Source organism: Equus quagga, chromosome 20 (assembly GCF_021613505.1).
Source record: "Equus quagga isolate Etosha38 chromosome 20, UCLA_HA_Equagga_1.0, whole genome shotgun sequence".
Lineage (NCBI taxonomy): Eukaryota > Metazoa > Chordata > Mammalia > Perissodactyla > Equidae > Equus > Equus quagga.
Genome location: NC_060286.1, coordinates 5,366,483 through 5,438,571, shown reverse-complemented (window position 1 = coordinate 5,438,571; position 72,089 = coordinate 5,366,483).

Sequence of the window (72,089 nt, the reverse complement as noted above, 5' to 3'; positions counted from 1 at the left end):
TGAGAAGCCTTGTCAGGAAAGTGAGCTTTCCGGAAGTCTATGATTAATAAGAAATGGGCGCAGATCCAGGTTGCCCAGTCCTAGGAACTCCCTTCTCTGCCTTCGTTTCATCTGCAAAACAAGGACATTCCTATGTGCCACCTGCTCGCCAAGATACTATGCGCATACTGAGTGCTGAGGCTACGAAGTCCTGGGAAGAAAGCCCCTAGGATGCAGTGACAATTGCCTCCTAGAATTCCATTTGCAAACTCAGGTGATACATTTGTAACCTCAGTATGAACCGCATAAGTCTGTCATTTACTATGCATAGAACACATTTCAGGCCATTTCTCTGAGGAAGCCAAATGCAGCAAATCAGACTATACTCTTAGCTATGAGACATAAAATTTCTTCCCAATCTTCCTAAGATCTCTTCTAAGGGATCAATTCATAGGCACAAGGGCCTCTATTTTGGACTGATATCTTGTCATAAATACTCAGATAAGTCTGGGCATTTCCCACTACCCCTCTTCTAGGGGAGGAGGTGTACAAATGATCCCTCGGGATCGTATGACATAACTGCAAAGAAAAGAGAGACAGACACAGAGAGATTTCCCACAAGAGCCCTCAGGACGAATCCCACACAAGGGACTTCACCAGAATGGAAGCAGCCTCAGACACGGGCTAGATTCAACACTTTCAGGTGAGCTGTCTCAACTTTACCTGGGCCTTCCATAAACGCAATGATGAGACCACACCAAAGCAGCATGCCCTGGGCACGGAGGGTGAGGAATGGCACGATTGTGCCAGGGTGAGAGGTTTTGATACAGGCTTGGGTGGGTGCCTTTGGACAAGGCAGGCCGTGGTGTGTCACCATCCTGGGGCCTCTTCACCCTCCCTGGGGATGGGATGAGGAGGGCAGGCCTGCCCGTCAGCTCTGCCCTCTCCTTCTTAGCATTCCTTCCCCCAATCCAGGGTTCCCTACAGTCTCTCCTTATCCCACAAGATGCCCTTCCTCCCCAAAGGACACCCAGCTTCCCCACGAGTCAGGAACCTCGTCTTTGCTTAGCTGGAACCACCACCCCTGCTCAAAGGAGAAAAGGGCAGGAGGCGTTTTGGTTATCTCAGCAGAGGCACATTAGATTTTGCACTGGGGCCATTTTTATTTGTTCTGTCACTACACAAACCATTATTTTTTGCCATGAAAAGAATCACTCTAGCTCCCCTTTGGACATGAGAGATAGCTAAGCTACAGACCCGTAAATGGAGTCCTGTGTCTCGACGCCGTGTCCCAAAGCAGCACCTGGGAAACAAGCTCCACTCAGGTGTCCCTGTCACACTTCCCACCCCCACCTCCTTGAGGGCGCCAAAATCAGCTCCAAGTGGCCAGGAAGAGCTGTTGGAATTATCTCCCCTAGAATCTGGTGGTTGAAGAGAAGATAATCTAAGAGTGTCTTCTGCCTTCTGAGACTAAGAGATGGAGGGCTCCGAGTTCTGATCGTTCCGCACCCACCAAGCAGGCTTTTCAAAAGCTCCCTAAGCAAGCACCAGTGGAATGTGGCTGGAAAAGAAGAAATTAATCAAGGCCAGCAGGAACCTGCTTGAGTGTCAGATCAAGTTTTCTAGAAATACATCAGACTGTACAATCAATACAACAGCCAAAAAGGAAAACCATTGCAGGACCGATTATACTTTCTGATACAAGATGTCTGAGAGCTCACTTCTGTTTTGATCCTTGCTCAATTGCCTCATGATTACCACAGTTTGTACGGCTCCATTTAAACTTAAATCAGTCACACTAGATGCTAGTCACAACCCGGCCTGTGTTTTCAAGCGCACTGAGTGTCTGATGCTGTTGTGCAAATAAAACAAAGCCCTGCGATCCGCTCCCCTCGCCTGCTCCGGGTGTGCAGACGATCAGGATCTCATCGTTTTGCTTCATGTCTCCCGTAAGCAATTCCATATATTCCCTTAAATCCTACAAGTCGTGTAGAGCATTAAATAGAATTGCTTCTGAAATTCAAACGTCTATTTCTCAGCTCTCTGTTAGAATTAAGCTTTTGATGATAGCTAAGACAACCCCAGGTTGGGTCTGTTGGCCTTCAGCTCAGCAGATGAGAGGCTGTCTTGATACATTACCCCCGAGTGTTAGCGAGGCATTTACACAGCCTTGGAGGGTTGAAGGGCAATTCGCCCTAAATTTTGAAGGCAATGGTATAAAATTTGAAAAAGAATGAACAGCATTTCCCTGTGCACGTCAAGACATTAAGAAATATACAGTGAAATGGATTATTTTATAAATATACAGTCTCCCTGTCTGGCACGACACAGACAAGGGGAAATGTGGCTTATTTATTTCTGCCCCCTGTAAATCCTTTATTTCCTTTCCTGAAAATACCCAGTGGCATACCAGCTGTGACCCAGCGTCTGATGTGTGTGTATGTTTCAACTGCGTGTTGATGGTATTAAGAATCGAAGCATCCCTAAATCCACCTCACAGGAAGCCAGTCCATAGCTGCTAATATTAGATTACATTCTAATTATTTATTCTGTATCCCTCTTCACACCTTTATTCCAAGACCAACAGATCAGGGTTCTTCACTGAATATTAATGCTACCGTTCGTCAGTATTCTCGAGCTACATTTGTGTGTCTCCCTGGACAGAGAGACCAATCACAGGACAAAACGGAAATCCACACTCTGCTCAATATCACATTAGCATGTCTCTTCCTATTTCGGTCACAAAAGTCATCTCCCAGTTGTCCCACATGAATAGCCCCTTTAGCACGTATCAATATGGATGAAGCCCAAACGACTCACTTCATGCAAAACACTAAAAGTGGATTGTCCTTTCTTAAAAAAATAAAAGCAGGCCAGTAGACCACCTCTGCCCTTTTTCTTTGTAACAGCAGCTGCTTCTGTAGCTTTACCCTGTCTCCTAGAATTTACTGCCTGCCTACCCACATCAGGACCAAACAGGAAACTTCCTGTGGAAATGAGAAACTGGAGTTTAAGATCCCAGGGAAATGTCTCTACAGAAAGGCAACAAAGCAACGAATGACGGAGGAAAACAGAAGCCCTTGCCCTCCTTCTCATGGGAAAGCGCTGCAGCTCAAGTCCAATAGTTGAAGCCCCCGGTGGGAGAGCAGCTGCCTGGGCTGGCGTGGGAGCAGCGGGCAGAGGAGGCAGGGCAGCCCAGACGAACTGCGAGAAAATGGGCGGCTCAGGCCCACGGCAAATGTTTGTTTGAGTCTTTAAAAAATTACCTGCAGTCAGAGGTTCAACCTCAGCTTTTGGATGGGCCGGATGATAGACTATTAAATTATTGGTTTTGCTACCTGTAGTGTAAACACTCTGGCAGATAAGTGAAAACACCTGGCAAATAGTTTATGTGTACCTGTGAGCCTGAGCTCCCAGTCAACCATCCAGTTAGGTCCTCAGTGAGCACTGATTGATAGAGGTAGGTAACATTTATTGAGCTCCTATTAATTCCAGATCCTCTCCTAACCGCTTTTAAACATTCCTTCCAATAATTCTCAAACAACCCCATAAGGTAGGTAGAACCTGTTTGGGATGGTTAATTTTACGTGTCAACTTGCTTGGCCACGGGGTGCCCAGAAGAAATGCTATTTCTGGGTGTGTCTGTGAGGCTGTTTCCAGATGAGACTAGCATTTGGATCAGTGAGCTCACTGAGTAAAGTAGATTGCCCTCCCCGGTGCGAGCGGGCACCATCCAATCCGTTGAGGGACAGAATAGAACAAAGGTGGGGAAGGAGGAACTTGCCCCTTTTTTCCTGCCTCGCTGACTGAGATGGGACATCTCTCATCTTCTCCAGCTCTCAGCCTAGGCCTGACGCCACCGGCTCCCCTGGTTCTCAGATCTCTGTAGGCAAACTGAATTACACCACTGGCTTTTCTAGCTCTCCAGCGTGCACACAGCAGGCCGTAGGACTTCTCAGCCTCCGTGACTGCATGAGCCAATTCCGCATAATAAATCTCCATATATATGTACATCCCAGAGGTTCTGCTTCCCTGGAGAACCCTGACTAACACACTTTTATAAACAAAACTGTGGCTCAGAGCAATCATCGAACTTGCCCAGTCTTACGGCAAATAAGTGGCAGAGCCGAGCCCACGTGACTCTCAAGTCCATCCGTGCTCTTTCCAACACACCAACAAACACCCACCACTGTCAAGTGTGCCGAGTTCACTGGAATTTCCAGGCTAATAAAAACTGAGGCAAGCTGAAAGTTAAAATTGGGTAAAATGTAAAGTTTATCCCTTTTAGTAAAATGGAAAGTCAGACTCAGAATTACCAGCTGTTAAAACACTTACCATTAAGTATCCTTGCCATAGCTCTGAAGGTCAAAAAGCCAACGATCCAGAAATTAAAGTGCCAGTAACTTCATCTCCAGAGTTTAACATAGAAGACAGTAGAATAAGCTTCCAAATATCTCAAGCCCTAGGTTGGACTCAGGAGATCTGGGTTCTACTGCTAGATCAGTTGTGAAGCAACAGTATGTCCCTAAGCAAGTTTGCTTGACTACCCTGGCCTCAGTTCTTGCCTGCAAGAGGAATGGATTTGATTCTACAAGATTTCTAAGTTCCATCCTGATCTAACGCTAAGATTTGTGAGAACTAATGCTAATTCCCCTCAGGACATCCTGAAGAAACAAGACCTACTTTGCAGACAAAAAGTAGAGACTCAGAAAAGTTAGGTCCCTTACTCAGTACTTCATCACAGAGCCAAGGAGTAGCGTCTCTCTCTTTCTCCTATATTGCCATAGCCTACTTCTTCCCCATCCTGCATTGGGATGCTTCACTGACATTGGCTGAAGTGGGACAGAAGAGAACCAGAATGCCCCTCTCCACCCTTCCTTAAGGCTAATCACCATCCCTCACTTTCTACTGTCATGAGGCTTCTTGGAGAAGCCACCATGTCCCTAACTCACCCCACGGTGGCAGCCATCCCGTGATGCAGGGGAAAGGGGGCCTGTGATTTAGTTCCCATCTATTAGACTCACTCAGTCATCTGGCCCCCAAAAAGGGTCTGTTGTTGAGGGCCAGCACTTCCCCTGCCTGTTTACTGACACCTCAACACAACCCCATAGTCTCCCTTTTGGCCACCTGCCTCCCACTCATTCCAGTCACCCGGGCACAAAACCAAACCATGCTGCTCTTCTGTACAAAGATGTCCTTGACTGAAAATTCAAAACACAAGCTTACCATGTTACACGAGGGCTAAGCCAGCCTCCTGCTGATTCACTTGGGTTTGGCTGTCTCTCTCCATACATCACACACTCACACCTCCCTGCAATATGGAGAAATCTGGACTTCCCCTCCTCCAGATCTTCAGCAGCGTGTGTGCATTTAAGAGCCCTTTACTCCTTGTTTATTTCTCCTTTCACCACCTCAAAGTATTTCATTCGTAAGCACCTTGTTTTCCATTTCATATTTTCTTGCTCTTACTTGCCAGTTATGTTCATTCCTTCCTCTACCCTTATTATTTTCCTTTCCTCCAGCAAAAAACAGACCAAAAAAAAAGAAAAATATACCCTTCTTTTCTAGTACTCTAAAGATTGCGACATTGTTTGTCCCTTCTCTTTATCTGCATTACACGTCATTGGCCCTGGACACAGAGGACCCCTTCTGCCCTCTTGGGATTTACCAAGAATATGAAGCACCTACTAGCACACCTGCATGTAATGGGTGCTCCGTGCATGCTTTCTCATTAAATCCTCACAACCACCCCCATGAAATAGCTCTTGCCCTAAAACACTGCCTCTCAGACTCTAATGTGTATAAATCACTCAGTGATCTTAACACAGAGATTCTCATTCAAAGGCTTTGGGTGAGGCCTGAGAATCTGCCTTTCTCAGAAGCTCCCAGGTGATGCTGAAGATGCATGTCTGTGGACCATACTACAGGTTTGGCCTCTGCTGGAACAGTGGCAGTACTTTTATGTGATTGAGAGAATGATGTGAAAAGTCTGCCTACTATTAGCATTTTGATCCCTAGTGTCAAGCATTGCCCTCCTCTCACATCCTCTCCTCAAATTAAAACATTCCTAGAAAAGTCATCCTGGACAGTGAATCGGTAAGAATTTCAGAATGTGCAGCCTGAGAGCAAGGAACCCCAAGAGAGAGAATGACACTGAAAAGAGAAGGGAAATGGGAGGGAACAGTTGCTGAAGATGAAAGTGATCCGGAGGGAGACCAACGCGATGGGGTAAGTCTTCAAGGAAGATGCCCACTCCCTCACCACAGGGGATGAGCACAGGAGGGGAGACACTGCCATCTCGGAACTCGCTGACTCTCCTCTCCAAGAGCATTTATAGAGTGCCTCTGACATGTGTGCACGTGCCAGGAACTCCTTTTATATATACATCTTCTCACTAAATACTCACGACCACTGTCTGAAGTAGTTAGCCTTAATCTTACAGATGAACAGAACTGAGGCTCAGGAAATGGGTTAACTTTTCCCAAGATAACTACCAATTCACATAATTGGATTCCATCCACCACTTCCCACTGCAAGCTCAGGTCTCTATTATCACACAAGGTACCAAAACACTGGGAAAAAATAAAAGAGCCCACTAGAGTTCCAGAAATAGAGAGGAGCTTCTGCCTTGATGAAGCTTAACAACAACAACAAAAGCGTATGTGACTCAGAAGAGAATAAATCTGTTTATGCTACTCATAGCTTTGGATGCAAAGGGAGAAAAAGAATCGTCAGGAATAGAGGGCAGAGGCCAATCTGTGTGCTGCGCAGTGAAGCCCTTCTGTGGCATCATGACTTGATGCCCCTCCAATTTCTCTTACTCGGTTGGAATCCTCGAGAACAGGGAGGCGTTCTCTGAGACCAGCCTGTCTCTGAACGAGAACCAGTGCTCAGCCCATGTTTGATTACATCCCTTCCCACCTCCTCCCAGACTCCCAAGACCTGTGGACCATAAATTACCCCAAGCATGATTATACCAGTTTCTTCCCACTGTTGGGTCCATCTTCTCTGTCTTCTAATAAATCTAGTTATTCCATTTAAAAATCTGCATTCATTCCAGGCACTGGTCCAGTGCCAGTGTTTCAGTTTGCACACTCCGCTTTGGCAGCCCGGGGTTGCCAGGTTCAGATCCCGGGCACAGACCCACACACCGCTCATCAAGCCATCCTGTGGCAGCGTCCCACATACAAAATAGAGGAAGATTGGCACAGATGTCAGCTCAGGGACAATCTTTCTCAAACAAAAAGAGGAAGATAGGCAACAGATGTTAGCTTAAGGCCAGTCTTCCTCACAAAGGGAAAAAAGTCTGTATTAAATCTATAGTCCTATTTCCTTCTCCTTTCCTCTGTTTCCCCTTTCCTTCACCACCAATTCCTTGCAAGAAGCATCTTTGTTCCCTGACTTCATAACTCAAGTGCTCTCTCATTGTTTCACTCCTTGTGATCTGGCTTCAGTCCTCACTGCTCTCCTAAAACTGCTTCCTCCACGGCCACCCAGAGCCACTTACTTGCATTTTCTCTCTGACTGCCCTGTCTCATGCCTGATCCTTCTCAGTTTTGCTGTGCTATTTAATACTGTTGCCCATCTGCTTCATCTTGAAAGCTCCCTCTGACTTTCAGATTGCAGCAATGCCTGATCCTCTTCCAACCTTTCTGGTCTTTCTCTGACTTCCTTGAAGATTCTTTCTCCTCCTCTCACCCCTAAATGTGGGAGGTCTTTGGCTGTCATCATTGTTCCATTTCTGTTTCTCCTGACACTCCCTCCTTTGATGAGTTCCTCCCCTGCTGTGGCTTCAGTTATCATAGTTTGGGTAGATAATGTCTTGGCTCTAGACTCATACTTCCATCTGGCAATCGAACATTTCCACCTATCATTTTCTAAGTAACAACACTACCTCAAACTAACAAAGTCTTTCCTCTGATTTTACAATTTCTATTAACGGTGTCACTATTTTTTCATTCATCCAGAGTTAATTTGTGTCATCTCATAATCCCTAGCCCTTCAGATCCAAGAGATTATCAAATCCTCTAAATTCAATCTCCCCAACATTTTGCCCCTTGTCTTCTTCTTTTTATTCCTACTTCCACATCATAGTTCACATCCTTGGTGGGCCTCTAATCTGTTCCCTTTTTCATTCTTACTGTACAGCTTCAATAATCTCCCAGAGTCTTCCTTCCTCCAGTCCCTCCCACTCCCATACCTCCAAAGTCCTTTTGCCAGATCTATCTTCCAAAGACAGAGTTGGGTCATGTCTCTCCCTAAAACTTCCACTTCTGAATTGCCCAAATAATGAAGTCCAAACTCTTCATCCTATTGTTCAACACTCTCCAAACAATGACCTTAACTTACTTTCCAAGCCTAAACCCTACATCTATTTTATATCTTATTATGCAACCACCAAACTGGACTACTCTTTATTCCATGATCATCCACTATGTTTCTCCTCTTCTGAGCTTCTACTCATGGTTCTGTTGTCTGAAATATCCTCCTCAACATCTAACTTAGTTCCCTGTTTTCCCACTTTAATCAGGAGTGATCTCTCCTCTCCCTGCTTTGAATCCCCCAAATTTGTACTTAAGTATCTTTAATAATTTGCTCCTTGGGGCCGGCCCCATGGTGGAACGGTTAAGTTTGCACGTTCCTCTTTGGCAGCCCAGGGTGTGGACCTAGCACTGCTCATCAAGCCATGCTGAGGTGGCGTCCCACATAGCAGAGCCAGAAGGACCTACAACTAGAATATACAACTACGTACTGGGGAGCTTTGGGGAGAAGGAGGAGAAAAAAGAAATAATTTATCCCTCAAGTTACTTGTAATAGCTTGTATAATAAGTTGTAATAAAATGTGCATACTTAGCTTAGAATCTAGAAGCAAAGATAAGATGTGCATCCAAATAGCTATTATCGAAGAGGTTCCATGGTGACCAAAACACCCCATTTTATTTTCCATCAGTGACCACAGCATTGGGAGGGATGGGTAGAGGGACAGAGGGGAGTCACATGAGTTTTTATTGATAACACTAGTAAAATATTACTTGTTAGCCACTCAAAAGTACATAATCTTGGCAGTAATATAAAAGCATCTCCTAAAGCAGTTCCATTTAGTCATCATCCTAGGTGTCTGATGGAGGAAAATATATATATGCCAACACTTCTCAAACTGTAATGTGCATGAGATTACTTAGGAACCTTGCTAAAGTGCAGATTCTGAACCATTAGATCTGGGGAAGGGAAGACACGCTGAGACTCCACATTTCTGACAAGTTCCTAGGTTATGCCTATGATGCTGGTTCATGGACCACACTTTGAATAGCAAGGAGTCTTAAATGATGCTTGAAAATCACTCAATATCCTCAGTGTGATCATTCAGATACACCCTGAGGTTTACACTCCAATAGACAGCTGCAGAGATTTAAAGTAGGATTCAAATGGATCAAAATTTGTGAAATTGTTCTGCAGATGGGGCTTTATCTCTATTAAATAGCCAGGTAGTTCTCCAAATGTGGTTCTGGAGAGCTCAGAGCAGTTCAGCGATGGAAAATGAGTGTAGTATACAGCTACCTGTGGTACGTGAGTGTGAATACTTACACTTCCTTAACCATATCAGCAAGTCTGAGTTTTTTCCCTCTGCAGTTTCAAGTTGAATGTGTTCAGATATCTTCTCTCATCAGTAAGGAAGTGCAATCTTATAAGTCTCTGGGACCCAATAAATTGGGTCTCTCAGAGCCACTTAATCCCAAAAGCCCTTGATCTAAGAGCACAGCTCAAAAAATCCCATCTTTCCAACAAGTTTCCATGAGCTAGCCATCTGCCTACAGAGAAATAAGCTAAGTTTCCGTACCCTGCATCAACCAATTTCTTCCCAAGCTCTGGCAAGCGTTAAGGGCACAAATGAGAAGAACACTCACAACTCTGATCATTTCCTCCATCACATCATACAAAGAACCTACAGAGTTCTCAGCACAGACTTTCCCAACAAATGATGCAATGGAAGGGGCCCCCACTCACCTTCTCATATGATTTGAGCAAAATGTCAATGTCTTCTTTTCCCTCACGTTGCAGGTGACCCATATGTGACCTCTGGACTCAGCTTTTCCACAATAAAACTATTTAAATATCTTACTAGTGAGAGGTTAGGCTCTTCTGATTCATATTGGCTAATTTTTATAAAGGCATTTTTACTAATTATTTCCAAAACACCTTATCCTGTTATTAAGAAGACCATATTTTAGAAGACCCAAATCATGATTTTTATTACACTATTATCTACATCTTCCTAACTCACATATTGCAAATGTCTCCCAGGGAAGAAATGGTATTCTTCTCTTGTGGGGCATCTTTTCCTAAAAGCTCCACCATGGATCAAAACCATTATCCATCCTAAAGAACTAGTGGATTCTAACTCGTTTCCTTAATTATTTGACAACAACAACCATTCTCTCTTATTCTGGTAACAGCACTGCATTTTCCTTCAGAGGAATATCTGTCCTGAATTCTTCATTCTTGCAGTCCTGGTGGGCTCACGACATAAATCAAGCCAGAACAAGAAAGTAATAACCAAAAATTGAGGAAAGTAGGAAGGTAAGACTCTCTTTCTACTGGGTTGCTAAGCTGGTGAGATGTAAGCTGGGAGCAGCTGGTGGCCATCTTGGCACCCACGGGGAGAGCCCATCTGAGAGCAGGACCAACACGGATGAAAGAAGTGGAGCATCAGCTTTAGATAACATCACACAAGCACCTGGTGAAAGACCCCAACATAAGACTTTTTTGTTTCAGTTAATTTGAACTGGCTTTCTGTTGGTTATAACTGAAAGCGTCCTGGCTGATAGAGGACTTAAGAGCTGACCCGTACACAGGCACTATACGCCAGGCCCTGTTGTAAGTGCTTTCCAGATGTTAGCTCATTTCATCTTCACCACAATCTTATGCAGCAGCTGTTGTTATTATCATCATTATTTCCATTTGACAAGTGAGGAAACTGAGACAAAAAGCTTCCGTAAGGCCGCTCGGCTAAGTGATGGAGTCAGGATTCAAACTTAAGCAGTGGCTCCAGAGTCAGCGCTGTGGATCAGGGCTGCTCACAGAGTGGCCCGCAGACTGGTTCTAGTCTATAAACTATTAACTGTCGGTGAGAAGAAACTGAAAGTATGTGTAAAGAAACCTTTATAGCAAGTTGATGTTGCTGCAACATTTTTTCTTTATGAAAGTATTGCCTCGTGATGGATTAGAAATTTTTTTTTTTGAGGAAGATTAGCCCCGAGCTAACTGCTGCCAAGCCTCCTATCTTCGCTGAGGAAGACTGGCCCTGAGCCAACATCCATGCCCATCCTCCTCTACCCGATATGTGGGACGCCCACCACAGCACCCCCCGCCAAGCGGTGACCCATCTGCACCCGGGATCCAAACCAGCGAACCCTGGGCCAGCAAAGCAGAACGTGCACACTTAACCACTGTGCCACCAGGCCAGCCCCCTAGAAATTTTTTTTAAAAAATCTTATCCTTCACCACAAAATTTGTGGAATATCGTTTTGTAGCATAAGCACAGTGTTTTAGATAGAAATCACAACTTCTCTCCAAATGTTCTTAAGTGTCTATGAATAATGTTGGTATCACTTGGCAATCCCAAGACATACTGCTTCTTCACTCAGTTTTAATGTTTAAAAATAGAGCTATTTGAGGTATTTTTAGTTCTCATGGCTCTAGATTAGAAGGGGATCCTGAGTTCTCAGTGGACCTTTTGAGATGCTAATGTATTATGAGTTAAAGCTACATAGCACCAAGGAGCTTGGCATGTTTTCTTCCCAGTGAACCTTGCCCTAAGCAGTCACAGCAAAGGCACAGGGACTCACAATCCCAGCCAGGGGAGAAGTCACAGAAGGTAAGCATGAGGAAATGAGTGATTCCAGAGAGTTGAAAGAGGGGCTCCAAATGGAGGAGACGTCTATAACAAAGCACAGAAGCAAGCTAAGAGCCTGCAGAGCTTTCCAGTGCACCCTACTTCGAAAAACATACATCTCGCCTATGCCCTGGCACAGTCAAAGAAACAGAGCTAGGACATAAGCTTAATCCAGCAGGTCCAAAAAAATGTCCTTCCTGAACTCACCCCTCACAAACGAACAATAAGCCCATGAAGAAAAGTTTGACATTTTTAGTCACCAGGGAAATGCAAAACAAGACCACAATGAGATACCACCACCCACCCAACAGAATGGCTAAAATTTTAAAAACTGATAGTAGTAAATGTTGCAAAGGATGTGGAACAACCAGAACTCTCATACATGGCTGGCAAGAATGGAAAAGGGGTTGGCAGTTTCTTATAGAGTCAAAATACACCTACCCTTTGACCAGCAATTCCACTCCTACATATTTACCCAAGAGAAATGAAAACATATGTTCACACTAAGACTTATACAAGAATGCTCATAGCCCTGAACTGAGAATAATCCAAATATCGGTTAGTAGGAGAATGAATAAACAAATTGTGATCTATTTCTACAATAGAACACCACTCATTAATAACAATGAACTAACTACTGATACGTGCAACCACAGGGATGAATCTCAAAGACATGAAAGGAACTGGACATAAAAGAGTACACACTAGATGATCCCATTTACATGAAATTCTAAAATAGGCAAAGGAAATCTAAGGTGAAAATTATCAGAATGGTAGCTGTCTCTTGGGAGAGGGGGATGGGCAAGAGGATTGCCTGGGAAGGGACACGAGGGAATTTTCTAGGGAGATAGAAATGTTCTATATCAAGACAGGGATGTGGGTATCAGGAGTGTTTCAAATGGAAGGTGTGGGGAGTGGATAAAAGCATAGATGAAGCAAGAATGGCAGAATATTGATCATTGTTGAAGCTGGATGATGGGTGGATAAGTAATAATATACTATTCTGTTTACTGTGTGTCTACCTGAAATTTTCCATAATAAAAAGCTAGAAAATAAATAAAGTCTCTTGCCATTTAGTCAATGTCATCAGCACTTTTTATAAAGAAATTTTTCCAGAAAAAGTGCATTTAGGAAACAAATGCCGCTATAAGAGTAAGTACCACCAACCAGATATCTGTGAGTATGAGGCAGAACATGTCATGCGTTGGAGTCACAAGTTATTACTTCTCTCTTGACATAACTGTCCACCATTGTTGTATCTCATAGCTCAAAAAGCCCATGACCAGAAAAAAAAGTTCTCATTGATCTGCACACAATTGGTAGTTGTTTATTCAAGACACAGCACAACTCTACTCCAGTCAAAGTTCCTGGACACAAGGCAAGGGCTATGAAATAAAAACTTTCTTTATTTCATCTTTTCCTTGCAGCTTACTGTTTTACTAAAAATGCCAAATAGTGATTTTTAAGCCAAGCTATTTAAGATTTCAATCGAGTAAATTAAAATTCTTCTGCAAGTCACTTAGGAAACATTAGAAAAACCTTCAAAGTCCAACAACGAGACAAAGAATGAACACACTGTGGTACAGTACATACTTAGTTTATAAAGAAGGACAAAAAATGGGAAAGTGTTTATGTTGTTTCAAGTGAAAACGAACACAAATTTATTTATAATGCCAACTCAAATATATTTAATTTGTAGGAAAAAAAACCCTCGAGAACATAATGACTGTTGACATCATAGTGGTCCATCACTGGATGGTGAGAAAATGGCATTTTGTATTGTTTTCTTTATACTTTTCTGAATTTTCCATTATTCTATAAAATTACTTTTATAATAGGAAAACAAAACCATAAAGTCACCTAGAAGTGGGATACACTTCTTGTTACAAATCAAATTCTCACTCCGCAGCGGTACAAAAGCCAAATTTGCCATTTTGCATTATCTGGGTTTCCTGAGGAATTCTGGCGGTGCTTGATGAAGCAGCACTGGAATGGCTTGCCCGCTAAGGCTCTTCTTTCCCTTCCCCAACTGCTTTTAAAATTAGTTTAAAATACCCATGTTGCTTATTTTAGTATGGAAAAAAACCAGGATAGCAAGCCAACAATCATTTTTCATTCTACTGCAAACACCCTTTATTCCAAATTTCCTCACCATTTCCACCCCTTAAGTGATTCCAACAATGTGCAGCCCCTCAGCCAAGGCACTGGGGCAAACAGATCCTAGTCGACAGACTAAGCCATCTGGGTTGAATCTGAGTGCAGGGCAGGAAAGAAAATAAATTTGACTTAGTCTTCCCCCGCTGAGTGTGAGGGACCTATGTGGCTGCCTGACGATAGAGAACACTAGCTGGCCTTCCCGCCCTCACTTACCAGAACCTCCAATCAGAGATAAATTAATACATCGCTGCTGTTACCCCGAAGCACGCCACACAGAGCAGAGTTGGTGGGAACAGTTTAATCACAAAACCTTTCGTAAAACTTCTATGGAGAAGAGTTGGCTCTCTCTCCAAGGGCCACCTCTGGACCCCATTGCAACGAATTCAAATTTGGTGAGACTCCAATCAGCTGTTCTTGACAATTATTTGGTTGGTTGGTTTTATCCGATGGGGGTGGTGGTGTAATTTTTACAGTTGTCGCTTTTCAGTAACGCAGTTTTAAAAAGTTTTACCCTTTTGTTCTTACAGAAGACCAGCTGCCCTTCTAGGCCACGCCCTAGAGCAGCGCTGTCCAATATGGAAGCCGTTCACCCCAAGTGGCTATGGAGCATTTGAAACGTAGCTAGACCAAACTGAGATATGCAGCAAATCTCGTCGAATTTTGAAGACCTAGTACGAAGAAAAAATAACGTGAAATATCTAATTAATTTTTATATTGATTGCATGCTGAAATGATAATATTTTGGATAGATTGGGTTAAATAAAATGCATTATTAAAATTAATTTCATGCGTTTATTTTTACTTTTTTAGTGTGGCTGCTAGAAAATTTTAAATTACATATGCCAAGAACATTTTATTTCTATTGGAGAGTGCTGCTTTAAAAAATGACTAATGTTCATCAAATAAATAAGTATCTGTGCCTACTCACTCTGGAGCATCCTACATAGAAATGACCATGTGAGAAACAGCATTATCCTACACGAGCTACCATATCTCTGCGTGTCTGCCCTTATTTCTTGCAATTTGGGGCTCCTGGGTGACCCCACTCTTCATGTTCTCTGTCCTTGGAGATTTAATACGTTTGGCTTATCTCTCCTTCCAGCTGTCCCAGAGGCTGCCCACTGTTATCCCTGTTCTGCTGTTCTTGCAGGAATGGCTGTGTAGCCATGTGGGGCTCCCTGTCATCTCTGTTGGAGCAGTCAAACCAGGAAACCAAGTACTGCAAGAGGAAATGGAGGACAACATGACTGAGAACTCTAATGAAGGACACAAACATTCTTGTTCCTCCAAAGTCAGGTTTGCTTCTCCTGTTTGGTACCCTGGTGACTTTTCAAAGATTTTTGATAGAAGGAAAAATTCGTGGACAAAAGATACAAATAGCAAACTTGCTGGTTCTGAGATAAAGAGGCTGATAGGTCCCCTAGAGAATAGAGCCCCTGATCCCACCTGGATGGCAAAGCCCATAGTTAGGCCACTAAGCCTTCCCCTCTGGCTTAATGGCTAATTATTTCTGATAGCGGTGGTCTCCACTAACCCCTCACCTGCCCTGCAGCAGAGCGCATCTATCAAGCGAGGAGGGTAGTAATTACTGGTGATAGTTGCAAACACTCATTATCTAAGCTCCTGGGTCCTGGGAGACAGATATGAGATATAAGGGGATCAACTCATGACAATGCTGAAAGGAAGCTGCAGCCATTTGAAAGGCAAAATGTGGTGACTGTTAATTTCTAAAAGTAAATTCAAAGAGTGTTGCATTAAAAATTAGACTCTCTAATATTTTACAATTACATGTCTTCTGACATCTGAGAATTGTTGCTTACCTTCCGTTCTCTCCCCATTAGCTGTTGTGACTGCAGCTAACACCTCTGCCTCCAGAACATGCTAATACCTTTTTGCCTCTGAATCTCCTTCCAGATTTAACTTCTCATGGATAGGGGCTGTGTCATCTGCCACATTCCCCATAGCTCCTTGCACACTGACAGGTACAGAGAAGGTACCTGACTCAGATAGACAGATCTGTCACTTTTGTCTTTAGCTGGATTGGTTGCCTTCTCTTCACAGATGAATATCCTCAAACATTTCACTAGACCAAAGCTTGATGAGCCAAACAGATCATCAGTGGTTAATATGATGAAACGTAAAGGCCACTAATAAACACTCTATGAGTGCTATATTGTGTTACAATGAACTGTTAGTGAGCCTTCTTGTTCGCAAGGAAGATTTCTGATGCTATTACGGTTTCAATATAGAATCTATTTTAGGCTAAGAAATATGACAGGGGAGAATGCAGAGAACGCAAACTCCGCCGTGGACTCACCTTGTTGACTATCCAAGATCCTCAGAAACACTCTCCTCCTTCATGAAAGAAAGTTGTTAGAGAGTCATCATGGACAGAACGGTGCACACTTTCCTTTTAAAGATACAACTAGGGTTTACTTTCGGAGAGAGGAAACCAGATTTCAAAAGACAGACCCTGTTGGAAAGTCACCAATTGGCCACAGTCAAAAATGTCTGTGAGAGAGACTTCAATTTTTCTCACTCCAGCTGGGAATTTTGTTGTTTTTCTTTTTACATTTTCTGAGTGCCCTTCTCCTAAGATAAAAATCCCAAATTCTATTCCCAGATAATCTGAAAAAGAGATTCCTTTGATTTTCAGAGTTTTTAAGAAGAAAAAAGACAAGTAAATTTCAAAATATTTAAATCCCATACTTATATTGTAAACCTCTTTTTAAACATTATTCCAAGCAACAGCAGCTAATAAAAAAGAATCTTTCAGGAGAAAATTTATTAGGAGTAAAATGAAAAATATAGACATAGAAAACTCTGAATATTTCACATGGGAAAACTTTTTTCATAGTGGCATCTTGAGAGGGCTTTATTCTCAACATAACTGTGGAGTCCACCGACTCACTGGGCACGTGCCTGATTTCCTGCCATCGGGGTTTTTTGCCTTACCTCCCAGTTAAAAAAACCACTTCATTTGTCAAATCTTTAAAAATAAATTTATCCTTTGAAATGCAGGCCCACAGAGACGTGGCAACGTACAAACACAAAGTTCTGTACATTATCAAAAGAACAGCGGCATCTTTATTGCCATTGTCCTGATGTTTAATACCTTCCACCCCATCTGCAGCCTCAAATCCACGTGCATTCAAAGACTCCGAGAAGCCGCATCCTAAAGACCCTATTACTGCATTGTTCCCACTATAAAACAGAGCGGCACTACATAGTCTTATAGCACTTTTCACGCATGAATAGAAAAACTCTTAGCTGTCCTTTGTTTTCTTCCAGATACCCCTGGAGGAAGGCCAATGGTATATCCGTTTTATTGAAACTCTTGTCTAGGAAAACATTCAACCGATAGAATAGAGTGATACTGTGAGCTCCCTGAGGTCAAGCACTACTTTCTTAAGTTATTAAAACTTTTTAAAAATGTTGATTGATTGAAAATATAAAGTTCTAACTCCATCTTAACATTATTATCAGTGAAATATTTCTTATCCCCTCCACAACCATCCTGTCACTAGCCCTCACCTCACCTGTTATACTCAACCCTGCATAGTCATTGGAAATAAAAAATATAGGGGGCTGGCCCCGTGGCCGAGTGATTAAGTTCATGCGCTCCGCTTCAGTGGCCCAGGGTTTTGCCCGTTCAGATCCTGGGCGCGGACACAGCACAGGTCATCAGGACAAGCTGAGGTGGCGTCCCACGTGCCACAACTGGAAGGACCCACAACTAAAAACACACAACTATGTACCCGGGAGCTTTGGGGAGAAAAAGGAAAAGTAAAATCTTTAAAAAAAAAAAATAGAAATGTGGATGCATCTCCTGTAGGACTGGGGTAACTTCAGCTTACCCAAAGCATAACTGCCATAGTGCACATGAAAGGCGTCAGGCACCCTAACTGCAAGGGCCGTAAATGGATCCCCAAGTGAGAGTAAGGACAAGATGTTATGCCAATCAAATACCATGGTAAGTGCTCGTCCTTAAAATATGGCGTGTTCTTGAGACGAAAACAAGAGGAGAGGAGAGGAGAGGGGGAAAAAGGTATAAAGGGAACCCCTCTCACAATACTAACACATTTTTAGCGACCATTCAGCAGATGGGACACATTTTGGTTATTGCAAATCCTTAAAAATATCAGGCGCAGCTCCACTGTGACCTAGAGCAAAGCTTGTATGTCTAGGAACTGATCCTTTTCCCCTTTAACTTCTCCTTTTGAGAGCTTACTAAGCAATTTTTCCATAATTTGCCAAGCAAAATAATTCTATCACCCACGAAGAACAGACTAAAAAGGAGACAAACAATATGTGTGTTTAAAGAAGAAATATAAAGTATACATCTTATCCTTCTTTTAATTTTCTGGGTGAAATTTATGAACAGCTGATATGTCTGAGGATAAACCATTTTACGTTTGCAATATAAACATTCATTGATCCAGATGGGTACTTGCGGTGATCATAGTAATATAATACAAAAAAAACCTTGAGTTACATTTGTTTTTCAGAAAACAAACCCATCGATCTCCACATCCTTCTCGCTGCCCTTTCTTCCATCTGCTACAAAGTGGGTCAGAGAGGGCACTCAGCTCAACCTCAAACAGGATGTTTGAAACAGGGATGTGCGGAGACCAGGGAGGCGAGTAATGAAAAACAGAGTAAGGTCTGAAGGTCCATGGATTCACTGGGCATTAGTGCAAGATACTGCATTTCCATGGCCTCAATGTCTTCCTCTCAAAATAATGACTAAAAACTCTACATGATTTCCTTGATTTGAAGCAAAAATAAATTAAACTTAATAAATTTCAGGAAAATATTTGGGGGGATAGACAGAATGAGAGAGAAAGACAGCAAAGTGGACACAAACATGCTTCCAGGAGGAAACTGGTGGTCTGCAGGTGACATTTTGAGAAACCCTGTCAACAGTGACTATTTTTTCAATTTATTCAACCTCTTTATATTTATTTTGATCATTGCTTCCTTAACAACAAAGTTTTGTCAATAAAGATGCTCCACACATGAGAAAAGCAAGAAAATGTCCCCAAATCCCTTCTGAAAATTTCAAATAAGCATTCCTGATGTCCTCTACCACGTGGTTAACTCACGCTTGCATTCAGCAGCTATGAGCACCAATGACATGCCAGGCATTGTGCAGGGCAGTGGGGGCTTAAAGGCGAAAAGGCAGACTTCCAGAGGCCTACGGTCTACCAAAAAGAGAGAAATAAGTAATTAAACACAATAATGTAAATATAATGCGGGTAAGCAGAGTCACATTCAACTTCCGTATGTTAACTGCTTTGTAAAGTCAAAGACTGAGTTAATTCAAGGGCTCCATCGGTTTTGAGACAGTAGAAAATCAAGAAGATACTGCTATCCCTGCCAAGATGGTGACTCCTTTTCCTGGTGGAAGCCCAGAAAATATAAGCCACCCAGGTCCTGATTTCTCAGTTTAGGAATTTTAATCCAAAAGCCATAAAACAAGGCAATTGCCATGTGGCCAAGTAAAAGTCTAAAAGAATATCTAAGTGTCTCCTGCCCTAGATCTCAGGAGGATGGTGATCCTCTCCTCTGTGCAGTTACTTTTCTCATGTAACAGGTCTTTCCCATACCTGCTCTTGGATCCTGGTACCTACCAAGGAAAAGTTGTTTCTGGAAGGTAACCCAACACTGAGTAGGAGAAAAGCTCTTAATATAATAACAAGGGGAAGTGCAGGCAGAAAACTAATATTTGCAATCCAATTACTTAAGTCCTCTACCTTAAGGTCATATTTGGAGAGAATTTTCCTATCCCTCCTCTGCATTTAGGACCAAGAACCCCCACCCTACTCCTACTCCCAGGCCCAGGAAAGCAACGAATGGCAGACAACACTCCCCTAAGGCTAGGCACACAATTAGACAGGAAGCAGGTGGGAGGAAAGGAAGAATAAAGGAGCAGAGCACTGAGGCAGGGAAAGAGGCAGAGAGAGTCTAAGGAGGCAAGAAAAGAGAGAGTCTTAGTTACCCATGTGGTTGACTACATGATGTCTCCTAAGATTTCAGACTAAAGCCCCAGAGTCAGAGTTCAGGGACAAGTTGAATTTTCAAATTTCCAGCACCCTGAATACATGGAAGGAAATAGAATACAGCCCTTGGATCTGAAATAGTCAATTAAAAGTGTTCCTAGATTCCATGTGTGTGCTTGACTAGCTAACCATGGACTCTGTTATTTACCTCTTTCTTCCAAAATAAGGAACATTAATGGATATTTTAGCAGTGACATCCAACAGTCTTTGACCTCTTCTTTGATCCAAGGGAATTCTGAACTAACTTACTTCCTCTGCATGTGCTATTCTAGCATCCACCATATGATCTGTTGAGGATAAATCCAAATTCACAATTCCCAAATAAGAAAATGTTGGGCTTAGTCCGAGAAGTTTAAGACTATCAAACAGAGCCCCTGGGGGGCATCTGGAACCAATCCAGTGTTAGGAGAGGGCCATCAGGGCCTGTTGGACATCACCATGATCACTAAGCTGACATTCTTAAGTTGACCTATTAAATAAATCCCTAGTATCTAGGCTGCCACCTTAGGAAACTATATTGTCTTAGTTTCACCTAAACTCTACAGTCATGGACTCTCCTTATGAAAGTTGTAAAAATGCCTATGCTCATGATCAGTTTCCATGGGAACCATGACTAAAGCAGGTCAAGTCTAGTTTCATCTGACTCCGGTCTCCATATTCTGTGCAAACATAACAGGAGGGCAATATCTTCCCTGGTCCTCACTATTGTGAGTGGCTGGAGTAGAAATCTCCATTCTCCTTCCCTTCCCAACTCAATCGTTCCTTTACTTTGTATCTGAATAAATGCAAAGACTTAGAGACAATTCCGCCTTCTCCTATTTCGTATGGAAACCACCTCTCTCTTTGCCCTACTTCCTTCTACTTTTGCTTTCTCTCCTTTTTATCTGTTCTTCCTCCAGGCACACAACTCTAAGTCAGCTATGTAACATGTTCAAGCATTAGCATTGAGGGAAAACCCTGGCAGTTGACTTTCATGCCTCCTTTAGACAGGAAAGCCATAGATTCTCCATCTTCACCTAGACACTAGGTTTTAGTCAACTCTCCACAAGAAGGCAAGGAAGAATATAAGGATATAAATGGTGCTAAGAGCAGAAAGAAATAATTGAGATATCAGTTGAGATTTTTTTGGGTTGCAAGTGTCGGGGACTGGAATTGGCCACCCTAAGATATGTCTCTTTGGCATGAGGATTATTTGGGGCTGGGTACTTTAAAAAACTGCAGACACGAAAGAAACTCTGAAAAGTAGAATTTACGTACCCTTTGTTAAGAGACATTTACATTTATAAAGGAAATCTCCATCTGTAAAGATGTCTCCCTCTCTGTACCAGGAAGAAGGGGGAATGACCTCATCTCTAGAACTCTTAAACACTGTGGAAGGTAAGGACTCAAATCTGCATAATAACCTTACCCTTGTTTACTGTGCTTTTTTGGTAACCTCCCATGATTGACTTCTCCCATCCCCAAAATCCTCCTTTGTCTTTACCCGAGGGTGGTATTTAAGGGGAGAACTTCCACCATTTTGGCAAGTTGCTCAGGTTGCCTTAGCCTCTCCCGTGTATCCATGTTATAAAACTTTGTTTAATTTTCTCCTGCTATTCTGTCTCATGTGAATTTAATTCGTTCTCCAGCCAGAAGAACCCAGAGCAGGTGGAGGAAATGTCTTCCTCCCCTAAACAAGTAATAGAAAATTCAACTCTAACTGGCTTAAGCAAAGGAGAAGGGGATATTTTATGGGCTTACAAAACTGAAGGGTCCATGTTGGATCTTGCCTACTGGAGGAGCTTGATTCAGTCACAAACATGTTTTTGGGCTCCTCCTTCCAGCTCTTCTTCCTCTAGATAAGCTCCAATCTTCGATTCCACAGGAATCGATTCCTAGCAACTTCAGGCTCATAGCTTCACAACCTCTAGTTCAACATAAAGAAAGTCTGCTTCCTCAATAGCTCAAACAGCAGTGTCAGAATTGAATTTTGTTTGACTTTGACTGGTCCACTTTTGATCACATGCCTGTACCTGAACCATGGCTGTGGCCAAGGGAATGGACTGAACAGATTGGTTTTGCCTAAGTCACATGCTGCACTCTTTCAAGTTCAGGGATGAAGTCAGCCTCACACGAAGCACATGAAGAATGAGAAAAGGGTGCCATCAAAGTAAAGTCGTGTTTTCAAGAAGGGTATGCAGGTGCTGAATGGCAAAGTTGACAAGAATTCACTATGTTTCCCCAAGTCTGCAGGGGTGATGAAGAAATGCTCCATAGAGGAGACTGGAAGCAACATTGGAATGAAGTCATGAAGGATGACTTGGAGTTTGATAACCAAAGGCTGGGATGAGAGTAGACAGGTCATCCAAAGCTAGGAGAACACCATGCACAATGCAGTGGACAGGCAAAAAGTCATGCGCCTTCCCAGGAAATTCCAGTGAGCTCTGTATGAATGTGCCTCTGGGAAATTGTGATGATTGAAGCTATAAAGCAGGCTAATTACATGGGGCTTTATATGCCATACACAAGAATTTATATTTTGTCCTTCATAAAGAAATGGGGAGCACTGAGATAGATACTTTAAGCCAGGATTTGATCTCTTGAGCAGTGTGAAAGGTGTGTTGGGTGGGTGACACAAGGGCCATGAGAATGGAGTGGAATCTCTATCAAAACTGTCTTACATAACCTGCACCAGTGTCATTGGCCATGGAGATTGAGAGGTGGGGCTAATTAAAAAGAAGGGAATCCTGAAATTTGCAAGACCACAGATGGACCTTGAGGTCATTATGCTAAGTGAAGTAAGTCAGACAGGGAAAGACAGTTACTGTATGATCTCACTCACATGTGGAATTTAAAAAAACCAAACTCATAGAAACAGAGAACAGATTGGTGGTTACCAGAGTTGGGGGGGGGGGGGGGGGGGGGGAGGCAGGGAAGGAACGGGTGAAGGTGGTCAAAATGTATAAACTTCCAGTTATAAGAGAAATAAGTTCTGGGGAAGTAATGTATAGCATGGTGACCATAGTTAACAGCACTGTATTGTATATTTGAAAGTTGCTGAGGGGTTGATCCTAAAAGTTCTCAACATAAGAAAAAAAAGGGGAACTACGTGAGGTGATGGATGTTAACTAAACTTATTGTGATGATCATTTCACAATAGATACATATATCAAATCATTATACTGTACACCTGAAACTAATATAATGTTATACATCAATCATATCTCAAAAAACCGGGGGGAAAAAGGAGGTGGGGATCGACTCAGGAAATATCTAGATGGTAGAAACGATGGGCCTGATGACTGACTGCATGTGGGAGACTCAGGAGAAAGAGGCTCCCTGCTCAAGCGTCTGGCTTGGAAGACTGTAAAAACTGGAATGCAGATTCACCAAAGTACTGACTCCATGAAGCCTGGCCATTACATCCCCGTAAGTCTTGGATCTAACTTTCCAACTCGGGTTTTTTTTTAAGATTTTATTTTTTCCTTTTTCTCCCCAAAGCCCCCCAGTACATAGTTGTATATTCTTCGTTGTGGGTCCTTCTAGTTGTGGCATGTGGGATGCTGCCTCAGCGTGGTTCGATGAGCAGTGCCATGTCCGCACCCAGGATTTGAACCAACGAAACACCGGGCCGCCTGCAGCGGAGGGCGCGAACTTAACCACTCGGCCACGGAGCCAGCCCCCCAACTCGGGTTTTTAATAAAAATATGTGTCAGTCATTTTAATTACATTCGGTATTTATAGAGCGTCTTATGTGACTGACCATTCCATTCACAAATGCGTCCTGCAGCACCCCCCCACACACACACACACAGACACCCCCCACACACACTGCATCTGTTCTGCGTGGGTTATTTATGACGCAGCTGTTTCCACAGTTGGGATCCTCATACTACTCTACCCGACACGAAACAAACAGCTCCCCTCCATCATCTTGGCTCCATGTGATCTCCAGCTCAGTAGAGTGGCATAGCTCAATAAAGTGAGGGAAAGACCTTATCATCCATCCTCATCCATAAATAACATAGCTAAGTTCATTCTTGAAGAAATGAAATTCTCATGGTGACATTTTATCTCTGAAAAGTGAATTTTTAGTGGTGACAGAGTCCATCTGAAATGACTCTGGTATTTATTTATGTGTTTTTGTGTTTGTGAAAGATATCCCTGCAGGATATCCTCTTTAAGCTTTGCAGCTGTTGGTAATGGGTCCCTGCCCGAGTGTGGATTTATTTTACAAACACATTTATCATCAATCAAACATATTGGCTGGCAAAGGTTTTGTATATTCCATGGCTTGTAACATTCTCGCTCCTAACTACTCCTAAACCACTGAAACACATTCATATTGTTTTTGCTTGCCCTTCAAGACAGAACTGAAAGGCTGACTTTGTCTGGGAGGTGATAGGATTAAGCTGCATTTATGCTGAATCTACAGTGTGTAGGGAGCATGAAGCTGTTTTCTAGATGAATCAGCTGATTCTTTGTGTTTTACAAGCCAGCGGAGGCATGAATTAATGAAAATGTAAGAGAATAGCTCATCTACCCAACACTACATGGCAAAGAAATGAAAACAAAGGAGAAAAATGAGACTACGAGACAGAGATACCATCTTCCAGAGAGAGTATTTAGCTCACTCACCCCAGAAGCTAAATTAGGAGGTGTGTTTCCAAGGAGATGGGTAGATGCATGCCCAGAGTTCTAAGTCAAGAGGAAGCTTACCAGGGTGTTACATGCGTCCCTATCTCCAGGTCATAACCACACGAGAAGCCAGGGAATGACACTCAGGATGTTAGACTGTTCCGGAAGCATCTTTCCAGAACAAAAGATCCACATGAAACTAGATCCAGTCTCAATTTAGACAGAACTCACGTTGGCTCAGAATATCATGCCCAGAGCCAAGTCAGAACCAACCTGGACTGCAAGCGAGTGGGAAATGCTCCGAGGCTAAGACTGCTGGCGCTCATTCCTTAGCTGACAACTCACTCCAGCTGGACAGGAAACTGGGGGTTGAAACTTTGCTGTTACTTTTGACTTTTCTCTCTTCTGGAAGCATGAGAAGCTCTCCATTACTTCCAAAATAAATGAAGAGGATTCAAGCTCCCTGTTTAATTTCTTTTTGGTTTCACTGATGTCTTCTTTCTACCCTACTTCCTGCTTTATAATACTTGCCCACCATTTTCCCATCTCCTTTGTTGGATTCCTTCTCTATTCGTTGTGTCCTTTTCAAGTACTACATTTTCTCTCTTCTCGACCCTATTCAATCCTTCCACGACTTTCTTTCATTTCAGATATTAATGTTTTTACCCCAGAAAGTTATGTCAACCTGAAAAGTTATAACATTCAGAGAGAGAAGATACCCACCTACGAGGTAAGCAGGATTGAGAAAGTCATCAGACAGGACAGATAGAATTCCTTAATGTCTGATGCAGATATTATTAAGAAATTGTATTGGTATAAACTACAGCATTTAGCAAAACTACAATCAGACTCACTCTTTCAGGGTTCATATCTCTTCAACACTTTAGTCAGCAAAGTATGCCAAGTGAGCCAAGAGTGGAAGGTGTTAGTGCACTGGGAGGGCCCCTTTAAGTTGCTGCTGCTGGGTGATTTGAGGCATATGACCAGGTTTTTAACAACTCTCTGCTAAACTCAAAAATCCCATCCTGGTGTCAATAATCGATAAGAGAACAACACAGGGAAGTTCCTCCAGAGTCTAGAGGCAACTCGCCTCTGTTTCTTCTAAACCACATTTAGTCAAATCCAATAGTTGATGTTTTCGGCATAGAAAAGATGATTGCAAGATAGGTATCTTTCAGCTGCTGGAGGGAGGGAGGGCCTTGGGGGAAGGGAGTTGGGGGGTATTAGACAGGACTCTTCGAGTTGCAACTGACAGAAATCCAATCTGAACTAACAGAATTGAAGGGAGGATTTATTAGTTCACAAAATCCAAGGAGGGACCAAACTGAGAGAAAAGCAAGGACCCAGCTTTGCTTAAGAGCACTTGGGACCAGAAACACAAATCCTGGCTCCATCTCTCATTTCTGCTTCTTCCAACCTAGCAGCACCATTTCTCACTGTACATCAGTTTCCTCCACATGGCAGGAAACAAAGACTCCAAGAGCTCCCCTGAGGTTTACAACCCACTGCTGGAACCTCCAGAGAAGGACTGACTCTCTTCTCCATTCCAGCTTGAAAAATTCCCAGGGGAGGACTCTGATTGGCCCAGACTCAGTCAACGCCGACTCTGGGCTAATCAGCTATGGCCATGGGAGCCATAGTACCCGTACATAAAAGATCATGGCGGCTTTCGGTGAAGCCACATGGTGAGAGTAAGGGGAGGATAAGTTCTCAAAAAATTTAGTAGGAGAGGGGGCTGTTATTCTCAGACAAAATGGATGTATTGGACAAACAGAACACCGAGTGCCCACCGCACACAGACCCTGAATTCCTGTCCTTGGCTTCCCAGCCTCAGAGGTTACTACAAAAGAGTAGCTATGTACAGCCCTGAGCTACAAAGTTTGAATATTTTAAATAAAATCACCTCTCCTACGTGAAATAATAGAAAATATACATACTGGTCTCTGCCCCTGGTTCCTGGCACAGAGTATCTAAAACCTTGGTAATTTTCTAAGTGATAAGAGCACTAAGAAGCATCTTTTGTTCTGATATTTGGTCTTTGATCCCAGTTCCTGACACATAGTTCCTAAATCCCTTGGAATTTCCTGAGTGGTAGGAGTGTCTTTTGTTCTAATGAGGTGACTCTTGGTGGGCTCCTGGCTGGGGGCTGGTCACCAGCAAGACTGAACCATGATTAGAAACTTGGAACTTTTCAGCCCCACGGACCAGGAAGGTAAGGCACCCCAACTCCACGGGGACAGAGCTCCTAAGCTTGGGACCTTCTCAGGTCTCACCCCATGTATCTCTCCATCCAGCTGTTCATCTGTACGCTTTCTCATGTCCTTTATTTTATATAATAAACTGGCAAATGTGTTTCCCTGACTCCTGTGAGCTATTCTTGCAAATGATTGAATCCAAGAGGGAGGTCATAGGAACCTCCATGTAGTAGCCACATTGGACAGAATTTGTGGGTAACCTGGGGACCTACTACTTGCAATTCACATCTGAAGTGGGGAGCAGTCTCGCAGGACTGAGCTCTTAACCTGTGGGGTCTGGGCCAACTCCAGTTAGTGTCAGAATTTAATTGAATTGTAGGACACCCAGCAGGTGTTACAGACAATTGCTTGGTGTGGGAAAAACTCCCACACATCTGGTGCCAGAAGTGTTGTGAGCGAGATAGTAGCGTGAGTGTAAAGGAGAAACACACAGAAGTGTTTTTCCATCATGTCTAAGTATCTTAGATCCCTTTAACCAAGTAAGATCACAAAATATTATACGAGGATGGACTCACACCGTGTAGTGGCCTCTTAAGGAGCAGCACCTCCACCTCTGAGATGACACCAAAGCACTGGGGCTATCGGACAAATGTCTTCTTAAAAGTGGAGGTAAACTGCAGTTGTGCCAGAAACTTTAAACTCTGCTCACCTCCTAGCCACCTTGCTTTTAGAGGAATGAAAACTGAAGTAGTTTCCATAATCTAGAAAATGGTTTTAGTAGCATAATATTGTGAAAGACTCGAAACTATTAAAAGGATAAAATTGAGAACATATGTAAAACTCTGCACAAATATAAGAATTTTAACACTATCCCTATTTTATTAAGAATGAGTCCTCTCTCGGAGGCTATTGTTTTCTAGATCACCGTCTACCTCCCCCGCAGGAGTTAATGCTGCAGCCCGCATTAACTTCCCCTCTGTGGCCGAGGGGGAAGACGCTTGTCAGGTTTCTTTCTATGAGGGATTGTGCTGGAGGTTATCATGCAGTCAAGTAAACTTTTTTTCTTATGGAATACATGTAAAGGGGTCCAGAGGACTGGAGGGGCCCTGTTTTTCATTGAACAAAGTGATTTTGTTCTGAGGTTAAGTCCGTATGACCCAAAGTACAGGCTGGTATGCAAAGAGTCATGCATTGATTTAAACAATAATAAATTGTGGTCTAGAATGCAGGGGGAAATCTGTTCCCTTTTGGACATTGAAGACCATACAATTTCACTGCTGTGATTTCAAAATAAACCTTGTACTTGTTAAGCTTTGGATTTGTAGCAAATACTAGGAACTTCTAAAATGGATACTTAATCCAGACCAGTCAGTTATGATGCTTATGAAACAACTCTTACGACTCCAAATGGTTAGGTAAATAAGTAGAACATAAATCATTATAAATAGCCAATAAAATTCAGAATTTAATGGTCAAATAATAAATTTTTACCTCATAAAATCTGGCAAACACAGTAAGGTGACTTGAGTCTGTGGTCTCCAGGACTCAGGGGCATTTCAGGAAGATAATTCACGAAGGGGTTCATCTTTGCAAAGCCCATGGGACCCATGGAGGCAGGTGTGCTTTTCAAGAGGCAAGAATGAGCAATAACTGTGCCTGGCACACAGAAGCTACCCAATAATTATTTACCGAATTAATTAGTTAATCCTTATGGAGGGAATAAGTTGTAGACAGGAAAGAGCGTCACTAACTTCTCCCAGTAAGAAGGGGATGTTCAGCAGCATCCATTCCTAGGCGGCAGGTCACCAACATGGCTCTGGGGATGCCAAGCTATGTTGCCTGTGGTCCTTACTTTCCAGGAGCTGCCATAACAGATGGTGGGGCTCCATCAGCCCACTGTCTTCTCATTACTGTCCTCTGCTGCACCAGGTGAAGCAGCCTTGGAAGTCATGACCAATCTGACTGCCCAGGTGGGCTGCTCTCACTAAGTGCCTCTAAGCCCCATGTGCCTCTAGCTATCTCCCTCAGGGCTTTCGGGATGTCTGATAGTTCATCGGTGGAGTCCCCTCAAACGAGGACCTGGACATCCGGGGAATGACACCCTCAGAGGAGGTTATCTGCGACAGCCTGCTCATTCTAGAAGACGCCTTTAAGCCCCCTGACTAAATGATGATAGGGACAAGAACCCACTAGCAAGCAAAATCATTCCTTACGTTTCTTGGGAGCTATACCTTCAGATAGCATGGTATTATTAGAGCAATGGCCTGAGATAGAAGTGGAAAATCAATGCATTTTCTCATCTCCAAACCCAGTGTGATAAACTTCTGTATCTATTCCACAATGTAAGCCTTACGTGTACGTTTTCTCCTAAAGTTTGCCCCACGCTGCTCATTAGTTGCAATCTGCAATTGAGTTACAGCTCAGGATTCCCAGGAACATCCTTTGGAGGCCTCTGGGCTCCTCGAAAGCCTCTCCCTTCGCATTCACACGGTTCATGATCCAGCCCCTTCTCTCTGAGGCCTTCCGTGCCTCCCCCAGACTTGACGACAGGCTCCTCCCTCCGTGGTCCCACAGTAGGTCGCGCCTGTGTCATGGTCCCGAAGCACGTTCTGCCACGCTAATCGTTAGCTGCAGCGTCTGTCTCCCAGGTTGGATGCGGAGGCTCAGAGGGAAGGAGTTTTTGGCTTAGTCATTTCGTACTGACTCGGCACCGTAGGCGCTCAGATGTTTGCTGAATTCAGCTAATTCCAAAAGAAGCATTTTTAAATCCAATTTTTCCTCAATTCAATTTGTGTGTGGAGGCACAGCCCTGTATAAATTGTAAAGTGAATCAGTGTAAACATCAAAAAAGAAGAAACGAAATGTAGCAGCTCTTCTTCACGCAGAAATATCAGGAGGTAGAGCTGGGGAAGATCAGCCACTCTGTTTCACCAAGCTGCTGCCGGGGAGCCCACCAGGCTGTGTTCACCTTTGCCTTCAGAGGTAGCTGGAGCTCCCGATGCGTTAGGCTTTCTGGGGTCCTGAAGCACATGCTGGGGTGCTTCTCCCTCTACTCACAAGGGGTTTCAGAGGGTTCTACACTCTGCTAAGTCCATTCCTGCTTATCTAGCTCCTTCTATCGTCCACATTTTGTGGACACCTCTCATCTGGTGCTGAGGCCTCCCCTGTAGTCTCTGATCTTTGGGTTTATGCCTTTTATAATTCTTGTATCCCCCTCCTTTTAATGACGTTTCCAGAGGAAGAGGATATAAACACATATATAAATTCCACCATGTTTACTCAGACTTCTCTGAACTAATTATTTTAAAATGTAAAGTTATAAGTTGGAATTAATAAAACGAACATTAGGATAAATGATTTAAGGAAAATATTCTAATACAATTTTTTATAATTTTCTATAACTTATCCTTGATACTAGAAATGTATAAGGCAAAAATAAATACATAAGTAAATAAAATTAAATCGTCTTTTAAATTCATAGAGAAAGATAGTGGAAAACCATCAGAAAAATATAGTCATGTTTCTACAGTTTCTAAATTCATTCTCACTCCATCGTTATGAATGCAGTGCTGTGTGAAGGATCCTTTTCTAAATAGGAAGGTTACTGAACATATACAGCCTAACTACAACTTTGTCTTGCAATGAGAGATAGGGTGCTCTGAACAGAATATCGTCCTCGACTCACCTTAAACAAGAAATGTAAATAAAACAGAGAATCATTGTAATAAGCAGAAGGTTTCAAGTATAAATGGGGGCCCATGAACTCAATAACAAAGAAAAGATGAGTCGTAAGAAGAGACAAGAAATCTGGCCACCCCAGAGCTAGTCCTCTCTGCTGCCAGCTAGCTATGTGAATGTCAGCACTCTCTCTTAGCTTCTCTGCGTGGCAGTTTTCTAAACAATGAAGAGGCTGGACTTTATTGTCTGCCTGAATTTTCAAGCCAGCCTGACCCTCCTATGCCCCAGGCACCTGGGAACTAGAAGGTGCACATATGCCCACTCTTTGGAGCAAGCACCCTCCTTTCTTTCTTCCAGCTCCTCCTTGGTTCCCTTCTCTTGGCTCCATCTCCAGCCCCACTCTTGCCCCCATTGATTAGCTGGTTGACTTTGCTGTTCTGTCTCTTGACTCTCCTAAAAGGATGATGAGTTTGGCTCACCCTCAAACACTTCTCTCCAGTTTGGGCCCTGACTGCGACACTAACATCCCAGCCATGCCCACCTCATTGACTTTCAAGTGGGGGAAGGAGGAAGATTTAGACAATCAGTTCTGAGTTCTCATTTAGTTCTGGAATCCTGATTCCATCAGCGCAACAAAGCCTGAACAAAAGTTTTCTTTGGCCAAAATAAATTTCAGCTTTGTTTGACCAGCATGAAGAATGGCAGCTTCATCATTAGCAAGAAAGCAAGGATCGTTAGGCCTTAGGTGCAGAAGGAAGTCTCGCTTATTTTAGAAGGAAATCTCCTGCATTGTTACTGTTTTCCTGGTTAAAACGAGTCAGTGTCACTATCTATAAAATTCTTCAAAGGCACTCAGGTTCAATTGCTTCTCTACTGAAGAGAAACCAATGCCTAATGGAAAAATAACTTTGGAAGATCTTAACACCAGGTACAAAGCTGCCCTTGCCACATGTTTCTTGGAATAAAGCCACCTTTATCAAGCTTTACTTCTTGTAAATGTTTATTGACATGGAGCCTCTGACAGGAGTCAATCTGGCTGATAGCTTTTTCCCATTCAATCCCAAGTTACTTTTGCTGCTGAGAGCTCTTAATGACAAACATGAGGAAGTTGTGTCTGCAGCAAGAGACAGACCCCTTGGGCTGGCTCTCACCTTGCCCCACTTACCCTTCCCCTAATAAAGAGAGGCAGCCATGCCAACGTCTATTTGATAAGGAATGATTCACCAAGTCAGAAGAAATTAGGGCATTTAAGAATTTTATTATAAGTCTCCAAAAGAAAAGGGAACTAACATTAATTGAGCAACTGCTAAGTGCCACGCACTATTTCAGGCACTTGAAAATTATCTCTTTAATTAGAATTATCTCTTTTGATTCTCATGAGAATCTTATGAGGTAGGTAATAGTATCCCCATTTCACGGATAAAAGAGCCCCCCTCAGAGAAGGACATAAGTAGTTCATATTCAGATAAGTGAGAGGGATCCAGGATATTATCCCCAGTCGTAAACTGGATTTTATTTACTTCTGGTGTATGCTACAGACCTTCAACTTCATTTCAACAAAGGATAATATGTATATGGAAAAATAAATCATAGAATTGTATAATTTTAGACCTTGAAGAAACATCAGAGGTCACTCAGTGTAATTTCTTGTCTGTTACAGATAAGGACATAGACCCACAGAGGTTAAACAACTTGCCCAAATTACATAGTTCTAGCTGTGCAAATGGTGAAAATCTTTCTTGATTGAAGTATTAAGGAATAAGAGGCAGGCCCTTTGTAGTTAACTGAAGAAGCAATGTCCTAAATTAGCACTAACTGTTCCGTTTGCTTCCAAATAACTGAGGCTGTAAAAGTTCCTGGCGGGAATTCCTAAGATAACCCAAGGACACAAGTCCTATGGGCTTTAAGAAAGCTTTTCTATCAAAGCAAAGACCTCCAAAGAGTGTTTTTATCTCCGAGGCAAAACGTGGCTGAGCAAGTCACTCTGCAACTAGAAGCAGCAATGCAGTCTGTTTTTTCAAAGATAGTAATTCACTCAACATCAGGTCAATAGGTTGGCAGAAATGGTGGGAAACAAGACAGGAAGGAGAGAAGGGGAGGAGAGCTAGAAAAGATACATCCACTTAGACACTAGGAAACAATCAATTCCACATATCTCTCCATGGGTATAGGAATGATTTCCCATACAAGCTCACAGATATTTTCATTTCTTGACCCTGGGTCGGAGACTCAAACACACTTAAGTCCGCCCAGAGAGAATTCAGTCTTAATCATCAAGCAGTTAGCCAATCTCATGATATTTTACAGGCAAAAGCAGACATTAAGTAGACTTCTCTTCCCAAAATGCAAACGCTCTAGTGGAGCCAAAGATCACCTACAATCTTAAAAAGCTTAAGAAGGACATTTACATATTGGATTTTATGCGTTTAAACTTCAAGGTCTAGAGAGTTATGTAAATAACAATACTCAGGAAAGGAAACTTATCTTTTGAATTTGGGCTTGTGCAGAGCTTGGATACAAATAGTCCCTGAAAGAGGAATAAACATGATTCATAAGGGTCGTCTCATGTGGTTAATCCTTCCAGGCAGCAAAGGACTGGATTCCCCACAGATGTTTTTACAATTTTTTTCTCTTGGAGCATCCAAGTAGGTGTAACTATTATTAGGCATCTGATTGAGTTGTCTGTCTACTAACCCTAGAGGACTGTGGGCAAAAGCCAGAGTGGAAAGATGATGAAGTGACTTGAAAACCGTCAAGGAACATTATCTGATGCACTTGATTTGTATGCAATCAACTCATTGGAATACAACTTCGATTGTAAATTAACTGAAGCCTAAAAGATGTGTGCTTGTTTCTAATGCTTCAAACAGTAATGTTATCTCTCTCCGGTTTAAGTTAATCTACTGAACACCTTCTCTCTTGGACATGAACTGAAGAGGCCAGCAAATGGAAAGGAAAAATCACACAATATAACTAACACCATTAGTCCATAGTGTTACACAAGTTTTCTCAAAAATGTTTGGTTACGTTGTGCAGCAACCTCCGCAGCTCTTGACCAATATGTGCTGATGCACTCATAGTGATTAGTAACTGCCTGGCTCAAAATACTTTATTCATTTGTAGCGAATAGGAAGCACGTCATCCCCTCTTGATGGTCAAGGGATGGGCTGGGACTTGTCAGAAGATCCTCACAGGCTGCTCGCAGCCATTCCCCTCCCAGGAAGTGCTGTCAGGATCACTAACGCAGAAAGCCGTGGCAGCATCAAATGTTCTTCATTTAAAACTTGTACGAAAGTCAAACAAGAAAACACTGTGAAAATATTAACTATTTATTTTCGAAAAACTTTACCTGCTGTTGTCTTACCTACATGTAGAATCTTCCTCATTCAGACAAAATAATAATAATAATTCCATCCATAGCTAGCAGGCAGCGTGGGTCTCTCTTGCTTCTTTGGCTTTCATTGGAAGAATTGAAAAGATACTAGGATAGGATTGTTTTTTCTTTTTTTTAACTGAAGGGCTTTTTAATTTTAACCCTTAAAACTTATTGTTTTATTTATGCCAGGGTTTCTCAACCTATTAACATCTAGAGTTGGATAATTCTTTGTCAGAGAGGCTAGTCTGTGCATTGTAGGATGTTTAGCAGCATCTCTGGCCTCTACCTTCTAGATACCAGTAGCATCACCACCCCCTCCACTCCTCAGAATTGTGAAAATCAAAAACCTCTCCAGACATTGCCAAATGACTCCTCCTTGAGAACCACTAAATGTAAAAGCTTGCCTCAAGGAACCCTGTTTTACAGAAGTGTGTTCAGCAACAAAGTAATATGGCTGTTAAAACAGGAAATGGAGGCCGTGGGGGGCCATCAGCAGCCATTGCCTGTGGCAGGGCACGCACGATGGGGCACCTTTGCATACAGCCCAGCGACAATGGGGCCAGAGCTTATACCACCCATGCAATGGCCCCTTTGGGGACCTGTTTATTAACCAAGGCTGGCCAAGAAAAGTCAACTTTAATTCAAAAAACACAAGCTCTTTAGCCACATTCGATCCTTTCTAAGCCCCAACAGCTGAAGAAGAGCTACCTTACTGCTTTCCACCACATCAGCCCTACTGGGTGACTGCAGTACCGACTGCATTATCTTCCAGTTGCAGGGAAAGAAATTAGAAAAATCATGGTGTCTGAACGAAATCGTTAAAAGAAGATGTTTTCATTAAGAATTCCAGGGATCCAAGTTTGCAGAACTTGTGGGTCACAGGCAAGAAACTTGCTGTTTTTGGTCAAAAAAAAATTCCTTTTAGGAACAAAATAAGGTCAATGGATCACAGAAGTTCCTTTACTCTAGGTTGATGCCTTTAAGATATAAAAGCATTCATCCACCAAGGATTGGTCAAAAAGGAATGGCCACTCCTCATTTAGTGTTTTCAAGTAACTCAGACCAGCCAGTCTCAGCCTCTTGTTCTCCAGGTTCCAAAGAAAAGCCACTTTACCAGGACTCAGGATTGTTGGGCACACTTGCCATGGCAGAGTTTTCTGGTTACCTACCTCCTATTCATCCATCCACCCTCCCCTTTACTAATAAAACTCTAATTTTGTTGGATGTGATAATTTATCTAACATTTAAAAAAAAGTACTTTCCCAAGACTCCCGTGCAGGTCAGGCGGCTGTTGACCGAGCTCTGGACAATGAGAGACAACAGAAAATTATCAGCTGGGGCTTCCAGGACAGTCCCTTAAAACGGACACCAACCAGGGGCTGGCCCCGTGGCCGAGTGGTTAAGTTCGCGCGCTCCGCTGCAGGCGGCCCAGTGTTTCGTTGGTTCGAATCCTGGGCGCGGACATGGCACTGCTCATCAGACCACGCTGAGGCAGCGTCCCACATGCCACAACTAGAAGAACCCACAACGAAGAATACACAACTATGTACCGGGGGGCTTTGGGGAGAAAAAGGGAAAAATAAAATCTTTAAAAAAAATAAAAATAAAAAAAATAAAAAAAATAAAAAAAACAAAAAAAAAAAAACGGACACCAACCAAATTGCCCAGGCCTTTCCCTTTGCTCTTTCTTCTCCTTCCTGCCTGGGACACAGACACTATATAGAGCTGGAACAGCCATCTCATGACTATGAGGCCACTGGCCCATCCTAGGGATGGCTGAGCAGAAGAACAGAAGGAAACTTGGTCCCTGGTGGAACGTCTATACCGACACTGGTATATGAGTTTCCTGAGGCTGCTGTAACAAGTTATTATAGGCTCGGTGGCTGAAAACAACAGAGCTTTATTCTCTCACAGTTCCACAGGCTGGGAGTCAGAAATCAGGTAGGGCCGTGCTCCCTCTGGGGGCGCTAGAGGAGAATCTCTTCTTTGCTTCTTCCGGCTTCTGGTGGCTGCCCCCAGGCTTTGGCTGCATCATTCCAAGCTCTGCCTCTATCATCACATTGTGCCTCCTCTTCTGTCTAATCTCCCTCTGCTTCACTCTTATAAGGACACTTGTCATTGGATTTGGGGCGCACCTGGGTAATGTAAGATGATCTCAAGGACTTTCATTGTATCTGCAAAGACACTTTTTCCAAATAAGGTCCCATTCACAGTCTCCAGGAGTTTGGACGTGGACATATCTTTTGGAGGGCCACCATTCAGCCCACTACACCTGGATTACCTACCTCAAACTTCTCATTTATCCTCTCCCCTCCAAAAAAATCAAAATCCTTATTAGTCTAAGCCACTGTTTCCCAGGTTTCCATAACTCACAGGCAAATGCGTTCCCTAACCGTAGACCGCTTTAACTCAGCGAGGACGTTGGGGGGATTTCAGGAATGGGTCCCGGTTAGAGTTTAGATGCCCTGCATTCTGAATCTCTGTTCTGGCATTTTTGCATAGGAGACCAAGATCCCTTTTAGAAGGTTAGTCCACTTCTCAGTACATGGACCCCAGAGGGTCAGAATTACCTGGGGTGCTAATTTAAAACTCTGGTTCCTTGCCCTCAGAATGAGTTTGCTGAATCCGAGTCTCTGGGAACTTGTATCTTTAACAAGGCTCCGCGAAGGGTCCCACATCCACTGAAGTTTGAGCACCACACTGCAGCCCTTCCTCCCTTCCACACGGCTTCTCCGAGGCTGACTGAGCGAGCAGTCCTAACCACGTCGCGTGGATTGTCGACTCAAATTCTGTTGCTTTTGTAGTTAAACCTGTATAGGCTTCATCAATTAAACAAAATCTGTTTCCTTAACAATGAAAAAAATTGTTTCTTATATTGAGTCTTTACCAATTTCAGAAGCTACCTGATAACCTAGCTGAGACTCTCGTTGTGGATGCTACGTAAAAATGTGTTCTTTCTCAGCTACAAGTTGCACAGCCAAAACATGTTATAACACCAGACCAGAAGGGGAAAGGTAGCACCCAATAGATGACAGGATTTCTGTTTTGACAGAGGGGCACCATGCAGCACAGAGTACATGAAAAACAGCATTTCCCTCGGTCAGATTCATGACTCCATTGGGATTAATCAAATCCCTGGTTTGTGAGGGAGATTACTGTACATTCCTTTGTCCCTAATTTCTTTGATTCTTGCTTTTCAACTTCCCTCCAGAGAGCGCAATACACGCCTTTTGGGATCAGGTGACAATTCCAAACTGTGGCTCCAGACCATCCAATCACTAGTTGTAAGTCCTTCCTTAAGCCCCTGCAATTTGGCCATTCGGCAAGTGTCAAAGGAGGCCCAGTCCCCTCCAGCATTTACAGATAAGGCAGGAGAAGCGATTCCTGAGGAGAGGGCCTTGAGCTGGGTTTTGAATTTCTCGAGCATCAGCCAACACAAGAGTCAGAGGTTGAGCTCCGAGTCCCCGGCTTCCCACTCAGAATTCACGCTGCTGGTGAGAGAGAAGGAGCGCGACCCTGAAGTCGAGTGGCTACGCTGACAACAAACGCTGCACAGAAAAGGCTTCGTGCCAAGGAGATACTGATCTGAATCACATAAAAGGTCAAAGAAAAGTCTTGTTGTATTTCCTAGAAACTGAACCACCGCAACCACACCCACCTCAAATCCCTTCCAAATCCCCTAAACTCAGCTAGAAGCCAGCCCCAGACGGGGGCGGGTGGGGGCGTCTTCTGGCTGTAAAAGTGTGCTGTGATAGTTAACTGCTTCCCTGCTAAGAACGTTTGCAGTCTCCGAGCCGTAACTGACATGTGCTGCTCAAGGCCCCCAAATGAGCATCTGAACGTTTGTTTCCCAGTGTGCTGGATTGTTCCTCTGCCAGGCCGCCCCACCCATCAGCAGGCCTTGCAAACCTACAGCAGAGAAACTGCCACACCCACTGATGTTTCCAATACTGGCGTAAGTTGAGAGGACACTAGGCTGCCTTCCACCGGGCTGCATGGAGGCTCCCTCCTCCGCTCGTCTGGTTTCTGTTTAGAGGGCACGGAGCGGGTTACCCCACTTTGGTCTCCCCATGACGCCTAAGTATGCTTAGAAAATGCTGCCAGAGAAACACGGCTCCATTCCTTTCCCAGTTGTGTCAGGGTCTGTGTTGAGACTGTGTTTAGCTCTGAAATTGAACAGATTTATCTATCAAAACCCTTTCCAGAAGCTAACAAATGCCACCCTCATCTGGGTAATTTCTTCCTCCTCTGAACCCCTGTAGCATTTCACATCTATACCAGTTCCATGGTCTTCAGCGTAGCCTGCCTGGTTTCATATCTAGGTATATTTGTCTCCCTCTCTGCTATAAGTTCCTGGAAGGCACGTAGTAAAATCTTAAGTATAGTTAACAAGAAATCATCTTTAACCTAATGAGTGAAATCTTGAAGCAACGTGTGTTTTCTATTTGGAGGCTCTCAGAAGAAGCTGTTAGTGTGTGGGAAATGAAGGACCAATCTGACACTTTAGGCCAAAGCGGACTTAACCAAAACATCCCTGACCCAGGCAGTCAGAGCCACACGGTCGCCCCTGCCCCTGCCCATCTTCAGAAGCAAATCTGAGAAGGTGGCTATCACTGTGACCAACACTAAATTTCTACCATGATGAAGTGGAAGGGGTATGGAACAGCACTGAAGAAACTTTGTAGGTTTAACAACAGCACTTGTGATGGGAGATTTGGCATCGGTGCGTGCAACTGCCTCCCTGTTCAGAGGCAGAAAATGAGGATAAATAGGAAAATATTGGTTAGATAACTAAGGATAATAGAATCTTGCAATAAAATATCCAGTTGTCAGTAGGATATAATTACACCCATACGCGAATTTCTTTGAGGTTACTTGCTCTTCAGAGATTCAATTGCAGCTATGCCAAAGTCTCATTTTTCATGGCTCACTCCCTGGGCCCTCCCCATCAGCAAAGGAAATTAAGGTCAAATGGCCTTTTCAAAAAACAATTTATCTCCAGTTTCTAGGTTGTTCATTTAACGAGAATTTATTGAATGTTAAATATGGCCCTAACACAATCCATGCTGGGCACCTGTGGTAGCTTGTCTCCAAGGATGCCTCTCCGATCGAGCCTCCTGATTTCTACTCCCCTACCTCGCCCCCTCCTCTTTAATCCGGGCTCGCAATTTGGAGACTCTGTGACCCCTTTTTGATCAGGAGAATGTGGCCGAAGTGATGCTGCATGATGTCATAAGAAGGCTTGCAGCTTCCACCTTGATCCCTTTGGGGTACTTGCTGGAGAAGCTAGCCACCAGGTAAGAAGTTCAAATACCCCAAGACCACCATGCTTTGAGGAAACCCAAGGCAGCCATGTGAAGAAGCCACGTGACAGACAGAGAGAGAGATGCCCAGACGGCCCTCAACTGTTCCAGCTGTCTCATATGCGGAGTCAGACATGGGAGACAAGAAGCCATCCTGATGTCCAGCCCAGTCAACCCTTCAGGTGACTCTAGTCTCTTCTAGCATCCAGTACAACTGAAAGAGACCTCAAGCAAGAATAGCCTAGCTAACACACACAAAAATCCCATGAGAGATAATAATAAATTGTTGTTATAAACCTCTAAGTTTTGCGGTGGTTTGTTATACAGCAATAGATAATCAAACCAGTTCCAAAAAAATATTTTATTTTTATTAAAAGGTAAAGGGCTTGCCTTTGGAGAACTTAGATTATAGGTAGGGCTCACAAAAAGCACTGTAAATGCTTCACAACGCAGCTCATCTACAAATACAAAAACGATCTCTTCCAACTAAGGAAATGCTTTAGGAGGCATGCAAGTGGGTTTGTAAAGGAAGAAAATGGTACCAGCCTTGCCAAGGAGAGGAGCCAAACCAATCCTGGCAATGAGTGAGGGGACAGCTGTCACATCTACAAAAAGAGTAAAGACAGAGCCTAGGAACACTGAGGAAATGGAGAGCAGAGAAGTGAGCAGAGAAAAATGGCAAAACACACTGCAAAAAATGCTCAAATGTTCACACTAAAAATATAACCAAAAGAAGTTCAAATTAAAGCAAGACACCATTTTTCAACTATCAGATTGGCAAAGATCTTTTAAAAATGATAAGATTCAGACTTCTGGAGTTCAGTGAAACCCATTCAGACTTCCAGGGTTCAGGGCAGGAGTATATTTTAAATGAATCTCGTCTTTCTGCAGGGCAATAGGCCTTTAAGATAATCTTATCTTTGACCTGTTATTGAATGTCTAGAAATCTAACCAGAGGAAATTATCAGCCATCTACCAAAAAAAAAAATCATTGTGCAAGTTTTTTTTATAGAGTTACTTATAATAGCATGAACTGAATAAATACAACTTAAATGTCCTATGATAAGGAAACATTATCCCTGCAATGGTATAACTACAGGTGACAATATTCAAAATATTTGACAACTGGTATGGCACAAGCATCAACCAATTGTAATTACCACCAACACACCAACCAATCAAAACCAACAGACCAACCAATCATAACAGACGCACCAACCAATTAGACTGAAGGCGTAAATAACCCTGCCACCATGTTGCATAACAGCTGGATGTCACACTAGCATCCCTCCACATAACTGAAATTCATACAACTTTTAAAAATCGTGTTTTCAGATAATGTTAAATGACATCACAGCAGAAAAAAAGAGAAAAGACCTTATATAATATATAATCTATACACATATACAAATGTATGCATAGAAAAAAAGGAAGGAAATATACCAAAATATAGTGGCTGTCTTGAGTGGTGGGATTATCAGTTTTGACTGTTGGAATTATCAGTGACTCATTCATCCAATTTTTCCATGTTTTCCAAATCATCTATGATAAACCTGCATTATTTTTGTAAGTTTATCGGAAAAAGTCACATTATATACAAGGAAGAAAATACAAGTAGTCCGAGAACTGTGGCTGTTTGAAGCGTATGGAGTTTGAGTTGGAGCAATTAGCGGGAAAGAAGGGAGGTTTTATTTGGGATGGAGTGTGGGAAAAATAGGAACTTGAGGATGAGAACACAAGGCACGAACGGAAGGAACTCTCAGTGCTGGCGGGAGGAAATCGTGAGAGAATCCAGTGTTTGATGCAGGTATTTCTAACTACTAGGAGAAAGTCTTGCGGAGAGAGGAGAGAAAGGGAGAATAGCTAAAGAGCTTCTACAATATTCCTGGCAGCTAAATTCACATGCACGTGCGTACACACCCATGATTTATGTTTCTTTCACCCTGTCAGGATTTTGACTTTAGCAAAATACGTCTACTCTTGTTATGCATCCTGAGCAATTCAACAACTATCTCATCAATAAATGAGGCTTCAGCATCTTCTCTCAGATAAGTATCTATGCAGAAAAGGGGAACAGGAAAGAAGTGGCCCACTCCTGCTTGTTTAATGACACCAGAAGTCCAGCTCAGAATGTTTGCTAACTCCATCCTTACCCCACTCTGAGAGGGCTTGTGATTAGACAAGCTTTGGGCCAGACATCCAAAGGCATGGCTCTCTCTTTTTTTACTTTTTATTTGGAAATAACTTCAAACTTACAGAAAAATTATAAGAATAAAATAGGAAAAAGAACACCCATATACTCTTTACTCAGATTCAGCATCTATTAACATTTTACCTATTTACAGACACACTTCATTTTATTGCGTTTTGCTTTGTTGCAATTCACAGATATTGCATTTTTTTTCCAAAACCCTCCACCAGCAAAAAGATTATAACTCGCTGAAGCTCAGATGATGATTAGCATTTTTTAGCAATAAAGTATTTTTAAATCAAGGTATGTACATTTTTTTAGACACAATGCTATTGCACACTTAATAGATTACAGTATGGTGTAAACATAAGTTTTATATGCACTGGGAAACCGCAAACTTCGTATGAATCACTTTATTGCGATATTCGTTTTATCATGGTGATCTAGAACAAACCCACGATATCTCTGCGATATGCCTGTACTTTATCATTTGTTCTCTTTCCCTTTCTCTCTCTCACGTATGTATATTATATATACATAACTTTGTAATCACTTAGGAGTAACTTGTGTACATCATGTGTACTTCCTAAAATAGGATATTCCTTTATGAAACCACACTACAGTCATCAACTTCAGCAATTGCAACATTGATGCAAGAATTCTTTCTGATCTATTGTCCATATTCCAATTTTGTCAGTTGCACTAATAATGTCTTTGTAGTATTTTTCTCCTCTAGTAAAGGATCCAGTCTAGGACCAGGTGTTGCATTTAGTTGTTGTGTCTCTTTAATCTCCTTTAATTTGCAGTAAATTAATTCCACAAAAAATTTACCCAAAAAAAGGTATCCCTTTTAATTCAGACATGGGTTTCATTTGAATCACGCACTTTCCAAATTAATTTTGCTAAGGAATCCCTGCCAGCTCATTGCCCCCAGATCTGCTCTCAGCCACCCTGACCCTGCCTGACCCCTCTGACACTGGCACTCCAGGCGACACATCGCCTGTTTGGGTGGTAGGTATAGCTATGACCTCACAAAGCATTTTTTTTCTTAGCCCTAAAAGGACTCATGGCTGAAAACTTTGTTCCAAATGAATATGAACTAGTGACCATTTACTTTAAGAGACCATATTCTTCAACGTTTGATGGGAGAATGTAGAACAGACTTTGTTGTGGCGGTCAATTACCAGATCACTTCATTGCCTGAAAATATTTTCCCAATCCCTTCCCCCACCTGTCTCCATCTAAAGTGCTGTGACCTTTGACGGCCAGCCCCGCTGAGAGAGCCCATTCCTGTTCAACTGCTGATCAGTGTAAGAGCAGAGATGGTGGTGGTTGATAGGCACAACCTAAACAAAGGCCCCAGATGAGAACTCCTGATGGCTAGAGTTTCCATCTGAGCTTGGTTGACAGGTATCACTCCACATAAGTGCTGTTGTCAAGCCATACGGGTGGGGGAAACTTGACTACTAGACTGAGATCACAGGCACACTGCAGACTGAAAAACTACACTTCTCCCGATATCACGGTTTATTTGCATGCAATCGCAGCCAAATCAATATCGCCATCATAATCAAGAGGGAATTATAGGCTTCAGCAGGGTGGCAACTGTTAGTAATTACATCCGAGCCATTTTCAGATACATTGCACGCTGCGCTGAAATGTTTAAACAGATATGAGAAGAAAAACAGAGACGTAGAGAGAGCTTGAGGGCTGTTTGAGCCCAGAGTGCTGATTCAAGAAGTCACTGTGTTCACGTTCAAACCTTGGAATCAAAGTGTGGGGACCGGAATCTAAGGGTCGGGAAGAAAACACTGGCAGAACTGTGGATGTGCACAGCTCAAATGGAGGGTTTTATTATAAGTGAAATTATCCAGACTTTTTTTAATTTTAATCAAAATACTTCATCTCTGTTCATCTTTTAGGGGGAAAATTCCCAGTATAGTTGCCATGTAAGACATAGCAGGTTTGCCACTTCCCAGAGATAAAATTTGGGAAGAGTACCACTCCGGCTGTGAACATGCTGGTGGAAGCCCAGGGCACTGCGCCCTGCTCTGGCCTTCCAGCAGCAAGCATAAATTAAGGGAGGTGGGAATGGCGGAGAACAGATCAAACGATATGCACTTGTGCTTAAAGTTTTGTAAATTCTTTTCATCCATTTCTTTTCTGTTCCATAATTTGTATTACAGTATTTGAGAAAGAGAATCTGTTTAAATTAAGAAAGTCTGAAATGGGGGGCCGGCCTGGTAGCATAGCCGTTAAGTTCGCACACTCTGCTTCAGCTGCCTGGGATTTGCGGGTTTGGATCCTGGGTGCGGACCTACACACTGCTCATCAAGCCATGCTGTGGCAGCGTCCCACACAGAAGAACCAGAAGGACTTACAACTAGGATATACAACTATGTACTGGGGCTTTGGGGAGGAAAAAGAAAGAGGAAGATTAGCAACAGATGTTAGCTCAGGGCCAATCTTCCTCACAAAAAAAAAAAAACCTTAAAAAAAAAAGAAAGTCTGAAATGGTGTTTGTGAATGACAAAATGTGATTTTCTTAGTTTCAAGTGTAGATGGCATCAAAGCAGAAGAGGTGCAGTGGGAGAGACATTGCTTTAGTTAAAGAAGAAAAGTGACTTCCATTTGACTCTGAGATGACAGCTTGAGTCATGCTGGCCTCAGCTGCACAGGGCTTTTTTCATATGCAAATGACTTTTTCTAAAGCACTAGAAAACACTTCCTTTCCTGGAGGAGGTGAACATCTTCTTGATATTTTGTCTATCCTACTTATTTGGTTATTTTTTTCCTCTTTTTTTTTTTCTTGATATTTCTAAAGAAAATATCAACTGTAGCTCCTATTAGGAATGACCACAGATTCCAAACTAATCTATCTTCACTGGTCAAATATTGCCTCATATACATGCTTTTCCCATCATAGCTGTTTTGTGGTGGTGCCTTGTTAACGGGTTCCCCCGGGAACAAGTCAGCAGTGGCATCGAGAGGATGGGGATGTTGGAGATGCTCAGGGCTGGCTTGGTGGCAGCAGCCATTAGGCAGAGGCGCCACCTCTGTCCCTGGTCCTGGATGTGTGTGTGGGACCAGAGCCGGCCCAGCTGGACACAGAGCTACTGTCTCAGGGTGGTGCATCCCGGGCGTGGTGTAGGTGTGCTCAGAGTCCCCTTGGCAGAGGGCTAACTGGAAAAGGAGAGAATGCCCTTTGCCAATCACCCTCCTCCCCAAGTACCCTAGCCCACCTTGCCCAGAAGGAAGAAGGTGCGATAAGGGGCTCTAATTTTTGGGGCACAGCCATGTGCTTCTTCTGTTATAAAGTTCTATCAATGATGGGTACTATTGGAATGTCGCCAACCTACTCTGCCGCTCTATAGGACCCCACTACTCCCCATCTGTATTCATTGTCCTTTCCCTCTGAGAAATCCCCCTACCCCGAATATCCAATCACCAAATATCGCCAATTGGTTTGTCTTTGTCTGCTTCTCCCATTCCCAGTGTTTGTTCATCGCCTGCCCATTCATCTGACTACTGAGAGAACTGCTTAGCTGTAATCCTTGCCTCTGACCACTAACCTTCAGCACAACCTTCACACTGCCACCAGAGAGAGAGGGATGGATGAGTGGGTGGAGACAGAGAGAGAGGCGTGTCATTCTGTGACCCAAAACCCTTCAGTGGTACATTAGTCCACTCAGGCAGCTATAACAAAATACCATAGACTGAGTGGCGTAAACAAGTGGTGGTGTCTTATAAGGACACCAGTCATATTGGAATAAGGCTGACCCAAATAACCCCATTTTAACTTAATTATCTCTTTAGGGGCTGTATCTCCAAATACTCTCTCATTCTGAGGTCTGGGTATTAGGGCTTCAATATATGAATTTGGAAGGGAAACAGTTCAGTGCCTAACTCTGCTTGACTGTAGAACATGGTGGAGGCAATGCTGTGTCCATTCCCAGGCCCGAGCTTTAAGAAACTGGGAGCTCCCACTTCCTGTCTCTGTGACACTTGCTCTTAGAACCCAACAGTCAGGCTGTGAAGAAGCCCAGGCCACAGGGACAGGCCATGTGTAAGTGTCCTGGCTGACAGTCCCCTCGGCCACCAGATACGTGGGCACGAAGCTTCCAAGATGACTCCGATCCCAGCCGCCCTCTGACTGCAACCACATGCAGGACGCCGAATGAGAGTGTCTAGCTGAACCCAGCCAACTCCCAGAACCGTGAGAGTTACGAAAATAAAGGTTAAATTTTAAACTAAGTTTGGGGATGATTTCTTACACAGTAATACACAAACAGAACAGGTACTTTTGTGTGAAATCCTCCAATTATAGCATTGATAATTAATATAAATTTAAAATTTAAATTTAAAACACAAAACAAAACACTGTTCTAGCCAAATACTACACTCCTGGAGGTGGCCGGGTTGTAATTTTGTTTGCTCCAGGAATTCCCAAACACTTGCAGCGTCTACTAACACGTGCTTTTTCACGCCTTCTTGCCTTTGCAAATGCAGCCTGAAGCCAAGCATCCCAACTGCCTAGTTCTCCTCGGAGTAAGAGCTTGTCAATTTTTGTTGAATAAATGACCAGATAATCAAGGATGAACCGCACCGGGGTCCCCTCCTGTCTTCCTTGATTCTCCTTTGAATCCTTATCATAAACCCCCTTCACTGAGGTAGGCAGGTCCAGCCCTGTCCTTGCCACTAGCAGCACAACGGTCTTGACATGTTGTACACCTTTTATTCTCCAGCTCCCCTCACTTGGGAGACTTTTAGTGACCTCTTTCCTGTTTCTCCGGGTGCCTCTTTATTCTCTCCTTTCATCTTTCCTCCAGCAATTCTGTTGTTTATCCACTTTTCTCTTTAATGGCTTTCAAGTATTCAGAGAAGACCATGAGGCACCACCAGTTCACCAGGCCCTGCACTCTGCGGACAGAGGGCACGGAGGGGACAGGGGCGGACACGGCACAGGCTGTCACTGAGGAGCTCACCGCAGTCTCACAGCGCCTTCCAGGAAAGGGGACGCCTCTCATTTAACACTGAAACCCATTTGCAATCAGAGATGGCCAGTGGACGTGCAGTCCTATCACAGTTCACATCCAGTCCTTCATTTTTCACAAGTAGTAAATAAAAAGAAAACTTTTCACAGTGGTAAATTCTTGGCTGCCTGGATTTTGCTTCATCCCAACTGCTTTGTGACATTCAACTTGTCTCTTGTCCTTAGATGCAGAAAAAAATTTTTAATCTTGCAGCTGAAACTAGCTAAATGTCTCCTAAATATTTCCTTTCTCCCTAGTCTCTCCACCACTCCAGTTCCTCCCACACAACACTGATTAATTGTTTTAAAATGCCACACGAAGACCATTGTCAGAGGATGTGCATACACAATAAAAAGCTCCAGATGCCACAGCCTAGAACTCAAAGGCATCTGAGGCCTGGGCCCAACCTATTTCTTCTGCCTCCTCTCCTATAACACCCCACCGCACTCTGGCTCCAGGCAAACACATTCGCTCCTGGTCCCTCAAAAAGCCAGAATGTCTCCCCCAGCTCCGCGGTTCTCTTTCACTCTCCTACCTCAACTTCACAACTTACCCTCTCTAGCCCCCGCACTTGCTTAGGAGGCCCCTCAACCCTTTCTTTCCATGCCGGCTTCCGCCATGGCCCAGGATCTTAGAAAGAGACCCTTCTCTGAACCAGGATGACACAGACTTCCACAAATCCCCATACACTCCCTTGCATCATCATCTGTGCGTGTAGGTTGCACATCTCCGGAGAGAGGGCGAGCCTCTCAGGGCAGAAGTCATGTTTTGCATAACTATATCCCCAGGGCCTCTCACGAGGTCCACCAGAAAATGCTCAATAAGTCCCCAACATCATATCCAATTGTATGTGTGTAAATTGTTTGCTTTGGTTATTGATTAGACACAACCTAACTGACAGTTAAACAGCTGACTTTGGTCAGTGACCTTGACTTTGCTGTTGACCCTGTAATAATGTGTAAAACTTAGCAGGATTTACTGGCCACTCACTAATTAAATAATCGACCAGCGGTATACAGAGTAAACACCACCTAAAGAGATGTGAAATCCTGTTTCTAAAACAAACTATGCTTACCTCTAAACCATGACACGTGATACCCCTGGGAAGTTACCAAAACAGTATCTGAGGAATGGGCTAAAGGCCCACAGAGCTGTGAGCACCTTGCTTCAGGTCGAACCATCCCATTGGAAGCCTGAATCAGTGCGTCTGAATTATTTGCTTTGTAATCTATCTCAGGGAAAATGCACAGATTGTGAAGATTCCAATTTCCCTTAAAGAAAAGCACATTGTTCATCTTGATGACCAGCACCTCACAGTGAAAAGAGTGAGCATATTGTTTATAATCTGCCATACGTGGGATAGTATCACATTTAAAAATATCAATCAACTACTTTCTCTCCTTATTTATCTCTTTTCCTCTCTCTACCTCTCCCCGAATCCCCCTTCAAACTGAGAATCTACTTTCAGTGGAAGGATTTGACAAGCCAATAAAACTGAAATCACCTGCCAGACACTTGGACACATTTTGTTTATCCCTTCTTCAGTCGCTGGACATTTGTGTTACTTCTGTTTTTTGTCTATCATGAATAATGCTACTATGAACATTCATGTACAAATTTGTGTGTGAAGACATGCTTTCATTTCCCTTAATGAAGCAGTTCCTCTCTTGCATCTGTTCCTTTCATCAGGGAAGCCAAAAATTCACCAACGTGCGTCCCTTTTGTTTCATTGGCCAGAGTTGAGCCCCAGAGTCACCTCTGTCTGTGAGACTGGAAAAGAGAATGTTTCTGGTTTAATCTATGATGGGAGCTGAGAAAGGGAAAAAGGAGTTGGGAATGACTATTGGGTTATCCAACTAAGAGTGTGCTTCCGATGGAGACATGCCTACTGAATATCTCCACTTGTGTCAAAGGCACCTTAAAATCATCATGCCCAGCTCTCAACTCATCATCCCCTTCCTCCCACCCGACCTGGTCCTTTTCCACCACAGCCTAGGTTCCTTGATTCCTTCCTTTCCCTCGCCCCTGGACCTAATCAATCTCCAAGCCCTATTTTACCTCCTAAGCAGCTCTCAAATCTGCTCACTTCCTTCCATCTCCTCCCCGCTATTTAAGAAAGTTTCGTTTCCTCCCTGCACTGACGCAACTGTCTCCTTTCTCTCCTCCGTCCAACCTGTTCTCTACACTGTGCCCAGAACCATGGCTTCAAAATGCACAGGAGCTCATGTTGCCATGGTACTTAAAATCCTTTGAAGGTTTCTCATTGTAAAAGCGATGATAAGGACTAAAATTCCTTGAGCCCCTTTATGATTTTGCCTGCCCTGGGCCTTTGCACATGCTGTTTTTCCTGGCTCAAATGTTTCCCTCTATTCCTTTGTCTAATTAATTTCTACCCATCCTTCAAAGTTCAGCTCAAATATCCTCCACTCTAAAAACCTTCCCTCATTCTGCAAACCAGGGCAAGTCCTCTGTTTTGTGTTCTTATAACATATATTTTGTCTTCACACAATTCACTCAGTATGGAATTCTGTGTTTATCATCTGCCTCTCCTGCATGAAAGTAAGTTCCATGGGCCAGGGACACATTGTCTTGCTCTCTGCTCCGTCTCCCACGTCTAGCACAAAACTTCACACACGGGAGGCACTCGGAGAGCTGTCGAACATATACAAGAATAATGAGTTAATGAATAAATGGAAAGTATTCAGAACCCATTACTAACACAAAGAAAGCTACTGAAGCAACTCCGCACCTGGGGAGCCAAGGGAGGAGGGAAGATCGAAGAGATTGGATTCCCTCCACCAAGTACAAGATTGCCTTCCTTGTGGACAGAATCTTGCGGCAGCAGCAGCCTTGGGGGGCCTGGTTACTAGAGTATTCAATGCTATCTGCTCAGACATGATTTTCTGATCCTTTCTTGTCTCGAGTTCAAGTCTCTTGAAGGCTAGGATAATTTCTAATAAAGTACCCGAAGAGTACTAGTGTGGAGTTAGGTATAAGGCAGATAGTCAATAAATACTTTAATCGAACCCTGATATCACTGAATTGTAGCACCAGTCGCTTCTGATCTCCGAAAACGTTGTTAGGAGAGCAAAAGTTATAAATACCTTGAGGGCAAGGACAGTATACTGTAATCTTCGCCTTGCCTGACACACAGAGGACCTATAAATGTCCCCTGAACTGGGACCTGGTACCAGTCAGGCATTCCACGGGGTGCCGGCACGAACAGCCTGTCTCAGCAGCCCCATTCCTGACTTCTCTTCTCTCTCTCCCATCTCTCCTGAGCTCTCCACTCCACAAAAGAGAAAGCAGCCCGCACCCCCATCTGAGGGCTGGTCTGCCCTGGAAGAGCTCTTGGTGAAAAGACAGAGCATCTCAGTCACCTCAAAAGAGGTCACAACTTGCCCTCTCAACTCAAGGAAACACAAGGAGGAGTTGTGGGGCTCAGGCCCACTGTCTACTGAGCGACGAAAAATGCAGTTCTCTCTCAGTTGTTCAGAGCACGCCTGGTGATTTCTTTCTCCCTAGCACAGTGTGCAATTGCATAATTGGGCCCAGTCCCACTGTCCCTAGATGTTAAGACTCTAGCTTTCTCTTGGACCGAATGAGTGCCTGGAAACGAGCATTAGTGCTGAAAGTGGACAAGCCTCTCCTTGAGTCCTCTTCTGATTCTGCTCTGCTGCTCAGCCCAAACCACAAAGCAGAGCGCTGTTTCCATCTGGGCATGACCAGCACACCTCTTAACAGAGTGTTTAAACCACTCGGTCAGGCAGGAATGTGTCGTGATGTCTGTCTCTGGAATCTGTGCCAGGTGACACACGAGCTCCCCACCAATGCTGCCTGAAGAATTTCAGGGCCAGCAGAACCCTCTCCAAGAGAAGTCTGGCACCTTTTGAATCAAACTTCGAATAAACGTCTGCAAAGACAGCAGTATTATAAAGGATTTTTACTCCTTGATCTCTGTCATATAGTTTTAGTTTAAAAAAATATTAAAAATTAACTCATCCAGGGCCAGCCCAGTGGCATAGTCGTTAAGTTCACATGCTCCGCTTTGGTGACCCGGGTTCACAGGTTCAGATCCTGGGCACAGACCTACACACCACTCATCAAGCCATGCTGTGGCAGTGTCCCACATACAAAATGGAGCAAGATTGGCACAGATGTTAGCTCAGGGACAATCTTCCTCACCAAAAAAAATTAACTCATCCAGTGCTTTGCACCCAGGTGTTCAAATCACTGGGCACAGGATAAAATATCTAACTATCCTTATATTTTTCACAAGCAATTTTAGAAATAGAGAACCGGCTATGGGAGTGGGGATTATATGCTCTATAAACAAGAAACAGTCTACACAGTTTGGGGTGCAAATAACACATGCTAGTAATTCCTAGAGAGTGAGGTTGAAACACCCATGTGGTGGTGATAGCAGGACTTCTGATCTATCCAAGGCCCACATACCCTTCCTGCTCTGTGCCTGGAATTGCTCAGGCCCTTCACTGGAGAGCAAGCCCAGTCCAGCAGTCCCATGAGAAGGCCCAGACTGAAGCTGAGGGCTGCTGGCGCATGTGTTGAGGAATCATTTCCCAGGTGCAGAGAAGCTGGGCAATGTTTCTGGTTCCCATAGGAACCACAGGGGCTAAGGCGGCAGCAACTCTTCAGGGCTGGGTTGTCCCCGCCACATGTTTACGTTCAATAAAAAGGCTTCCTGCCAAATCAGCCAGTACCCTTTGGATTCAGGCTTTTTCATTTTCTTACTCTGCTACACCCACTAGGAGCCAAGGTGAGTCAGGTGGGGAAGGCTCACAGGTCAGTTCTCACAGGTGTGAGGAAATCAAAATTCAGGTCACGGTCAACCAAGAAGATATAGGCCAGAGGGAGAGGAGGTGCCACCTGCGCCAGGAAAGCTATCCAAAGCGATGGCTCAAATGCAAGGTAGGCAGATGAGGCCTGCATTCTAGCTGCCCGCGTGAAAGCGGAAGAGAATTCCTCGTGGGAGTTCTTCAAGACACGGCGACCCCTCCCTACCCCCAGAGCCTCCTCCAAAGGCCTGAGCCCCAGGCAGTTCTCTCGGTGGTCAGTTCCTTCAGTTCACATGAATAGCCACTTCCAAGTGAGCAGCCGGCCCCAGGAAGGCTGAGCCAGGGCGCTCCGGCATCTCAGCGCCCCTCTCTCCGAATCACGACACCGTCTCATTCACACCCGCCACTGAAGGAGGCCACGCGGGCGCTGCTGTTAAAGGACAAGGAAAATGCGCTTCAAACGATTTGCTGTCCCTGCCTGCTTGTGAAGCAGCTGGCAACTTCCTCCTCCTGAAGGAGGGGAAGGGCCGGGAACACCCGCTGTCACCTCTGGCCCAAGCTCCTGTGGCAGAACAGCGCGCCACGCTCCTCAGAGCCTCTGCTCCCCTCGCCAGACCGTGCGCCACCCACCGGACACACCAGTTCTCAAGTGCGTCATCATCATTGCTGATGCTGACAGTTCTATTGAATAACGCTACTCAGACTCCTGAGCAGTCCTCAAAATGGCTTTGTGGTCCATGACCCTGAAACTTCTCCACAGTTTTTGGTGATTTAATGCAGCTCGCACCTCAAAAAAGGAAGCTGACCGGAAGGAACACTTCCATACCATGCTTTGTGTTTCCGTGGTGGAGAGGAGCTATCTTCATCTCAGATAATGGTTAAGAGTATAGCACCTTAACTATTCTTTTCTCATGTAATGAGTTCCTTTATTTAGAAAGAACTGTCTGCTCTCTGGATCCCAGAGCTTTTCCCTCCGGAGCAGCTGGGCAAATGCTGATATGATGCACAAGTTAAAGAAGCTGGAAAGTGTTGTAACTGCCCTTCTTACATTACCCTTTGCTTTTGAAACTTCAGAATTAATTGCAACTTACTTGAATCAGAATTTGTATCCCCTTCGGCAATACGTCAACCCCCAAAGTTAAAAAAAAAGAAAACCAAAGGCATGCTTGTCTTTCTCAGACAGCACTGTTCTCCTCAGTCTATTTTCTGTCCTCTGTGCTTAAGACTGTGCATTTCCTTTGGGCCACCTCCTTGATGAAGCTTCTGATATGAAATCTGCCCTTAGGCCACTTTCCTGGGATGGAACTCGCCCTCCAGTCCTCAGCTCAATTACTTTTCATACAAACCCAAAAATTCCTTGTGCCAGTTTTCCTATCCAGAACAATCCACAGTGCTCCAGGATTTCTCCAGTACGTAAAATAGAAACTAAGTTGAAAACAATGATAATATAAAAATATTTTATCCCAGTGATGAGTGATTCTTGAAGTAAATGGTAATTGCTTATAAAATTCGATTCTGCATTCAGCTCAATTTATGTGTTCTCCTCCCAAAATTGGAAACTAAAAGAGAGCAATTGAACCCTTAGCAACTTTCAACTACAGATCAACTGTAATCCAATGATTTTGGAATAATTAACGAGAGAATGCAACATAAGAAAGCATATATAATTGGAGGGAAAGCAGTAGATTTTCATTCTAGCTGAAAGTAAAGATCAATATATGATTAATGATGGAGAGGAAGATGAGTGAAACAGCTTCGAATCCTTCTCCATCAAGTTAGGTACATACTAAGAAGTCACTAATGAAATCAACATGGTACTACTGGTTCTTTTGCCATCAGGGCAAACATTAGTAGCATGTGAACATATCCAGTGATTTATTAAACCAGTCACTGCCTCTTCGATGACTTATCTTGGAGGTTACAGTTTTACACTAGTCACTGTGTGCAGTAGCGCCACCTTAATCTATAAGGCACTACATAGCACAGTGGTTAAGAACATGGGCTTTGGAGCTAGAGTGTGTGGGTTCAGATCTCAGCTCTTCTACCTACTATGTGGTGTTTGCCACATGGACCCGGCTCTCTGCCCTGATGCAGGACTGTATGGATGACATCAACAGGCTTCAGTAAACTTGACCTTCTGATGAAGTTCTGCCTAAGTCTACCACTGAAGGCTCCTGGCAGGAGCCCAGAGGGAGAGAGGAAAGGGGGATTTCAGGGTTTATTGCCTTGGGTCCTTCCCCGCAAGGTGGCATGGGCTCACCGTGCTCCTGACCCAGGGCAGCGCTGCTTGTACCAGGTACAATTGACTTCACACATCTCTCTCTCCTTCTGAGCTTTGCTGACTGCTGCTTCCTCTCTTCCATCCAGACAAGGGGTTTTAAGAGCTTGCCTGCTCCCAGTTCCATCGAGGCTTCCCAGACCTCACATTGGTGATTAGCCCATTTTGTAAACAAGCCCTCTCAAGTCCACTTTTTTTTTTTGTCATCTATGCTCTGTTTGGACCCTGACTGATAAACAGTGTGACTCTGGATAAATTGCTTAACCTCTCCATGCCTCCATCTACAAAATGGAGATAATAATAGCAACTTACCTCCTCGACTTGTGAGGGTTAAATGAGTTATTAATACATGTGAAATACTTAGAACAATGCCTAGCATGTAGTAAGCACAATTATTTTATTTTTATTTTCATCACCATCATCATTGTTGTCATCATTATGCAGTACTAGTCAACAAAGGTGACGTGGCCACTGTCTTCTAGGAGCAAACCATACGGTTTCTAGCACACTGAGTTGTTTGTAGAGAGATGTTTGTAAAGGACCCACAGAAATCTGACAATTACTACAGCAAGCAGCTTAAGGGAAATCCAGGGGTTATTTAATAACGCTGGGCAGTTGAGATCGATGCTCATTACTAGGGGTCCCAAAGGATTATTGCATTCAGTTGCTTGCTCTGCTTTTTCTCAAAGCCCTTTTGATGTATCTTATCCTAGATTCATAGACGTTTAGAGCTAAAAAGAACTCTAACTAGAAACGTAACCCCTCATTTAGCACTTTACTTAGAAAAGAAAACTGATTTAACCAAAATAAACTTTTAGGCCATTTGGACGCAGACCCTGCATAACAAAAATAAGTGGGAAAAAAATATGGAGTCCTTTAGTCTCGCTCCAGGGACTCTCATCTAACCATTTGGAGAGATTTATTTCTAACCAAAGTCTCCTAAATCCAAGAATGAATATTATGTATTCTCTCCCTAGAGAAGGGAAATGGATCTTAATAAAAAGAAAAAAGAGAAGAAGAAGAAAGAGAGAAAACGGAAGTCCCCCGTCCATTCTGCAGACTGATTTATAACACCCATTAGGTTCAGGAAATGTGAATTGCTATGTGTCCACAGCATTTGACCAGGACTTATGTTCAATTCCAAGAGTGATAGTAAATGGGGGCTGGGGGGTGGGGGAGGAAGAATAATGCCTCAAAAGAAGAGGGAAACTTCTAGGAGATTATGTGCCCAAGTCAAATTGTGTGAATTCCATTCCCTTGGGAGAATGAAGGGCTAAATTCATCTTTTTAAAAATTGGAATCTTTGGGGGAAAAGAAATTAGATCTCAACCCTAAATATTTTGTTTCATCTCTCTGAGCCTCTATTTCCTGTAAAATGAGAGGGTTGGACCAGATGGTCCCTATGATTCCTTCTATTTTTTTTTTTTTAGAATTCAGTGAATTTTAAATTGGATATTACAGATATCAAAGACCCCGCTTCCCAGCCTCAGATTCTACTACAAAGAAACAGATGAAGGGTACACCTCATTTGTGAAAGGATCAGAGCTGCCTTTTGATTTCTTTTTTAACATCTCTGAGTGGGTTTCTGATCCTTGAGTCCAAAAATTCATTTCAGACTCATCCAGTTGTTTCAAACCCCTGATGAACAAATTTAGTTAAAAGAAATTGATTTATGCGTAGCATACCAAAGGCCACTTCGTTAATATGTCCAATTAGGAAACCCACTTGGATGACTAAGTTGAAATTAGAAGGATGAAAAGACACTTAGAGCAATGTTAGAAAACAAGCCATCAACTGAGAGAAGACTTTTGCCTCACAGATAACCAGCAAAGCACCAGTAGCTGGAACTTATAAAAAACTGCAAATCAACAAGAGAACAACAGTCCAACAGAAAAGTGGGCATCAGATCACAAACAGTTTATAGGAAAGAAATGGCCAATGAGCATTAACAGATACTCAGCCTTACTAATAATCAGGGAAATGCAGATAAAAATATCAAAGACCATTTCACTCCCATCACTTTGGCAAAAATTGAAATGACTGAAAATACCAAGGGTAGGTGAAGATGTGTAGACGCGACGCAACGATACACATGACTGGTAGTAGTACAAATAAAAACAACCATGTTGGAGACAGAAATCTAATGAAGTTGGAGACATGCATACCCTAAGGCCTAGTAATTATACTTCTAAGTATATAATCCAGTGAAACTCTAACATAATAATTCAAGCAAATAGGTTATAAGAATAGGTTTGTAACAACAAAAATTGGGTATAATCAAAATGTCTATCAAGTAATGAAAACATAAATGTGGTTAATCCTACAATGGGATATTATATGGCAGTTAAAATAAGCTTTTGAGTCACATGTACCAACGTGAATTTTTAAAGGTGTCTAGTTATATATATTTATAATATTATTTCATTTGTCTAACATTATAAAATATGCAAAAAAATATATTATTTATGGATACATACACACGCAGTCAATGTATGAAGTCGTGGATGGGAATGTATATATAGGGTTGATAAATCCCAAATCAGGAGAGTGGAAATGATGAGGGAAACATCCCCTGATGAGGAAAACAAGGAAATTTCAATAAGAAAGTGTTCACAGGGCACAGTGCGTTTCCACGATGTTTTCTTTATTTAAAAAAAAAAAGATGTAGGGATGGAGTAGGGAGATTACAAGATGAGCCTAGAACACTTGTGGTACCAGGAAGTAAAGAAGTACCCAGAAAAGATGGAGGAGTCACGAAGGAGTCATCTTGGCCAAATCGAGGACATTTTGAGCAACAAAATAATGTTAGCAATAGATTATGACCTATAGAAGAAAGAAAATTCCTTGACTCCATATTGATGTAAATAAATAATTAACCAAATAAATAAATGGGAGTGAAGGCATGACGGAAATAGAAAAATCACCATTTGGTGAACACCAAAATAATAATTGTTGTAGGCAAGAATCACCAATAGATGCTAAAATTAGTAGGTAAAGATATGATGGAAAACAGGATATTTGCATAGTCTCAAGGTATTTCTGCATCAGATACTTATTAATACTTACTAATTACAAAGGAGAAGATGGTGACTTCCCAGTGGAGAAGCCTGGAAATCATCTCCTTAGCCAGGTGATCAAAGCAAGCCATGGAACATATAGCCTCAGCACTTCCTGACACGATGCCCTGAAAAGGGTACAAAGTCACTTCTGTGTTATTCTTGCTGAAAATGCACAGCACAAATTTAAGCATAAGAAAACACCAGACAAGGGTCTGGTCCCGTGGCCGAGTGGTTAAGTTCGCGCGCTCCGCTGCAGGCGGCCCAGTGTTTCGTTGGTTCGAATCCTGGGCGCGGACATGACACTGCTCATCAAACCACGCTGAGGCGGCGTCCCACATACCACAACTAGAAGGACCCACAACGAAGAATATACAACTATGTACCGGGGGGGCTTTGGGGAGAAAAAGGAAAAAATAAAATCTTTTAAAAAAAAAAAAAAAGAAAACACCAGACAAATCTAAATTGAGAGATGTTCCACAAAATAACTCGCTGGTACTTTTCAAAAGTGTTTGATCATAAAAGACAAAAGAAAACTGAAGAGCTGTCCTAGAGGCAAGGTAGGATCTTGGATCAGAAAAAAGGACATTAGTGGGGAAAATTGGTGACATTTGAATAAGTTCTGTAGATGAGTTAAGAGTATTCTATGAATGTTAATGTCCTGAGAAATCAGAGTGAAAGTCACAAAGTACAGGGGAGAAGATTAGGAAAAGTAGAGAGGTTCATGGGGAAATTGCGATTTAAAATAGCCTAGGTGTGAATCCACGGCTATGCTATTTCTCAGTTGAGTGTTGAGCAGCCCTGGAGTGGAAAAAATCGATTCATATAGCATTTAATAAGGTTGTCTGCATTTCTTTTCTAACTTTATTCCAATCACTGTGTGACATACTGGAGTGGATATTACTAACCCTGTTTTGCCGATGAAGAAATCAAGGCCCAGAGGTTAAATGCCTACTAAGATGGTACCTCAGTCAAATCAGGATTAGAACTCAGTTCTTTTCACTGCACTTTGCTCACTCTAACCGCTCTGGAATAAAGGGCTGCTTTATACCAATTACCAAAAGCCAAGTAATTTTTTTAAAAGCTCTCAAGGAAAGCTGCCAATGTGTGCACTGTCAACAGAATCATGCCTAAAAATTTTATTAAGTTGAACAAGATTCTTCATTAAATTTGTTACATGGTTAGATGGGGATTGGTAGCAGATGGCAGATATTGAAAGCAGCTCTTTACAGCTAAAAGCTGTTGGCAAGAGCATTTAGAATATACAATGATGGATGACATGGTATTCAACTGGAGAAGGTGGTAGAGTCTAACCAAAGTGACCCACGGGTCAAGCTCAGGCCTAGTCCTGTTTAACGTCTCTTATGATTCTTGCAGCACGCATAACAAAATGCTAATAGAACCCGAAGATAATCACAACTGATAGGTGATAAAAGTACTAACAAGGCAGGTGATAGAAAGTAAAAGGAACTTGATATGCTTTAAGGTCTAAGGTGAAGAGAGTTATCACTAACAAAGAAATGCAAGCATACTGTAGTAGGGAAGAACCACGACACTCTTGGAAGAGGACCCAGAAGAATTTAGAAGATGATCAGAAGAGAGCTAACAGTGATGATGCAGACAGCACAACAAACTTTCAGCCAAAAGGTTCAACTGAGTCTAGAGTTCAGACTGCAACTCACATGCTATCACTTGCTTAACAAAAAAGCAGAGGAAAGAATGGATTTATGCACATATAAAATATGCACACACAGAATATCTCTGAAAGGATGCAGAAGAAAATAATAACCTTGGTTACCTCTTGTGAAATAAACTAGTGGCCCACAAGCTAACTCCAACCTATAGATTGTTATATTTGGCCACACATTATTGAAACTTTGAGTATCTTAGGGTAAGTATACCCTCTCTAGTTTAGCAGAATCCTTGTCATTCTTCAGTATACCTTATATCCACCTGATTTGATACACTTATGTGATATGCCTGGCCCTTAAAGGGAATTTAGCATCTCATGTGCCCACACACAGAGACACAGCCGTATATAGAAACAGATAAATAGAGTAAAGGGTCTACAAACAGATATTTATATTTGGAAATATTTTGAAAGATTAACAACAATGATCTCTGAGTAGTTAGGTTATGAGTGACTTCTTTTGTTTATCAGCATTTCTAAATGTCCGACTCAAAACAGGACATTTATAAGATAAATAGTAAAAAGATGGTTGATTTTAAAATCGTCTTTAAATCCACATCAATTAGCAGTCTCTAACCAGGACAATCACGGACCTTCCAGGGAGATGCGGCGGGACAGTTGTTCTGATCGATTCGGCTTTCTGGTACTCCTTTGGTCCATCTGTGCGTCTGTCTTTACATCTGTCTTCAACACCAGCCAGGGCAGGTGAATGTGGGCTATGGGTCGATTACATACATTAATTGAGAAAGCAAACCAGCCAGCATGGTGTCCACTTTTCAATAAAGAAAAATATTTTAAAGGAATTGTTTTAATTTTTCATTTGAATAGGTAGTTTTAAAATTATTAGATTATAGCCTACTCCCACCATCATCCAGTTCCCCTTCTCTGAGGCAGCCAAAGTTACCAGTTTCCTTGTGGCCTATACATATAAGTATTTAAAAATATATAATCTTTGGGAAAATTTTGCCCAGAGTAAGTCTACTGTTTTTATCTGGGTGTTACAAAAATTTGAAATGCATTTTTTTAAGGATGTGAACAGAGGTCCCTTCCAGTTGAACGCTGTGGAACCTCGTGGGACTGTCCATTTCATTATGATGGTGGCCGTGGGGACCAGCGGTTTTCTCACTCTTCCTGCCGCAGGGGAAGCGACGAGACAGGAAGCCACAAGATCAGCAGCCTAACCAAGTATTTCAACCCAGAAAATCGCCTGCCTTAGTGCTTTTAATGGTATTCCTCTAATCTGATAATTATTATCCCATTCCTTTCCTGTTGTTGACCAAAAGCCTATAGAGAATCGCCAGTTTCAAAAGGGAAATGGGCTTGATTGTGGAAAATATGCAACTTTATGATTTTAGTGACAATTTATCTTAGTCAGAGCTAAGCTAATTCAAATCCAATCCATCATATTTCTACCTCCAAATCTCCTAAACAATCCTGAAAAGACACAGTTGTGTCTGCTTCTCCAAAGTCATTTATCATTTTTTAAAGGGGAGAGAGAGAAAATGGTTTCCTGCATAATTAAAAATCAAGAGTCCCCAGGGAAGGCTGGGATTCTGACGGCGGCAGGTGTCTCTGCCAAAGGGCTGGGAGAGGGCCTGCGATGTGTGTTTGGACTGTGGACGGTGGCCCAGATGAGATAAACATCCCTTCTTTAACGATCCATGCCATCCCCACACTGGAAGGGATTAGGGGAGAGGCCTTCCGTCTTGTCTTTGGGATGTTTCCACAGGACTGGTGACCTCTGTCACCTGGTCCTGACTGTGTAAGAAGCAGGGGCCGGCTCTCTTCTCTCTCCTGCCCCTTCTCCCCTGCAATCTAAGTGGTGTGATTGAGGCGTTGCTGAAAGGAGAGCCTGTCACACAAATCGCCTCTCCCACAGCCTGCCAGAATGTGGAGATGTGACAGGAAAGGTTATGACTCCCTCACTGAAGGCTCCCTCGTGATTTTCAGTTGTCACCATGCAGGGGTGCAAGGCTCCCTGAGGTGGAACCTTCCCAGGCTCCTCTTCTGCAAACCCCTTCTGCCCAGCTCCAAATCGGAGCACATGCTGTCAGCTTCCTAGAACACGAGGCCGCACCATGCTAAGAAGGGCCCGGAAGTCAGGAGGCAGGGTCAGCGGAATTGCTGAGCATCTTCACGGTCCTCCTGAGTGCGTCTTGCTTTGCCCCTGGGCTGGCTGCTCACTCCTCACTCACCCACACGTGGCCCCATCACACTGCCCCTCCTTTAGGAACAAATCCTTGGCTTTCCTGAAGCCATCTGACCCCATCATCCCAGCACCTCTTCAGCAAGATGATCTCTCCACCACTGTTCTTGCCATCAAAGCTGGGCCCTCTATCTTTGGCAAATCTAAAAACAGACTCCAGGAAGAGATGAAAGTTAAGCATATGTACCTCAGGATTTTGCCAGTCATCTTCCCTTCATACCCCTCTTCCTATTCCACTCTGTGTCCACAGGGCTCAAAGTCCCCAGAGCTGACAACAGACACAAAAAGCACAGCACAGGTCCCTGGTGGGACTTGGGCACTGTCTACCCTCGCCAGGTGACTCTGAGAAGGGTGTCATCGCTTCAATGGCGGCATAGCAGCGGCCCCATTTTCCCTGTTAAGAGAAACACACACAGAATGTGTGTTTCTTTTTTGTTTTGTTTTGGAGGTTTTTTGCTGAGGAAGATTCGCCCTGAACTAACACCTGTGCCAGTCTTCCTCTATTTTGTATGTGGGTCACCGCCACAGCATGGCTGCTGATGAGTGGTGTAGGTCTGCACCCAGGAACTGAACCTGGGCCACCAAAACAGAGCACACCGAACTTAACCACTAGGCCACAGGGCCAGCCCTTGCATTTCTATTTGTTGTAAAAATCTCTAAAAAGTAGGTTAATTATCCTAGAGAGTTTGACTTTTAACCAGTTGGGGGAGCATCTGCCATCTGCAGTGTAATGTGGTGAGCCAGCTTCGTCTAAGGGAAGCTGTGTGCCCTCCCCTCACTGAGCATGGATGGGTCACACAGAGATTCCTCACCCAGTCGTGTTGCTTTACGTGGGACAGGCGTTCCTTTAAAGGGACCCTGACCCTTAGATTGGGGACCCCCCTAACTGAAAGTAAGGACAAGCACAAGGGACGGGGAGAAGGAGAAGGAGATTATCTAAACACCCCAGGCACACCCACCCAAGGTGCAGGGCTGCCTAGCACCCAGCTTGTGCCTGGGGCTATTTGCTAAAACAACATGGTACTGTTGAGAATGTCATCATGATAAAAACAGGAGAAACCTAATGGTTTCAAGACTAGTGCTTGGGGGACAGTCTGAAATTAGTGTGAAATGCCCTGTCTAATGAGAGTGCCAACGTTTCTAAAAGGACTTCAGGGAAAGCTGGGGTGGAGGCCTGTAGGGTGGATGGTGCTCCAGCAGCAGCCAGGTCTCCAACACCCATATCAGCCCTTCGTCCAAAAGAGAACTTCCGAATTCCCCTCCTGCCAGCCTCCCTGTGCCCTTGGTTCCTTCTCTGGCCTCTCCCTGTCTGCCCCACCTTGAAGAGGAGGAATTTCTCCACCTCACTCCCTCCCCCCCCCCCCCCCCCCCCCCCACCACCATTCCTTTGCGCCCACCCGACCCCTGGGCCACACAAATCTTTTGCTTTCGCAGCAGGCAGGCTGCCAGGAAGCCTGCCCGGTCTGCTGTCCTCCGGCTCTTCAGCAGCTGGTGGGTTCAGGCAGCGCAGTTTCTTCAGGGGCGCCTCTCACCTGAGTGATGGGTGCTGCGCAAGGCCAGGACACCTCAGAACGCGATCCTTCGTGATTTCACCCAAACCCGATACAGAGAAATAAAACAAAACCATACTAAACATCACATTTGGGGTCATAATAATTTGAGATAGATGTGCAGTTTCTATCACTACAGCCTATAATAGTGAGCGAGTCAGTAGTATAGGATGACAAACTGACACCGTCTGGAAGCAAAACAGTCTATTAGTGTCAAAACGTGTGGGGCAGAAAAATTTTGTGTGTAACTATCAGATACAGACATTGCCTATTGTTATTCAGAGACTTTATTTTTTGTGACGGCTCCATGTTGTTAGAAAAGAGTCCTGTTCGCCGCTAAAACTACTTCCAGCTGGTCAGAGACACCACCACCCTCAAGAGGCACTTGTAAGTCCAAGGTGAAAGTGCCAGGGAGAGGAACCAAAATATGAAGGGAAGTTTTAGTCAACGACTTTCTAGGCACTAAATAACCCATAACAACACTCCTGCTCTTTCATCATAATCTTCTGCCGTGGTGCATTTAACTGGGAAACATCTAAAGCCATTTTTACCAATAAGTACTAGATGAAAGTTTCGATCAACTTTTTGCTATCACCCGAAGGTTTTCATTCAACACAGAAGATAGCCAACAGTTAGAGCTAGTTCTGAGGGTTTCATTACAAAATGTTACTCCACCCCCTTCCCTCACGCTATGAGCTGAGCAGCTTTCAATACTTGTCATGTGTACCTGAATGAGGTGGGCGTTGCTTAAAGCACTTAAGAGGAGGAAAGGTTCATTATGTTTCTTTTGCAATTGGAGGATATATATTAACTATTTTTACTTCAAAAATCAAATCATGTGATTGAAACAATCATGTGATTGAAAACAAAATAAACAAGGATTTCAGTCTCATATTTGTAAACTAGCCACTAGACGCTTTGAAGAAAAAGTGATTTAGACATCATCTTATTTTATCATTTTCTAAATAACCAGCAACAAATATGTCCCAAACCTGCAAAACTGACATAAATGCTCTTTGTCAGCTGGATACTGAAACTTGAGACTACTGGAGAGAAGGTAGAAAATTATTTAGTGGTACAATATGGTTGCAAGCCTAAGAAAATACCAAAGAGCCTGAGAAGTCCCTTCAGACACAGATTGGCCAGAAAACAATCAGACCTTCTACGACTCAACCAAATATCTGCCCCTTCCAGGTCATCACTGTGCCTGAAGACAGAGCAGACATCGTTCCAGAGAGACAAGAATCACCTATTTGTCACAGCTGCTACAGGAGAGGTCTCAGCTTTCTCCTGAAAGCCATTGAGATGCCGCCAGTCTCCACTGCTATCATCTCCTCCCCTTCATTGAGCCTGAATCCCGTTTGCTGTGGTTCAGGTGGTTTATCTTTAGGGAAGAGAAAGAACGGTTCGTAACCATCTTCTTAAGCTAATAATCCATCATGTAATTAAGACTGTATTATGTCCAATTGCAGACTTTTTCTCAATGAATTATCGCCAGCCCTTTAGCGTTTCCTCTCAGGCCTAATTCTTTTAGCTCTATAATCATTCCTACGGCTCTCCTTTGAACCATCTTCATGTCCCCCCTCAGGATGCAGGATCCAGGCCTGGACACTGTAATTTCAGCTCTGCTCTGACTGTGCTGAACAGACCAAGCAGAAACAGAGAGAGAAACAAGGACTAGAGATGGCAAGTCCCAGCAAGCCTCCCGTCAGTCTTTGCTTCTAGTTGTTCCCAAGGTCCCAAGCAGCCCTGTCTCCTAATCATCAGTTCCCCTTTTGCTTAGGTTGCCTCTACTGTTTTCTGATGCCTACAAATTTTTTTATCACAAATACGTCTCTGTTTAACAGCTGTTCCCAAATATAGCTGCTTTAAGACTGACAAGGCTCAGGTACAGAGCAAGGCAGAAAGGAGGCCTTAACAGCAAAATGCCAAAGGATTGGCCCTTTGACCCTGTCTGGAGACTGTCCTAGAAATTCCCTCTTCCGTCTTTGGCCCACCACCACTTAAGCTTCATGACTCCAGCAGATTTGGTGCTCCTGGCTGGCTCGACCAGCGTGATGGATGATAACACCCAACTCAACATTCCCAACTGCACAGCCCTAACCCGCTCCCCAGCCTTTGCTAAGGTTGCAACCATCTATTCCAATGCCATCATCCTGCATTTGTGGAAACGGAGGCTGAGAGAAATATAAAATAGGTCTAAACGTATAGCCCTAAAACATCCTACTTACTTGACTCCTGCCAACCAATCTATGACTTACCCCAGAGTCACTGAATTCCTTAGCATTACCTAAATTTTGAGGGAATCTGCTATGCCAAGATCTAGCAGGGGGACCTTCAGCAAGGTGTTTTCTGGTGGTCCAGCTCCGTGTCCTCGTCTGTCTCTCAGGGTATTTTGTTTCTCTGAACACCAGCACCTGTGGACACATTCCCCAATGGCCAGCAGCCTTGACTACCAAACCACAAGATTCCTCTAGTCTCTGCTCTCAGTTTCCCCTTATAAAGCCACTTATATTAACGCCATGACTGTTCACAGAAGGAACAGCTTCCAGGCAGTGTGCCTCAGAAAGACTGTCCCCTAGAAACACGAGGCGTCTTTCTCACTGTCTTCTCCCTTTCCCCTTTTCAAAAAGGGTAAAAGTGAAGCTTATTAATATGCAGGATCCTATTTAATATGTGAATCCTACTCAAACTCCTGCTCTCCTAGGTGAAAAACCATTTCTAGCATTTTGAAATATTTTTATTTCCATACTATATAAAGGTTTTATCTGCAACTATTTCCCTTCCTCCCTTCGTTTCTTCCATTTTTTTTTTTTCTTTTCTTTCTTTTTCCTCAGGTTCACATCTCTGCCTCAATCCCCTCTGAATTCTTCTGTTCTGCCCTCCTTTACTTCCCCAGTTTGCTGTCAGATATCTAGCCTGTGTCTCTGCTTTAGGGACCTCTAAGAACTCAACCAAGTTTTATTTTCATTTAATTCTCCATCAATCATTAACACCACCCAAAGCATTCACCTTGTGTTTCATAATGGGTCGTATCAGAGGAGAGCTAGCTTGACTGTCCAGAGCAATTTTGCTGCGCATATCCTGTATCCTGCTCTGTTTCTAGTCTCCCCTCTGTAGTCTACTCACATCTGCTGGGACATTACACCCAATCCATTACCCAGAAAATGGAAATATAATACTAAGTGGCTTACTGCAGTCCCCATTTCTTTCATAATGTCATAAAAATTTATAACACTTAAAAGCCAATGATCCCTGAGGTCATTTATCCTCAAGAAAGAACAAGTTTGTTCTTGTGAAGCAGAATCTATATCAGATGTAGCTCTCATATTATAAGATATGTACCCTTAATGCACAACGTCAGGGCTGCCGGCAAGCGCCCAGCATCCACCCAGGGCATTGCCCTGATGTACAAAGCCCATTAGCCAGAGGCAGGTGGGCTCTCACCATTCAGAAGGAAGGACCAGTATTTCAGCAACTCACTTCAGCCTGGATGTCAGACGTGGTTTCACAGAGAGATAATGATCCCCTTCAAACAATAGGAAATCACTAAGGAAAGTCATTATGTCACCGTTGAAAAACGTACTCGATTATCTTGCCCTGGCTGTTACCTAATCTGAGTTTTATTTCTAAAGTCTCCTGAGTGGGAAGACTTAAGCGCTACACATACCTGGCGCATGAAGTAATTGCTTTGCACGTCCATCAGATATCGGTAGCGGAATGTAAGCAACTGGGGAGTGAGGGTGAGGTAGCGGGGGAAGGAGGCGGCAGCTAGAGCAGTTACAAAACTGCTCCCCGCCTGACAGAGTGCTTCTTCTCCAAGACCCACTGGAGAAAAGGCCAGGATCCGGCAGACGCAGCCTGTTTACAGAACACCAGCTGGCCTGAGGCGACTTCTGCAGAGCCATCTGCTCCCAAAGAGGCCCTCACCTGGGCTCCAGGCCACTCCCTGGGGGCACCCAGGCTACGAGTGATACCGATCTGGCTGACAACCACCTCTCTAGACAGCCCCACCGGGAGCAACCAGTTGTCCAGGTATTAGATTCAGTCTCTCAGCCTCAGGCCTCTGTGCAGCTAACCTTTGCCGATGACCTTCCTTGAAGCCTTCTGCTGCCACTCAGCTCCTGTGAGTTGGCACTTCTCCTAACTTCCTGATAAAAGGAAGCACTGCAGACAGACATATTTCATGTCACCAAAAATCAGTCCTTCCACATCCTCCCAATAAAATACTATGCAGCCATTTGAAATGAGCATGCAATTATATTTATTGATCAAAAAAATTCACACTAGATCATTAAATTGAAAACGCAGATTATAAAACATTAATTTGGCAGTGTTTTCTTAAATAAATGTTTATGTGAATATATCTTTTTAGAGGCATTTAAAAGTCTGTAGAGGCTTCCATCAAAATTAACAGGGGGCATCTTTGGAGAGTGAAATTACAGCTTATTTTTTCTTTTTGCCCACCCTTGTTTTCTGATTCTTTGATGAATGTGTCCAAATATGTGTAATTTTTAAAATAATAAGAAAAATAAATTCAGCCTCCAAATACGTGGAGGAAGTTTTTGCTCCTTTTTTATGTTGGGGACTTTGAGACACCAGTATAGAACAGGGCGCGACAGTCCCCTAACTCGGAGAAATCGCCACTGGCCACAAGAGTGCCTTGAGTGCTCTATGCCCCACAAAGGACCAGAAGAGCCTTATGAAGAAAACAGGGCTTTGGAGAACCACCGATGAAACACCCAAGAACCATAGGAGGCTTGAAGGGGGAAGTCCAAAAGCACGGCTTCAAAGATTTGCTTAAAGGAAGTAGAACACCCTTTAAATAAAACGTATTGATTTTGAAACTATTACTATGACCTTTTCTTGATGATCAAAAGTAGACAGGATTTTATTCATAACCATCATGAGGTGTTTTTTTGTATTTTTCCCACCTCTACCTAACATAAAACATCTGCTGCCTGGACTGGCCTGCGGCTCTCCCCACCACCCTCCAGGATCCAGGCCCACCCCCAACCAGACGCCATCCCCAACCGCACCCTCAGTCAGTCTCTCTCTGCTGCATCTCTACAACTGGTTTGGTTTCAATGATATAAAAGCTTTATGTGGTTATTTAAAGTTTAATGAGTTCGTAACTTCCCTTCCTAAGACTTAAGTTCACTACCAAGAGATCCTGCTGGTTGTCTCCAAAATGCATTCTTTCCTTCTTCCAGGATCATAGAGAGCTCGATGTTACCTGGGGCACAAGTCACCCATGACAAAGTCCACATTTCCCAGCCTCCTTGACACTAGAATTGACAATGTGGCTAAGTTCTGGCCAATGTGACGTAAGTAAAGGACTATGTGCAACTTTCAGGAAGCGCCTTTAAAGAGGGGAGCATGCCCTTCTTTTCTCCCTTTTCTTGGAAATGTTGATGTGAAGTCTGGAGCTCAAGCAGTCTGCTAGGACCCTGAAGTAAAAGTCACATGCCAAGGAATACAGAGCAATAAGACACAAACAAACTGTGCTCTGATGATATCATGAACCTTCGCTAACAGCCTGGACTGCTTTTCTCTAGATTTATTTTATCTAAGAAAATTCCATCCAGTTTAAGCCATTGTTATTTTGGCGTTTCCACCACTCACTGATGAACCTAATCCTAAGTAGTAAAAACAGTATTCTACAAATATTTCCTGAGCACCTACTGTGTGCCACGCACTGTCCTGGCTTTGCAAATACAGTAGTCCCCCTTATCCATGCAGGACTTGTTCCAAGACCCCCAGGGGATGTCTGAAACCGCAGATAGTACTGAACCCTACATATACTGTTTTTTCCTGTACCTACATATCCTAAAGTTTAATTTATGTTAGGCACACTAAGAGATTAACAACAATAACTAATAATAAAATATAACAATATACTATAATAAAAGTTAGGTGAATGTGGTCTCTCTCAAAATATCTTACTGTACTGTACTAACCCTTCTTGTGATGATGTCAGATGATAAAATGCCTGCCTATTCAGGTGACTGACGCAGGTATTATGACGTAGCTAGGCTACTATTGACATGACAGCACAATGCATCAGAAGGAGGATCGTCTGCTTCCAGACCATGGTTGACCACGGGTAACAAACTGCGAAACCACGGATAACGGGGGTCTATGCACAGCAGCGAACGAGGCAAGCAGGCCCCTCTCCTCTCCTCCCCTCCCCTGTGGAGCCTACATTCTAACTCATCTACACAGCTCCTAACACAGTGCTATATCTAGTAGGTGCTGAAATATTTGATGAACAGGTCAAAAATGAGCCCTCCTGTTTATCTTTTGGTTTAAAACTGATTTTGTGTTTATATCTTTAAGGTACAAATAATGTTCAAAGAAAGCAAATCACAACCTTTTTTTTTTTTTTGAGGAAGAGTAGCCCTGTACTAACTGCTACCAATCCTCCTCTTTTTGCTGAGGAAGACTGGCCCTGAGCTAACATCCATGCCCATCTTCCTCTGCTTTATATGTGGGACGCCTGCCACAGCATGGCTTGCCAAGCGGTGCCATGGCCGCGCCCAGGATTTGAACCGGCGAACCCCAGGCCGACCAGAAGCAGAACGTGCGCTCTTAACTGCTGCGCCAATGGGCCGGCCCACAACTGCTTTTTTAAAGAAATAAAATTATTTAACCAACCTTTCCTGTTACCATACTCCCACCTCCAAAAAATTAGGTACATACATTAACAAAACCTATTGTTGCCTTTTAAATTATGATAGAAATGATGGTGCCATGACGACAGCTCAAAATAAAACATTATAGACATACATAGGTATGCTAGGCATACAACTCTATGCTTCCATTCCCTTATCCATGATGCGGATATGTGTAGAACTGTTGTGAGAATTAAATGAGAGAATGTCTCAGAAATGGTTAATAAATATTGGCTATATTCAGTTGACAATAAATATTAACAGCTTTAAAAATAGTCATAATCTTTACTTCAGTAATTGCATTTCTGGGCTCCTAGCCTAAGAAAATAATCCTAAGTATGAGGGAAAATTTTACGAAAAGATTGCTCATCCCAGAGTCATTTATGATGGGCACAAACCAGAGAGTTAGTGACCTTCCCCGGCTACTCTGACTTCCATCCAGTGGTGAGCTGAGGCCTAGCACTCTGGCCCAAGCCAAGATCTATAAACTCAAGACTAGCTGGGAAGATGCAGACAGGGTTAGGAAGAGCAGAGAAGGATGGAGAACTCAAGTCCAACTTCCTGGCAAGGCAGACTTACAAGAAGGAACAGTTCAAAATGTCAAGTACATAAGGGGAGAGCAGAGCAAGAGAGCCAAAACGAAGCTTGACCTCTGAGATCAGTCTCCTTGCGGAAACATTCTAGAATGTGGATCCTGGAGAGATGCCCTGAGAACGGGTGGGGAAGGGAAGGAAGAAACTTCCCCAGAGTATCTCAGGCGCAGTTGGTGGGCAGGCCAGGAAACACTGGGTCCTGAACTGAAACCCAATAAATTTCCATCATGAGAGGAATGGCTAAATAAATTATCGAATACCACAATAAAATATTATGTAACCATTACAAAATGCTGATTAGAAAGACTATAGTAATCAGAGAAGAATGCTTGACTATTGCTAAGTACCTATGTTTATGTACTTATATGTATATATAAAAATATCTGTATAAGTACATACCATATGTACATGCAAATGTACATATATATACTTACATATACATGTGTATGCTACGAACTGATGTGTAAGTGTATTTGTGTATATACGTATGTATGCACATATGCATATGACAGCAACTATGGCATATGCATAGAAAAAATACTTGGAGGAACCACATCAAAATGCTAATAATTGATTAGGACAGTAAAGTAATGGTGATTTGCCTTTTCTATTTGTTAAACTTATTTAATATGTAGGTTTTCAATACCTTTTATATTTAAAAACTTGAGTGTGAGGACAAAAAGAAAATTAGGCATATTGTTCTAAATGTTACAGTGCTACTCTTCCAGAAACTTGTTTCTTAAGTATAAAATATGTGTGTCTTAGGCAACGAGCCATATTTTCAGCCTCTTAAATCCTTTCCTCTAAATATCGACTGATGAGATGCCAAAGAAAGAATGTTCCTCCCTTGGACTAGTTTTGGCTCTTTGGGAATAACTGTAACTCTTTCCTGATTCGGGATATCATTTAGGGGACAAGACTCAAAAAACTCGTTTATGGGATACACTCTAACGGTCAGCAATTACCCGGGTCCTTTCCAAAGGTTCTAGCTTGCTCCCGCAGTAAACCTTAGTCACACATTGTATGAAATAACACAAAAGAAAGTAAAATGCTACAAATACAAGTACCGCTACATTCCTCACATTAGGAACGTATACCTTTTCATTCCTATTAGGAACTTCTTGAGAGAATGGGTGTCATTTCAGTTCCTCAATTGACCAGAGTACAAGTTTACTTTGATTTTGGTAACTCGATAGCTAAGATTGGAATCAATTAATCTATATGACAGATTGACCACATGATTATCAATACCAACTATTAGGCCTGCCAATGACCTCCCACGAATTCTCTGAATCAAATCAATTCAGACAAATATTTAGAATACCATCTTAGGACATTAAAGTTATGGTTATCACAGATTGATTTTGAATTTTTAAAATTTTTTTTAAAGTTCCTCTAAACAGTTAGGGAAATATGAATGTGGACTGGGTATTAGATAAGACGGAAATGCATTCACATGGAAAAGCAGAGATCCTTGACTTTGGAAATCAAATGGGAACATAGCAAGTAAGGCATGATCTCGTTCTAGGGACAAAAATACATATATGCACAACTGGAAGGGAATCTGCAAGGATATACAATGAAGGGTTGGCAGGAATCATCTCTAGATAATAAAAATAGTGTTTTCATATTCTTATTTTTTGCTTATTTATATTTTTTAAATTTCTATAATACACATATACTGTGTCTGTAATAATAAAAGATTACTTTTGATTAAAAAAAAGTTCCCCTCAGTTTTGAAAATGGACCTCTGCATTTCCTGGTTCTGGTGAAGTATGATATTCAGAATAAAATGCCAGAACCCAATAGAGAGCTGGAAATGTGGGCATGCCCTCCTCTTAAGTAAGGAATATAAATTTAAAAAGAAAATCTCATGAGAGAAAGTTTCCCTTCCAAGATTCCCTGCCCAAGTTTGCCAGTTCAAAGAATTAACACATTCTGCATAAGATTTTGATAAATAAGTAGATTTTAAGGTTGTTTCCCGAAACCAAATTCATACTCTGACCATTTTGACATTGCCCATCATTAATCACAATCTCCCAACCAAACCCTCCAGACTGAAAGGCTCCCTCCTAATATCTGCACAGCATGTCCTTTAAAACGTAACAGCTACAGGAACTAGTGATATTCAAGACAGGTTTTGTATTTTGGTAACCCTGAAATATTCATCTGTTATAGTTAAATATAGAGGTAAATTATGCATTGACCGCGTCAGCTGTAATGATTCCAAAGCAGCTGTTATTTACCTGGGCAATGGTCCTCAAATTAAAATAACTCTCGGAATCAGCTCTGGGCTCCTTGCTGCTCCTCCTTATGGTTAACAGATAGCTTGCAGCAGCTCCAAAACACCATTGTGGGCCAAGGAGTAAATAACCATTTTCAAAAGTGTAATTATATACTGTATTTATGTTACAGTCAGAGATATAGTGATCAGGTAAATAACTAAAATTGACGGGTCTCAAACTAAACAAAATGACTCCCAAGGAAAGAAAAGGCACTTTTATGCCACCTTTCAAGCAATATACATATGTGTAGAGAATGTTATTTTTTTTCTTAGCCCCAAAAGAAAGAATCATATAAAAATAATTATACAGCTCCCCTCTACCCTCCAAATTAAAGGTTTACACGTAGAAAAAAGTGAAATGAAATGGACTGTGCCTATCCTAAACACACCCTCTTTGACACTGATAAAGGATTTCCTTGTTTTTAAAGACTCTCCCTATTACACGAGGTTTAAAAACCAGAACACGGAAAGTCTGCGT